At 50.1% G+C, this 60948-nt stretch overlaps 1 protein-coding gene and 1 non-coding gene across 2 annotated transcripts; one reads left to right on the forward strand and one right to left on the reverse strand.

Annotated features, from left to right (window-relative positions):
• Positions 1-11981: 11981 nt before the first annotated feature.
• LOC127213069 (U1 spliceosomal RNA) lies at positions 11982-12145 on the reverse strand. The gene has a single exon (XR_007833617.1). It is a non-coding gene; the product is annotated as a U1 spliceosomal RNA (small nuclear RNA).
• Positions 12146-24000: 11855 nt separating this feature from the next.
• On the forward strand, positions 24001-60685 carry Tspan11 (tetraspanin 11). The gene is made up of 7 exons (XM_051173236.1): positions 24001-24121; positions 35367-35558; positions 51099-51173; positions 51890-51994; positions 54455-54613; positions 54952-55038; positions 60550-60685. Exons 1-7 carry the CDS (start codon positions 24008-24010, stop codon positions 60607-60609), a joined length of 792 nt encoding a protein of 263 aa, XP_051029193.1. The 5' UTR covers positions 24001-24007; the 3' UTR covers positions 60610-60685.
• The last annotated feature ends 263 nt before the right edge of the window (positions 60686-60948 follow it).

Below are 60948 nucleotides of genomic sequence, written 5' to 3' on the forward strand. Positions count from 1 at the left end.
GAGAGAAAGGGGGAATTACATCAGTCAAAACTACTGCAGCGGCTTGAATCAGAATGACCCCAGTAGGGCTCATATATTTGAATGTTTAGTCATCAGGGAGAGTAACTGTTTGGAAGGATCAGAAGGATCAGGAGGTGTTAGAGGAAGTGTGTCACTGGGCATGGGCTTTGAGGTTTCAAGAGCCCATGCCAGACCCAATCTCTTTTTCTCTTCTTGCTGCCTACAGCTCAAGATAAAGCTCTGAACGACATCTCCAGCGCCATGTGTGCTATCATGATGATAATAATCTAAGCCTCTAAAACTGATCATGATGACAATAATCTAAGCCTCTGAAACTGTGAGCAAGCCTCAAATTATATGCTTTCTTTTGTAAGAGTTGCCTTGGTCATGGTGTCTTGTCACAGCAATAGAACAGTGACCTAGACAACCCCCTTTTAGATGAAATTCCAAAAATCCTGTTCCTCATCATGAGAGGGCTATATGATACAAAAGCCCTTGCAACCACACAATTCTTCTGAGTACTTAGGTCATAGAAACACACACACACACACTGCACTGTTTCTAATGAGACACACACACACACACACACATACACACTGCACTGTTCCTAATCACACACACACAGAGAGAGAGAGAGAGAGAGAGAGAGAGAGAGAGAGAGAGAGAGAGAGAGAGAGAGAGCACTGTTTCTAATGATTCAGCAGGGCTTCCTGTGCTGAAAAACTGTTACTAGGGAAAGTGACTGGTTCTAAGATAAATACTCAAATTGACATCTTGTCAAAGAACAGAAATTATATTGTAGAGAAAGAATAAATGTGTATGGACTGAAGAGATGACTCAGTGACTGAGAACACTTCCTGCTCTCCCAGGAGAACAGGGTTCAGTTTCCAGCACACCTGTCAGCAATAAGGGCACTTGTTAGGTAACTCAGACACCTGTAACTCCGGCTCCAGGAGTGCCAGTGCCCCCTTCTGACCCCTAAAGGTACTGCAGTCAGGTGGCATGCACTCAACATACATAAAATAAACATGAACCCTTTTTAAAAAGAGTAAATGTGTAGCTGGAAATCATGGAATGATGCTATTACAGTCTAGAAATACTGATGTTGATAGATTAATTAAGGAAAACCCAAAACCTCCAGCCATAATGTGAATAAACTACACAAGGTAAGAATAGTCCCAGGGCACCCCCAAGCTTGAATTGGAAGAGAAAGCCTTGGAACTCTGTGTCATCATTGACCGACCACCAGGCCCACCCCATCAGTCCTCAATAAGCACAGAGAAGTCACAGGCAGGGGTTTCCTCCCAGGCTAATCTGCTCAGTGCCCTGCTAAGGGGCCATCTGATACAGTAGAAATCTATGAGCTGGAGACAAGGTCAGACCACAGAACTTTCCCTGAAGAGGCCCTCCCCGAAAGCCACCTCAGAGGGAAACTGTCCTTGAACAGACACCAGGAAGGTCCACTTAGCCTGTGAAAAAGTATTGTGGTTAGATGCCACAGCCTACGTAAGAGATAATTTTAGACATTTTTGAGATGGCTCTATGGTCAGGTAATGGATCAAATTATATAGGTTACACATATAAAATCTCCAGGTGGAAAAAATGTTCTTTTACACACCGAGCTGGCATTTCTCACTTGTGTCAATGTAAATACTCTTTCCCTCTTCCAGGGAGAAGTAGAATGTGAACTGTCCTGTTTCGGATTTGTAGTAACCACACACTGTAAGAAGGAAAAGGCCGAGATTTATTTGAATAGACTTTACTTAACCCATACACAAAATGTGATCTTTTCATCTGGTAGTCAATATTTTAAAATATTAACCAAAAATTTTAAAAGTGTTCCAATTCGTAGAAACTCACTGTGCTTTCCATCCCTACAGCACAACTCAATCGGACCCCATTCTGTCCAATGTGCCCAGTGGCCTGGTGGCTACCGCACAGGCTAAGCGGCTAGTGGCTGCTCACCTGAAAAGTGTGCCTCTGGAACCTTTGGTTATGTGTGAATCGTTCGGCCATTGTAGATTTTCAGCCGGAGCTATAGTAGAGTTTGCCCAGTGAGCGAGTGAGTCTCCACCTGCTTGTTGTTTCCCTGTTATCTCTTCTTTCTTCATGTCTCACTCCTGTTGGACAAAAGTAAGATTTTAGGCATTGTGGGACTTTTTTTTTCTTTCTAGCAGTTTTGACATTAATGTAACTTAGTTACGATTCCTTTGGTCCTGTTTAAGTTTTCAGCAGATAGCTTCAATTCTAGTGATGTGTGGTTGTCAATGGGTAACAATTTTGTCTTTTGTTATTATATATATAAACATATATATAGTATACATGTGTATATGAGTATATATATATTACAAACACACATACACACACACACACACACACACACACCCCTGTGAGTCTATCAACCAAACCAAATCATTTCTGTCTTTCCATTTTTAGGAATTTATCTGAAGAAATACTTGTAAAGTTGTCAACCACTTAAAATGTGTAATGTAATTTACTATTAAAAGGGTGTTTTCTCAGCTAATGCAGCCATAATCTTTGGTTGCAAATTTCCAGTGACTTCTTTAACATTTTATATTGATCAACTCTCCCACAATGCACGGAAGTAGATGTTGCTCGTTATGACCTAAAAACATTGTCTTCATATATACATTTATGAATAATAAATGCATTTAAAAATATTTTTGAAAACCTTCTCTTTAAAAAAAATAACTCACATAAAATGTTAAGTAGCATAAAGTTCCAGGAAAACTTGGGGAATTTACGTGAAAGCTTTCCTCCAACCCTCCATCCTCATCCTCCCCTTCCTCTCTCCCTTCCTCCCTCCCTCCCAGGCATGTGACCCTGAATGCAGAAAGCTTATACTCCAGTTGCAGGCTATGGGAGCTCCCTCGAGACTGAGAGGGGATTAGCATCATACTTTCCATGTACCCAAAACTCGCAGCTGCACATATTTAAGTATCATTTTGCTTGTAATTTATGCATTTTGTTAGCTGTCTTGTTTGCTGTATCTACGCGTGTTTTTCTATGTTTTGCTTTAGAGAATATTCTCCTGAGGGGAAAGGCAGGCTGTGTGTGAAGTCTTTCGTGTGGAGTGCCAAGAAAGCACAACAGGAAATTAGACACTGGTGCAGTGCTCTTGATACTGCTAATGAAGGTCAATAATTATTTCAGGTACTAATTAGTACAACTAATGTCCCTGGTGTCACAGAAGTGTACCACACAGCCGCTCAAAAGCTCCAGCTCCTGCTGTAAGATCGCTTTCCTGGGAATCACACCAACACCATGAGGCTAACTAAGTTCCACTGCAATTTCCTTACACAGTGAGCATTAGGCATGGGTGGAAAACTGCACAGCCTTACCTGCCAAGTTCATGGTCAAATGCAAGCTGAAATGCAGCTGGTCGACACTGCTCAACAGTTAGTAGTCAATCACTCCCCGGCCTCCTGGGAGAGGGGAAGGTGCCAACAAGTGGCACTCCAGTCCTGTTTCTGACCATGGATGAAGAAACCAAGACCAGTTTCTGCTCTCCAAGGTCAGAAGGCAGCACCACCAGTGAGGCAGGCAAGTTGTTTGTGACGTGTACCTGGATCGCTCCCTCCACCCTCACGTGCGTGACTTGTTTCTCCGAGAATGGCTCCGCAAGAGTCTACACGGACCTGTTCGGAAGTCACATCAGTAGCTTAACCATGCAAAGCTGGCAACAGGGCAGGAGTTGGGTTGCCAAGGAAACCTTCTTTGCCTCACAAGTCTCCTAGGTAGTGGTTGGCAATGCTTCTGAAAGACAGGCTGATGCTCCAGGGCGGAGATATAAGTTGTACGGTTCCTGACCTGTGAGCGCTTGAATGCTAAGCCAAGGGTCTACATGCTCTCTGAAGAGCCAGATGCAACAGGCTACATTCCTCATGGCTGCCTCTCTCCATCCCTCTCTGTCTCTCCCTCCCTTCCTCCCTCCCACTCTCTTTCTCTCTCTCTCTCCCCCCTCCCATCTGTGTGTGTGTGTGTGTGTGTGTGTGTGTGTTTCAAGTTTCATGCCTGTCTGCTCTGATAACACAGGTACATTCAGCTGTTAAACTCTCCAGATGTGTGAAGATCCCCATCCACACGCAGAAGCACATGCCTGTAATCCCAGCACTTGAGAGACAGAGGGAAGAGAACCAGAAGTTCAAGGCTAGCTGGGATACTCAGTGAGCAAAAGCAGGTTCTGAGTGCAAGCCAAGGGCAATGGGTTTGTCTGTCTGTTTTTCTTGTTCATTCAACCTAAACTTTAATGTAAAACTCACTCTTTGATTAGGTAGCTGGAGAGCTTGAGTGCCTATGTGGTCACTCCACTTCGCTTTCAAATGGCTCTGTGATCTGCACATAAGCTCTGGTGAATTCAGTGTATGAACCCAGATGCTCAGTAAATGCAGAGCCAGCACTCCAAGGCCTGGAACTACTGAGCAGTGGACTAGCGATTGCCCTGCACAGTACTACCCTTTCTTCCCACCAGTGCACACCAGAATTGAGAGATGGAGAACGCCTGAGTGTAGATTATCCCATTATTAATTTTTATATTAACATGTGAACTGATACTATTTTAAATGCATCACGTTAAATAAAACACATCATTAAAATGAATTCCACCTGGTGTTTTACAGATTGAATTTGCACAGACAAATCACAGTTGCATATATTTATGGGCTAGAAGGAGATGTTATGATTTTTAACGCAATGTGGGATGGCTTGATAAAATGAATTAACTCACCCATTCATCACCCGCAACACTTGACTTTGTGTGTGTGTGTGTGATGAGAGCATTTGAAGGTTGTTCTCATCACATTATTGAAATATGCAGTGTTTGTTGATGAGCACCTGAGTTTTCCACAACTCCGGCTGAAACCTGATGGCCAGGGTAAAGGAGTTTTCAAGTAGGGCCTTTCAGATGGATTTGGTCTTTCTTGAGAAATAGTGTCCATTTCTTTGAGATCACAATGTTACAGTGTCCCCCTCTTCTCTGGACATTTTCTCTTTGGAAGGTACCGCCCTCTTCTACCCACCAAAAGGTAAGCAAATACAACCACGTCATCTTGGACTTCTGTCCCGAGAACCATGAGTTAATAAACCTCTTATCAAAAGTCGACTATCCCGTCTCAGGTATTGTGTGACCCGAGTATTGTGTGACCCGGGTATTGTGTGACAGCAGCAGCAGCAAGCTCAGACATTAGCTATACCCACAAGTCCATGCAACAGACGCTCTTGCAGGGATGTTTCTTCCTCCTGTCTGAGGGCATGTTAACCTTTACCGTTCCCCTGCCCCTCCATTTTCATGTGCTTCAACATGAACATGGCTCCAGGCAACTTTTAACTGTCATGCTGCATTTCTTATTCTAGATCGTCAGTGTTACTAGAGCGATTGCCGGAGAAGGAATATGCTAGTCTAGATGTTTCCTTGTCTCCTGGTGTCTAGGGTCACTCAAACATCCCTCTTCTGACCCTCACTGCTCCTGGGAACTGCCTCATTTTAGGTCAAGGTGAAGACCATCATAGGCTTGCTCTTGGCCTTAACTGGACATTACTCCTCATGCTCATGCAGAATGTTTTAGCTCTATTTTCACAACCTGGTCTTTGTACCACTAACCTCTCCCTGCATGCCAAAGCCAGACAGATGAAGCCTCAACACCTTTGACTCCCAGTCATGAAGTTAAGCAAACTTCTCTCTTTTTATATGACCTATTTCATGTTGGGTGTTCTGTAACAGCAACAGAAAATAAGCTAAGACTTTGGTCATACTTGCCTTACTGTGTGACAGATGGAGATTTATATGTAGAAGGTCCACATGAAAGTACTTCTGGAAAACCTTAAGACAGAAGCTAACAGGGTTAGGTAGAGAATGGACTAGAACTGGGGTTTCCTTTGGGAAGCTGAAGAATGGGAGTAAAACTGAGAGACTTGCCTTTGTATCCCTGCAACAGCGACTTGGGTCCAGGATGCATACATTCCTTCTGCTGAGACTAGCACATTGCCAGCTCTCCATCACTCTGGTAAAATGCCTGAGATAAACGACTTCACAGGAGGACAAGGTTTCCTTTGGCTCACAGTTTCAAAGCTCTCAGCTCATCGCTGCTTGGCCACATCACTGTGGGCGTGTGGTAGAACAGAGCACCATGGTGGGACCACGTGGTAGAGCAGAGTTACCTGCTTCACAGGAGCCAGGAAGCAAAGAAGGAGAGGAGGCCCAGTGTCTAATAGCCCTGTAAGAACCCTGTCCCAATGCCCTAAAGACCTTCTACCTGGCCCATCCTTAAAGGTTCAAGTCTCCACAAAGATGGGGAATGTTTAAGACACGAACCGTGACAAATGACCATCTGGTTTATACAAGCCAGCACTAAGTAATCACTTTCAGAGTCTCCAAGAGTCCTAACTTCCAAGTCAAACCTTGCACCCTGCATTCTTGAGCTCCCTCCTCATGGCTCTCCCTGTATAACTCGCTGTCACTGACCCTCCCTCGTCCCCCAGGTTCTGTAACCCGGCAGCCCCAGCCTTCCTCCATGGTCTCTTTTGATGGCCAGTTTCCTTCCTTGGCTCCATCTCTCCCTTCCACTGTCCTCAGCTCTGTCTGTTCTTCCTTTCTGCATTTCCTCCATCTCACCTTCTCTCATCAGCTCATCTCTTGCTTCCACCCCTCTCCTAAAACTTCCAGAATCCAAAGCATGAATGGGCACCTTCCCCTGAGAAATCTCAAATCCTATTGGCCCCTCCAATGAGCCCAGCTTTGCCCACTCCAGGCTCTCCTCCAGACTTCCAAAGTTTCCAGCATAGCAACCCCTGCCCAGGTCCCTCCCTCGGAGCCTTCTCCCCCTGTAGCACAGCTCTGGAGACTTTCTGCTTACATTTTCCCCTCACCACTCCCAAAACCAGTTCATCTCTCACAGATATTATCACCGCCACCTCCCCTAAGCTCACCCATGCCACTGTCTAAGTCCATCTTCCATTGCTTCAACAAACTCTCTGAGACTGAAGAATATACAGAATTGAAGTTTATTTGGCTCATGTTCTGCAGGTCAAAAAGCCCCAAAATGGACAGTCATGTCTGGCACCAGCCTCACGCTGTTACAACTTGGTAGAAAGTGAAAGAAGGCAATTGTTGCCTTCAAGAACCGAGGGGGAAATTACACTATATAATAACCTCTGGACCCCCACACACACACATACACACACACACATACCCACACACACATATACACACACATGAACACACACATACACACACACATACACACACGCACACACACATATACACACACATGAACACACACATACACACACACATACACACACGAACACACACATACAGACACACACACACAAACACACACAAATAAAAGTGAAGTAAGTATAACCTGCTATCTGGGGTAACCAGTCCAGTGTGGGATCACAAAAGCTGACTTCCCAGAAAACTAACCCTGTGGTGTGAGAGCAGCATTAATCCCTCAACATCCAAACACTCTGAAAAGTCCCACACCCCTCAACCCTAGGCACCAACTCTCAGGATGAGTTTTGGAGGAGAAAAACATGTCCAAACTGCAGTCCCCAACTCATGCCCCCTGTGACAGCCCATGCTTAGCAGCCAGCTGGGTACTTAGGGTAGCCAGGGATATACGCAAGCAACTCCCCCCACCTCCTGGGACCGAGTTGTCAACTTCGCTGGCTTTAGAATCAGCTAAGACACAGGCCTTTGTTGTATCTAGGAGGATGTTTCCAGAGAGATGTCACTGAGGGAATGTATGGGACCCATCCCACAATGGAACCTGGACTACATAGCAAAGAAAAACAAAGCAAGGGAAGTAAGTCTCACTTCCTGATGGCAGACACAGTGTGACCAGCTAACTCTGCTCTTGTCACTGTGTCACTCTGTGACCAGGCTGTACCCTCACACTGTGCTCCAGGAAAAAAAAAAAGCCTTCCTTAAGTTGCTCTTGCCAGGTATTTTGACACAGCAAAAAGGAAAATATCTAAGAAGCAGCAAGCCTTGCTCACTATAGTCAAGGTTGGCGCTAAGCACGGGTTGTTTGGTAAATAATATAGGGAGCTCACCCACTGCTGGGCAGCTGGGGTCAGCAACTTCACCCACTGGCAAAGACTGGGCCTTTGCTGTCTGCCCTTGCATTGTGTTCCAGTCTAGGAAGGTCTGGCTGTTCTTTGCTTTGTTTCCAAGGAGGGTAAAGATGATGGTCCACATGGGAGGCCTGTCTCTACACCCCACGGGACCCCTTAAGGGTTTACTCCTTCCTGGATTTCTCCCACTTCGTGTGAGGACCAATCTCAGTCTGAGCCGGGGATTGTAGAGTGAGTGGGTGGGACAAGGATGGAGGGCCAGCCGCCTCTTCTCCTCCTCCGTCCTACCCCCTCCCCACAAGTTTCACAGGGCCACTTCTGCACAACCGCCAGGGCCTAGAGCTGCGTGTGCTCTGAATTGTGTGTGTGTGGGGGGGGGGAGCCAGTTCCAAACAAAGAGCAGCCGGTCCCCGCCCGCCCCGGGCCTGTGGGCGCATCCCAGCCGGCCAGTCTGCCTGAGAGGGGCGCCCGGCAGGCTGCTGGAGAGGCAGGGAGTGCGGGGGTGAGGCAGACGACTGTGTGGCCAGGACAGCTGCTGCAGCCGAGGCTCCAGGCTCCTGATCCCTAGCTACAGCCAGCCCATCCAGCCCGTTGTGACCTGGTAAGTGCAGGTGGTGGTGGCGGGAGACATGCGCGCTGCCGCTGTTGAGACTGGCACCAAGTGCCAGGGGGGATGTCCTAGCAGGGAGTCCCCAGCTCAGTTGCCCGTCTCCCCAGGACCCCAGAGGGCCTCGGTGGGCAGGGAAGTTGCCCTTGAATGAGGATGAGGCAGGATCCCACTGGTCCTGGGTTGGGTGCTTGTGTGGGTGTCGCACTATGCTCAGCGGAAGGGGGTGGGGGACGGTCGGACTACTCTTTCTGCCCAGGATTACTGTTAACTTCTCGCTGGGCCTCTGAGAGCCTGGACCATGCAGCATGCCCCGTACATAACTGTCCCTCTGGAAAATGTCCCCCTCTTTGTTCGCCCCAAATGGCGGGGGCTGCCTCTTGTTTGTTAGAGGAGGCAAGGCTGCAGGACCCCATGAAAAGCAGGGTCTGCTAACTGCTGGCAGCTGCTGAGTCTAGGACACTGGGGGATTGTTCCCAGGCAGGCTGTCTTCCCAGGCTGGGCTATCCACCAGGCCCCAGGGCCCTGCTGTGCTTTGGGGGCAGCAGAGCTCTGCAGGCCTTGTCACCTGTGTGCATGTGCTGATCCCTCTGTCTGCAGCTGACTGCCTCCAATGCCAAAGCGAATAGAGAAGATTCTGGGATGTAAGGCTTTCCTGTGTATCATACTGTGCTTACATGCATGAACTAGCTGGGAAGTAGGGGAGAGGAGATCTGGTTGGCGCCTTCACTTGGTCGAGACCTCAGAGTGCACAGGAAGAAGCGACCAGAGGCCCGGGGCAAGTGACATATATTGGGACAGGAGGTTAGAAGGGGCATCAGAAAAAGAGGCAACTTCTAGAACATTCCTAAGTGTACTCCAGGGCATAGGATGGTGATAGAGGGGTGGGGAGAGAAAAAGGGTAGTATAGAACCAGACTGTATGGTCTGTGTTTAATTTATGAATCACAATGAAAACAGCTGATGGAGTTTGGCACCCCCAGTTTAGAGCAGAACTTAGGAGTAGGAAATTTAGCTGCCATGACTGCCTCACGGCACTGTTTCTCAGAAAGATTATCAGAGTTCCATGGCTTATAGCGCACAATGGGGCAAATAACCATGGTCCTAGTTGTCTGCCAGGTGGTTGGAAAAACAATATAGGGGATGCCAAGGGTGGACTTTTAGGCCAGGGGCTGGGGATGCCTGCTGGTCTGCAGCTACTTTCTGTGTGGTAGGAAGGGAGCCCTTACACTCAGCATCAGAGGAGTGTCTGTCTGTCTGGAGCCTGTGTCTGGACTCTCAGCTGGAAATGTGGAAAGTACAGACAGGTTTCCCACAGTTCCTGTGTAAATGTCTTCGGCAGCACAGAACAGAAACTGGCTTCGATGGCCTTCAAACACCCTGGGAGCCTTCCGTCCACAGATAGTATATTCCCAGGAGAACGTGGGTGATTTGATCTGCCATCTTGCTTTGAGCTGTAGGACTCCCTACAGTTTGCTCTCCAGAAAGTAGAAAGTAAAGAAGTTTGTTCCCCAAGGCCACAGGTTTGGGGCATTCCCTGCAGAATTCTGCCCTTTGTGGGATAGGGATTTCAGAACCAAGTCCTGACTTGGGGCAGGGTAAGGGAATTGGGGGGGGGGGTTCAGCTCATCACAGACACAGACAGTACCCAACACCTTGGACGTCACCTATCACAGAGACCTCTTCATTTGTGATAGCTATTTAGTTAATGTTTGTGAAATGAAGGAACCCTGGGTATGGAGACCTAGAAACCCGGAGTTAAGCGTTATCTGGTCACCTAGAAAAGGTCACTTTCAATCTATGCGTCTGCTCTCATTGGCCAACATCGGGGCGTCACCAAGTGTCTTTCTGATTTGGTCTCCTGTATCAGCCAGTTCCTTGAGGCCTTTTTCCGGTCTCCCGTTTGAAATGGGGCAGTTCACAGCTAGACCCCAGAACCTCAGTGTGTCCCATTGACAGCAGTCTCCACATTCTAAACTTACCTTTGCTGTGTGCTGCAGAGGAGAAAGCACAGACCTCTTGTGTCCTGTTCTCTGCTGCCTCCCAGTAGTGGTAGTGGTAGTTCTGTGTGTTTGGGTAAGTAAATCGACCAGGCAGGGGTGCCTGCATGTTTTCCTATCCATACCTGTGGTCGGGGGAGGCAAACCCTAAACATAGCACAAACAGTTCAGAGTTTAAATTACGTTATATATCAGCTCCCAAGTAGGATTTTCTTTGAAGATGGAGACCTCCCACACAAACTAGAAGACCACTGTACCAGAGACTGCCAGGCATGTTCCCGATTCCATGTTAAAACATATTCTTGTAACTAGCCATTAATAGCTATTTAGCTCTCACAGAGGTACATGGCAACACAGTTCCTCCCCCACAGAGTGTTTTCATTAAGTGTCCACCATGAGCCTTGAACTTCCTAACCCTAAGGAATTCATGAAGACACAGATGCTTCCCTCTAAGCTCTAGTCACTGTTACTTAACTTCACTCCCAGGAAGAGATTAGCAAACAGCAGGGTGGATACCACAGGACACACACACACACACACACACACACACAGAGAGACACACATACCACACCACACACACACACACACACACACACACACACACACACACGCATGCGCACACACACGCACACACACAGAGTCACAGCTGGGGCACAGACAGGCAGGCCTTGGCCATCGTGTCTCTTCACAGCAATACAACAATAACTAAGACATTGCCTACTCCTCAAGCACACCTGTGGGTTACAGCTGCCTTCCAACAGCCTCATCTTACCTTTACCACAGCCTCTCTTGAAGGCTATGATCTCCAGGAACTGGGGGTTCTCAGAGGGTTCTGGAAATGTGAGGCAATCCTCTCTGGCAGGCCTCTGCTATGCCCTGAAGCAGGGGGCAGGCCAGTTCAGAGCAGAAGGGGCCTGTGACACATAGGGTTCTCCTCGCTCACCCCCATCCTGCCACAAAGTCAGTGGACTTCCCGGCCACCCCATAAGGAGTCCCTTTCTTTGGTAATCCCATGAAGTAAGGACTTCCCTCTGCCCCTTCACTCTCCTGGGGTCTAGGAGCACACATGCCCCAGCCTTCACCCCAGGAAAGAAGCAAGCAGCTCTCGCAGGTATGGGGCCTTGAACCCTGCCCAGCCTGGATGAAGAAAAGAGTGGATTTTCCTCCAAGGAGATCAGGGAAATTATAATACAAGCACTTCTCTCTCTCTCTCAATCTCTCTCTCTCTCTCTCTCTCTCTCTCTCTCTCTCTCTCTCTCCCTCCCTCCCCCTCTCTCTAAGGAGAGAGTGTGAACACAGTCCCCCACTACCACAAATTATTGAGTCAAGTTTCCCACATTTGGGGACGTCGCAGAGGTCAGCACATCCCCAGTGCAATGGCTGGGTCTCATCCTGGCAAAACCACCTGCCTGATCATGGTGTCTCTCCTGATAGGTAGGCACATCTCTGAATGGAGGGAAGGCATAGACTCCATCTTCACCATAACTGGGCTTGGTTTGTTAAGTGCTCCGTCTACAGCAAGGCCCCTGCGCTTTCTTGGGTGTGGTTGAAGCTCAGAACGTGCATGTTCAGTGTGCTGTGCACTAGTTTCTGTAGGTGGGGGTCAGTGTTTGGCTTCTCATCCTAAGTTTCCCCCACTTCTCCAGTGTGACCTTCACATGCAGTGACCAGCCTAAGGCAGTTGCTAGGGGCTGGTGTGGTTGCACTAGGCTGGGCTGGACAGCCCCTGGTGGGCTCCCTGCTATGGACAGCAGAGCCACAGGACGCCAATTCATATATGCCTAATGGTCCCTTCAGATAACTGTATTTTCAGAACTCATTTAAATGAATGCTCATTCCCTACCCCTGGACACTTGAGTTTAGTTAACTTAACCTCCTAAGTGGTGACTATAATTCCTACCCCTGGACCAGAGGAGACAGATCCCCATTGCTTTTGAAATCCAGGTCAGAGCCTTGAACTTGGTACACACTCTTGTCCAGCCTGTTCTATAAACCATCGCCAACGTTCTCTCTTCAGCACCCCTGCAAGTACATCTTGGCCTTGAACTTCATGCACTCTGCATGAATTCTCTTCAATTCCCTTCCCTTCCCATTCCATTCCCTTCATTTGCCTAGCCTTGCCTAGCTTTGCCCTTTCCCTTCCCTTAACTTCCCTTCCCTTCCCTAATGTGATACCACTCTACCTGTTGCCCCCGCTCTGAGTGCTTGGGGGTCAGAGACTGCCTCATTAATTCTTTTCCATCTGTACCACCTAGCACATGTATACACATACGGGGGCCTTAGACATTTGGTGAATTAATAGTCTAATTATCTGATCTCAGGAGATAAATAACTTGGCTGTGCTAAGTGAGGAGAGGCCTGAGGCTGGGTAGTGAAAGGAGTGGACTGGGTGGATTCCCAAGATGCCCTGAGGAGACTGGAAAGGGAGGCACTGGGGCTGTGAGGATGGGGGATGAACACTGGGCAGGTAGGTGAAGGGTCCCTTCTGAGAGGACACCTAAGGGATAGAGGGGTAGCAAGGGAAGCTAATGAGTCTATTTTGAATGCATTGTGGCCCTGGGTGAGCCTGGATCTCAGCAGACTCTGATAGCTGTTCCTAAATTTCCCTGAACAGGAATGCATTTACCCATGGTTCTGGAAGGTAGAAAGTTCAGGACTATGGTGATGGCTTCTGGATGGGGCTTTCATGCTATGTCCTCTCAAGCCACCTACAGAAGAGTAAGAGGAGTTGAGGGACAGTGATCAAGAGGTAGCCCAATCTTGTTTTCTAACAAATCCACAGGAGACAATTAGCCCACCCCATGAGAATGCCATTAATGGGCTCTCATCTGGTCCTCCTTCTCTGCTCTACTGAGGAGTAAGCTTCTAATGCATGAGCAGTAGGACCATCTTCAAATCATGGCAATTAAGGCTCATTGGAAACACACAAGAAGACTCAGGAAAAAATGGGTTCATGAAAACGTCTCTTAGTCACTGCTCTATTGCTGTGCAGAGACACCATGACCAAGGCAACTCAAAAAGAAGCATTTAACTGGAGGCTGGCTTCCAGTTCCAGAGATTAGTCTGTTACCATCACAGCAGGTAGCATGTAGACAAGACACTGGCAGTATCTGAGACCTGTACTTCTGGTGTAAACATACCAGGCAGCAGGCAGCCCGGCACTGGCTTTTGAAACCTCACCGTCCACCCCCAGAGACCAATTTCCTCCAATGTGGTCAACAAGGCCACACCCCCTAATCCTTCTAATTTTTCTCAAATAGAGCCACTCCCTGGTGACTAAGCAGTCAAATACATGGTCCTATGGGGGTCATTCTTAGATCAGTGGTCACCAGGGAGGGTGTTTCAGAAGAAAGGTGTAGAAGGGTTTCTGGCTCAGTGGCTGAAACAGCAAGGCCGGCACTCATTAAGCTCCGGGGTTCATCCCCAGCACACATGAAAGCAAGGGGCAGAGAAGGAAGGCTGTCAGGGTTTCACTTTCATCAGAGAAGACGGAAAGGCCACTCCTTGGCCACTAGAAGTGACTTTGGGAATCATGGAGTGATGGACACCAGGCAGCAGTGAGTTCAGAATGTCCGGATGAAGGCATGCCCTCTGACCTTGTGGTGAAGGAGGCTTAAATTTCATTGTCAGCATGGCTGGGTTTAGAATCACCTAGGAGACACACATCTGGGTGTGTCTTTGATGGTGTTTCCAGACAGGCTGAAGTGTGAGGGAAGATCCACGCGAATGTGGGCAGCACCATCCAAGGGGCTGAAGTCCTGAGCTGAATAAAGATCAAAGGAGAAGGGAGGAGGAAGCCAGCTGAACACCAGCATATCTCTCTATTGTCTATGTCTATGTCTATATCTATATAGATATCTATACAGATATATATCTGTGTCTGTCTGCCTGCCTCAATTGTGGATACAGTGTGGCCAGCCACCTCATACTTCTACCATGTCTCAGTTGCTCTTGTCACATATCTTGTCATAGCAACAGGAAAAGTGACACCTCATCAAACAGAGGCACAGGGCTGGGAGCACATGGGAGGCTTGAGATGCAGGGAACAAACCAAGTAGACACAACTTTGAACCTTATACCTGAACTCACACCACTGCTGTCATTATTTCTAATAGGGGTCTAGTTCCTCACATCTAGAGGCAGAGCTACTGTAGAATTTCATTTCTTCTTTTTAAGAGAGACATTAACCAGAGATGACCGACTCCCAGAGATGCAATTCAGTAAGAAAAAAAAAATGATGATGAGGTGCTGAACCAGAACCCAGCAAGGCAATAGCCTGAAAAATAAAGAATCATCTCTCGTGTAGCAGTCCAGGATGGGTAGGCAAGTCATTCCACTGCATAATCATTCCAAATCCAGGATCACATGGTCTCCTTTCTCTACCCATCATGCACAGGACACTGTTTGTGGCCAGACCAGATGCACCAGCATCAGCTAGACACAAGTGTTCACTGCCCCCCTCAAGACTTTCTGAATGAGACTTCTAGGGAAGGGTCCAGCTCCGAGTATAGCGGTGGCAGTTATGTGGCTTTTACAGTTCTGGGGTATCTTAATTAGAGCTTCTATTGATGTGGAGAGACACCATGATCAAGGCAATTCTTATAAAGGAAAAAAGTTAATTGAGGTGGCATGCTTACAGTTCTGAGGTTTAGTTCATTATCATCGTGCTGGGGAGCATGGTGGCTGGGAGTATGGCATCACACAGGCAGACATGGTGCTAGAGAAGTAGCCCAGTGTCTTATAGCTTGACTTGCAGACAACAGGAAGTGGTCTGAAACACCAGGTGTGGCTTGAGCATATATGAGATCTCAAAGCCTACCTCCACAGTGGTGAACTTCTTCCACACCTATTTCAATAAGGAAATACCTCCTAATAGTGACACTCCATTTGGGGCCATTTTCTTTCAAACTACCGCATGGAGATAGAGCCTCACACCCAGGTCTTTCTGTATTTCTGCAACCACCCAGACAATCTAAAATGGCCTTGAATCTGAGAGTCACCGTGCCCTCCTCTCCTACCATCTGGACAGTTCAAACTCTTAGGGGAAAAGGTTAGGAAGTGCCTAGGCATTGAGTGCACGGAGTATATTTTGTATGTGTTACTTTCACATCCAAATATGAGGGAAAAACTGAGAAACAACTTGGGGGGGGTGGTTTGAAGGAAAATGCCCCCCGTGGGCTCATAGGGATGACACTATTAGGAGGTATGGTCTTGTGGGAAAACATTTGTCACTGGAGGGTGGGCATTGACGTTTCAGAAGCCCAAGCCAGGCCCACTGATGCTCTCTCTCCCTCCTATTACCTGCCAATCCAGATGTAGAACTCTCAGTTACCGTTCTAGCGCCATATCTACCTGTGTACCACCATGATGATAATGGACTCTAAACTGTAAGCCATCCCCAATTAAATGTTTTCCTTCCTAAGAGTTGCTGTCATCTTAGTGTCTCTTCACAGCAAAAGAGACCCTAACTAAGATAGGAGGAAAGCTATTTCCAGAGAGTTTCAGTCCATCAAGGGGGGAGACACGGCAGAGAAAATCAGCTGTGGCTGCAGAAATGAGTGGCAGATGCAGTTCTCATCATAGCAGACCAGGAAGGACAGAGTGATCTTGGAAGCCATGAAGGCACCACTTCCTAAAGGTTAAACAACTGCCCTAAACCAAGCAGCCAGGTGGGGGCCAAGCATTCAAAATGTAAGCCTCGGCTGGACATTCAAGATTCAGACCGCATCATACAGCCACTCTCTCCAGCTTCAGATCTTAGAGCCTGGAGTGCTGTGGTTGGGCAGCTACACACCCATCATAATGGGAGAAGGGGTGGGCAACTTCTAGAAGACCATGGGAAGCCTAGGCCCACCTTATGACTCCAACAAAGGAAGTTTGATGTCACCACCCATCTCTGGAAGAAAGACAGCTACTTACCAGTCTCAGTTTGAAGAAATCTGTGGCCTTCTATTTTCACTTGTTTCCTCGTTTATTTGTTTACTTAAATATAGCAGCCCCAACTGTCTTCCAATCTTTCCTGAGATTGCACAGCCCAAGTCTTAGACTCCTTTCACCCACTTATACATCACATTGCCTAGCCTCTGCTTAGCAATTTCCAGGAAAAGTCAGAAGAAGGGCACCTATGTTTAGCAGGAAATGATGGGTAGTACAGAGCAATGCTGGATAATTGAAAATGAGAGATAGATGGAAAGGTGGGCAGTTTGTTAATTTCACAGCTATATGGCCCTCACACCATAAACAGCCATGCACATGAACCATAGATCCCTGGGCTGAAGGCAGGGTGGCCTACTTCCCTTGGATTTGGCATTTATGGACATCCTGAGCTCTTTTAGGTTCCATGAGCACAGTGTATCGCTAACCTTGGGATACAGAAGGGAAAGGAAGGAAGGGGAGGGAGGTGGGAGACAGAGAGGGAGCCCTTTGTGTTATCCAGGTGAGTGTCCCAGTGACAAGCCACCAGGGTCCTAGGCTTCCCCACTTTTGTTGTGGAATCAGCTTAAGGACTATAACAAAGGCCAGGTTGAGAGTGTTCAGGAACTGAGGTAGGGGAATGACCATATACCAGTTTTCAAGGTCTGTCAGATGCCTGGCTCCCGCCAGGGTTCCTCTGTGGTCTGACTCACTCAGGAAGCACTGTTCGCTTTTATGATGTTCCCATTTGTGGAATGGGAGATGTCCTGTTCCCAAGGGGAGTTGTCAAGATCAGCTTAAAAGGGCTGTCTACTTTGATGTGTGGTGGGCATAGGTCTGAATTTCTCATTTGAGGATAAAACTGAGAGGAGAAGAAAAATGTTGTGAGAAGGGCAGAAAACCCCCAGGGGAGCTAGCAGGGGTCCCCAGAGCTGGCCTGGGTGAGACTGTCCCAGGAAGTCCTAGCTGCACAAAGCTATCTATCTATGCAGGAACTCCCATTGTGCACAACACAGGCACAGGTCACAGAAGCCATTCACAAGGTGTACTTCCTGCCCCTCCGCAATCTTCAGCTCCACTTTCCTGGGATTCTGAGGGAGAGGACAGAGAAACATCCGAGTACTCTCAAGAAGTTGGAAAGCTTTCTGGAGACTCCTCTGTGGATCCACCCGATAATTCCATCATTCCTTCAACACCAATGCCCACACATCCTGTCCCCTATTCAGTGCTCAGAATCCAGAACTCAGTTCCAGTTCCAACCATGACTAGAGTTGAGGGTTGCAACTTGGGCTTCACTGAAGAGGCTGGATGACCATGGATTTCAGGGCGATACACAGCTAGAGTAACCCACTGACATGGGAAGGATGGAATAGGAAGATCCAGAGGCTTGGGGAGTAAAGAACATCGCAGACAGATGTCCTGGCAGTGGTGATGAGCCTGCATTTAGCATCCACCCATCTACCCAGGACATTCTTTAAGTGAACAGAACATTGCTAATAATTACAATAGCAAGACAATACGTATCAACTGGCATTGTCCCAGACACAATAGGTATAAACAGGGATGTTGTGTGGGCACACAGGAACATGTCACCTGCTAAAACTGCCTGGCCACCCTTAGCTTACTAACTGTGACCTCTGTATAACTAACCTCTGTGACCCTTTCTGCAACTGTGGCAGGAGTTGGTTCTGAGGTGCATCTCATGGGGTGTCTGTGACCCTTAGATTTACTTATGAAATACTTAGAGTCTCTCTCTCCCGATGTGGTGTGTGTGACAGCCACGATTGCTGTTGGACACCTCCATCTGGGATGCAGAGATGATCTGAGATGACTATGTGGACAGAGGACTTGACAAGGACACTTCTTCTGACTCAGTAAGGGAGGCCATCCTTGCATTCAGTACATGGGAAAACTGCAACTTGGCATCACAGAAAAAGTCAGACACAATATTGGGGCCAGGACCCAGGTCTCCTGAAGTCTTTCCTACTGAAGTCACAGGAGTTGGGGAAGGTGATGTAAGCACCAAGACAGATATTACCATCTGGACGCGATGACCTCGCGCCCACTGTGATGGCTGAGGTCCTGTGAGCTAACCCCCCCCCCCACTAAATACCTGACTGCAGGTTGCTCAGGCTGCAGCCTGCCCTTCAGCACCTATACATGGAAACCTCCAAAACCATGAGCTAAATTAAGCTTTCCTCCTTTAAGTTTACTTGTTTCTGGCATTTTGTCACAGCGACAGAAAGTTGACACACTACCCACTTTCCCCTGTCCTTCACTTAGGAAGGCCTTTGAGCTCTGGGTTCAAAGATCCATTGAACATTTCGGTATACAGAGTTCTTGCAAATTCACCAGCCCATTTAGCTACCCAAAAGAAAAAAAAAGAAACAGAACTGGCCTAGCATCACCTCCAATTTACAAAACAGGAAGCTGTGCGCCTTGGCTTTGCCAAGGATCACAGTGCTGGGTGACAACTGGTGGTCACACCCAGTGATTAGTGCTGATGCTGTGTGTGTTTCTTCACTCACTCTTGTCATGTATACAGGAAGTCCCCATTTCGAAGATCAGGCTGAAATTTTTAAAAGGAAAAAAAAAAAGTCAGAACCACTTAGCAGAAGGTGATAATGAACAGAACCTGCCGAGTGAGTGTGCGTGGGTGCATGCATGCTTGCCTGTGTGCCACTGTGTGTGTGTGTGTGTGTGTGTGTGTGTATGTGTGTGTGTGTATCTGTGTGTGTGTGGAACCTGATGGTAGCACATAGCTAAGCACAGGGCAGAGGACTCCTGAATATAATGCATTTTGATGCTGTAAATGAGGCCAAAAGCAGGGGGAAAAAGGAAAAAAGGAAAACAAAAGAAGTTCCACCCTGTACTTACAAAACCATCGCTCAGGACAGAAAGACTAGGAATTCTTACTGCCAAGATCTTAATTGATGGTCCACCACCAGCACCATCCGAGGGACTCTATAGTTAGGCATCAACTCTGAGTTTGATCCAAACAGTGGCCCACATCTATCACATGTATGCAGTGCAGTAGCTGACACTGACATGCTGACAAACAGGCACACACACACATACACCATAAGTACATACACACACACACACCATACATACATACACACACACCATACATACATACATACATACACACACACACCATACATACATACATACACACACACACTCACACACACACCATACATACACTCACACACACCATACATACATACACACACACCATACATACACATACACCATACATACACACACCACACATACACACACATACTCCATACATACACACACACACACCATACATACACACACACACACCATACATACATATACACACACACACTCATACACACACACATACCATAAATACATATATACACACACACACTCACACAAACACCATACATACACACACCATACATACATACACACACACACTCCATACACACACCATACATACATACACACACACACTCCATACACATATACACATACACACACAACTCTATACACATACCCACACACACACACACCATACACACACTCCATAAACATACACACACACCATACATACACATACACACACACACTCCATACACATACACACACACACCATACATACATACACACAAACACCATACATACATACACACACACCATACATACACACACACACTCCATACACATACACACACATACCATACATACATACCACACACACACACTCCATACACACACACTCCATACACATACACACACATACCATACATACATACATACACACACCATACATACACATACACACTCCATACACATACACACACACACACACCATACATACATACATACACACACACACTCCATACACATACATACACACACACTCCATACACATACACACACACATACCATACATACATATACACATACTCCATACATACACACACACAAACACACAATCCATACATACATACACAGACACACACACCATACACACACACCATAGATACACACACACACCATACACACACACCATACACATACACCACACACAAACACCACACATACACACACGTACATACACTCCATACATACATACACACACACTCCATACATACATACACACACACACTCCATACATACATACACACACACTCCATACATACATACACACACACTCCATACATACATACACACACACACGCCATACATACATACACACACACCATACACACACTCCATAGATACACACATACCCCATACACACACACACCACACACACACAGGGAATCTCAAGCACATGCCTCACTGTGGTACTCACAACCACAGGATTCCAAGCCTCAAACACAGGCAGCCAGGAGCAAGGACATGGTGTGGTCCCCTCCAGCCTGTTCAGTGAACACAGCTGGTTCCTTCGTAGTGCACAGCATGGTGGCTCTCTTGAGTCAGGGCTACTACCTCCTACAGACCCAATTGCAGTGTGTACCCAGGACAGACATCATGTTCTTAGCTCTCACAGGAGGCCACCAAGCTGAAGGATCTGTAAGAAACCAAAACGAGAGCTGCAGGGAACAGGTCAAGACACACTGTCCTGCCGGGGCTCACCCTCAGCATTCCCACTGGGGGACTAAGCAGCAAATTAGGAGGACACGGGGACCCTCAGCTTCGCTGCCCTCTCTAGCCCTCAGTCAGAACTGCCCATCAGGAATGGAGGCCTTCAGTAGTCCACAAAGACACAACATGACCTCTGGCTCCTCCTGCCACCCAGGGCTTGGCTTCAGTTCCCAAGGAAGCAGACAGACAGCTCTCTCTCCAGGACAACAGCCCAATCCAGGCTCCTTCTATGGCCTCGCCTCTCCTGAGCTCTTTGAGACCCATTTCCTGGGAATAGGGGGTGGAGCTTGCAACAGAGACACAGTAGTCCCCAAGCCTCACAGCTGGTGACATTAGACATCCAGTCCTCCAAATGGCCTAGAACATGACATCACCACCTAGGCATCTGCTCCTACTTTTCTGAGATGGCTTGTGTTATGCCTGTGACCTCAGCAGCCCCTGAATCCAGCTTTGTCCCTCCATCCACACTATGAGCCAGGAAAGGTGCCTGAAGCCACTGCTCCCAGGTACCAGTGAAAAAGCTTTAGTGTTTCGGTAGAAACACTAAATGTGAGTTCCATGAGAGGACGTACCCACACTGCACAAGGAAGCCAGCTAGGGAACATGTACAAATTCATTTCTCTGTGCTCTTGGCTGTGGATGTGACTAGCTGTGTGAAGTTCCTGCCTTCACTTTCCCACCTTCCCCACAGTGATAGACTCCAACCTGGAACCGTAAGCTACAATAAAACCGTCTCCCCTAAATTGCTTTCTGTTAGGGTATTATATCACAGAAACAGAAATGAAACTAAGACACCATGTTCCAAAAAAAGGTGATCCCTTCATCCCCAGGAGTCCCGCGTGCCCCTACAGTCTGCCCCACCCCCAGTGATAGGTTCTCCCAGTGGCTCAGGGGGTCCAGCTCCCAGCCCTTACGAGCAGAAATGAAATGTACGGGGACACTCCGCCTGTCTTTTGGGAACACCTGAGTGGCAGTAGGAGGCCAGTGGTTGGCAGGGATTATCCAAAGCCTTACGGACACCTGAGACTCTGTGATACCATGACTAATCGTCCCTCTCCCTATTCTGCCCCCACTACCTGGTTAGGGAAAACAAAGACACACAGAGGTAAATGCACCAGGAGGGTGGGACATTAGTTGTCAATGGGACTAAGTCCTATGCATTCCTCACGGGGGCTGCAGAGCCAGTGCCGGGGCCAGAAACCTTCCAGGAAGCCAAGCAACTCTCCTTTCCATCACTGGTACCCTCTGACCCACTCTCCAGCCCTTCCCCTGCCCATCTGAGAACCTTCTCTCTTGCCCCTTCCCACATGCACCCTAGTTTAACACAGTTGAGGTCAGCCCTCACCCAGAACCCAGGCCCCAGGTCCTCACCCTCAAGCCCCGCCCTCTCCCCTCCCCTCTGCCTCCTAACTTCCTCCCCACTCACCTCTGCTTTCTAGCTTCCTCCTTGCTTCCTATTCCTCTTCTCACTCCTTCCCAGGCCACGCCTTCCTTCTCTGTGCTTCTGATCTGCACGAGGAACTATCCACTGTGCCCAGTAGTACTTTGTCTCCTGACATCATCTCCACATTGGACTCTGGTACCCTTACTAAAGAATAGAGAACTCTGAGAAATGCGGGGCTACACACTCAACACTACTGGACACACTCCCAAGCTCCTGAACTGACAGGCAGTGACCATGCTGGGCCACTGCTCACTATGGACCTTCAGGCCTGAGACTTGCACCTGTATCCTTCCCATACACTGTTGCAGACACTGACAGTCCCCTGGGCATCTCGCTGGAACCTCTCCTCCTAATCATATGGTCTTCAGTGGGGGCAAAATTAGTCTGAGCTGAGTATCTCCCATACAGATTGACAATAGTACATGAATGAAATACAAAGCAAATATCCATATGCATGAGATACACAAATAAAATGTATAAGCAAATATCCATATACATGAGGCCTATGAATGAAACAGACAGGCAAATACATGCATGAGATGTTCAGTGGCCACAGGCAACATCATGCTCTGACCACAGCCTAGCTGCAGCACACCTGACACATGCTGGCACATGCCTTGGTCCTCACTGTCCTACCAGAGCAGGGAAATAGCTCTCACATATTCAGAGAAACTCCAAGTTTGCTGGAGGAGACCAGCCCAGGGATAGCGTGGCAGCTCCAAAATTATTTGAATGTGTTGCTCTACCCTTTCAACCATAGTTTACAGTCTATATGGCTGCTTGAAGACCAGCCAAAACATCAGCATGCCAAGCAACCAGGACAAGGTAAAAAGAGACACAGCCTTTGTCACCGTAAGGATGCCTGACTTTGTCAGAGGTCAAGAGTAGTGCTTATTAATGGCAGAGGGTTGATCTGTCAGAATGATGCCTTCCAGGCAGATGTTTGTCTACAGTGACACACGCAGAGGTCCTGCTCAGATCTCAAGCTTTGTCAAGTGTGTGAGTATGCATGAGCAAGTGTGAGCTTTTGTGCACATGTGTGACAAGAAAACATGCTCTGCAATGGTAGTGAGACGGGGAGAGACAAAGGAACTCTGGACACCTGTGGGTTAGCCTTGTGTCATAATAATAAAACTGAGATCCAAAATTCTAGAAAATTCCACCCAGATCCCCATCCCATAGGTTGTCCGATTTCATCTGGGGTCCAAGTCACACTTGTACTTTAGCCTCAAACCTACGGGGAAACACTGTCTGTTGAAGCCCTTGCTGGTACTGGAGTGGAAACTGCACCAAAGATCCCTGGTGTCCCCTACCCAGCATGCTTGTACCCTCCACAGGACCAGCCGCCATGGCACACTGCAAGACAGAGCAGGATGACTGGCTGCTGGCCCACCTGAAGTACCTGCTCTTCATCTTCAACTTCTTCTTCTGGGTAAGTGGATGCTACGGCACACCCCTCCCCCACGTCTGGCCACATTCACTTTTGAGTCACTGTGCCAAGGTTGACTTCTCCCAAGGCAAAGACCACACTGGGACCCATCCTGCCCTGCCCTCAAAGTCAGCCCTGCCCTGGCTATGAAGGCGGACAGAATCCAAGCTGCCGCTTCCGTGGAGTCCATCCAGCACACACACAGGCCAAACTGTGGGCAGCCTCATCTGTCTTTCCCGTCTCCAGAACGCCATGTCCATGTTATCCTGACTGCTGAGATGGTACCCCCTTCCCACTGAAACCCCCTGGCTTTGCCTGGCCATGGTCTCAGAGCTGCACTCTGACAGGGATGCTCTCTGTGGCATCTGACACAGGTTTCCCACAGCTGCGTGACCTCTGCCTCCCAGATGGAATTACCTGTTTAATTAGGAACCAGATGCCATCAATCCACACAGGACCTGTAGAGATGCTGCATTTTACTCTAATTCGTTTGTTAAGATGGTGTCTCACTATGCAATGCAGATGGTTTTGAACTTGTGATCCTCTTGCCTCAGTTTCTGCGGGCCTTATAAACTTGTCATCACATCTGGTGTTTGTTGATTGTGCGTTTTGTTTGTGGCTTCACTGGATGTGGTAAAGACTATGAGGAAAGGTTTGCAGTCTGCAGGGATCCTGACAGCTTCTGATGCTGTGGCCCAAGGCGACTTAGTCCAAATCTGAGTTTGTTTCCCTAGCTTTAGTTTGGAAATCATCTGTAGCCTCTCAGCCTGAAAATGCACCCAAATCAACATCCTGATGAGGCAGGGCTGGGCTCCAGGTACCAAGCATAAAAGCAACTATCCCACCACTATCTCAGAAACACAGGGGGCCATGGAGTCATATTGGTTTCAAGCTCAGGTGGTTTCAAAGCATAGGAAAAACTGACAGCATCAGATACTATCTGTTAAAATGATGGACACATTTGCTTAAATATGTTTTGTAAAGTTCCTGAGAACAAAAAACAAAATAACCTGCTTTGATCTTCCCAGGAAAGAGTTTTCTGGAACAGGGAGGCCCAGAGGTACAGATCCTGGATAGTGAAGCTCTGTATCTGGGGACTGAGGACTAAACTTCCACTAGATTGCTTATATAGATCTGACCCACAGATAAACTACTAAGGGTGCTCAGAATTCTTGCAGAGCAAGCATTCTCCATCCTACCACTCACCATGATACATCAGGCATGCCACTATCTCATTCTTTCTCTCGTTTATTATTATTTTTAACAATCTTATTTTACATATTAATCCCAGATCCCTCTCCCTCCGGTCCTCCCACTCCTCCCCACTCCCCCCCACCCCATCCCACCCCATCTACTCCTCAGAGACAGTGAGGCCCCCATGGGGAATCATCAATGTCTGTCACATCATTTAGGGCAGGACCAAGGCCTTCCACCCTGCATCTAGGCAGAGAAAGATATCTCTCCATAGGGGATGGCTCCAAAAAGTCAGTTCATGAACTAGGGATAAATATTGGTTCCACTGCCAGTGACCCCATAAACTGCCAAGCCCGACAACTGTCACCTACATTCAGATGGCCTGGTTCGGTCTTATGCAGGTTCCCCAGATGTCAGACTGGGGTCCGTGAGCTCCCACTTGCTCAAGTCAGCTGTTTCAGTGGGTTTCCGCAACATGGGCTTGACCTCTTTGCTCATATTATCAGTCCTCCCTCTCTACAACTGGACTCTAGGAGTTCAGCCCAGTGTGGATCTCCGCATCTGCTTCCATCAGTTACTGGGTGAAGGCTCTATGATGGCATTTAAGGTGGTCATCAATCTGATTATGGGGGAAGGGCAGTTAAGGTACCCTCTCCACTATTGCCAAGATTCTTAGTTGGGGTCTTCTTTGCAGATCCCTGGGAATTTCCCCAGTGCTAGTTTTCTCGTTAATCCCATGTTGGCTCCCTCTAGCAAGGTATCTCTCTCCTTGTTCTCCCTTTCTGTCCTTGCCCCAACTCTACCTTCCTGATTATTCATGTTCTCTTCCCCACTTCCCTTCCCCCCTTCCCACTCTCCTACTATCCTCCCCCCACCCCCATGCTCCCAATTTACTCAGGAGATCTTTTCTACTTCCCCTCTCTCAGGATCCTCCTTGTTTCCTGGCTTCTCCAGGGTTGTGGATTGTAGGCTGATTATTCTTTGCTCTATGTCTAATATCCACTTATAAGTGAGTACATACTGTGTTTGTCTTTCTGTGTCTGAGCTACCTCATTCAGGACGGTGTCTTCTAGTTCCTTTTGGGGTATTTTTAAGGTTTGTTATTGTTTCATTTTGAGACAGAGTCTCACTCATACCCAGGCTGTAACCCAGGGTGTCCTCAGACTTGTGACAATCCTCTTAGCTTTAGCTAGAATGACACACATGAACTACCATGCCTGGGCCAAACTTTTCTTTGTAAGACCTTTTATCCAGACCATAAAAGTCTCCTGTGCCCATTCCAGATAAACTCCAAAAGACTGGCAAGTATAAATCCCTCTTTCATTAACCCAAAGTGCCTCTTGAGTGTAGGGCCACACTTCAGGGCTCTGCCAAAAGTCAGCATGGAGCAACATCCCAGGACACCGACATCTTATTGGTCCCAATTCCCAGCATTGAAAGATTCTGCATAGGGCACCCCAGTGACCTTCCACTAAACTATAGTAGTCAGTGTTGCTAGTTTCCTTATTGCATAGTTGTGGGCCTGGCTCACCATGTCAGTCATTGACAGTTGTCTTAGCTACTATATTGCTGTGAAAAGACAATATGACCAAATCAACTTATAGAAGAGAGAGTTTACTTGGGACTTACCATTTCTGAGGGCAAGTCCATGATCATCATGGTGGAGGGCATAGTGCTAGAGCAGGCGCTGAGAATTCACATCCTGACCCACAGGCAAGATGCACAAAGAGCTAACTGGGAATGGGTGGGCTTTTGAAACCAGTGACACACCTCCTCCAACAAGACCACACCTCCCAATCCTTCCTAAATAGTTGCACCAGCTAAATAGTGGGAGGCATTCTCATTCAAATCACCCATGACAACCGAGCTGCTAGGCAAATCACCTACTCTCATGTTTTATTTTTGTATGCGGAATGGGAATGCTAGAACTGTAAGAATTAGAACCTGTTACTACGGAAAAGTCTAGCATAATTAATGGTCAGTATTGGTGCCCTGCTGTTAAGGGGATGGGATAAACTGGTGATGGCCATCTCTCCAGCAGCTTCCTGAATTCCTAGCACTGGGCTTAGAGCTTCCGGCATCGTGGCCTGTGTAGAAAACAAGGGATGTTCACATGAAATGTGGCTTCTGAAGCAAAACGTGCCTGCATGGGGTGTGATGCCCTCTGAGATTTTGTGTTTTTGTCAATCACAGTGTCATTATTACATGCAGCTTACAGTCCTGAATGGACCACATTCCCACCTCTGAGAAAAACAGAATAGACCCCACTCTACTCACCCCCGGCAGGACCCAGCTGCCACCCTTCCCATCCCCCTGTCTATGAGGCCTCCTGGGATGAGTCTGGTCAGGGGTCACTGATGCCACCATTGACACACCTCCTGGGTGACCCTGAGAAGCAAACACGCCCAGCTTTCCTGCATGGCTGCCCAAGAAACACTCTTCTTCCTCCTCTGTTCCTCACGCAGCTCCCCTCACCCCTGTGTTGTTCTCTAATTTATTATTTTAATTAGCTGCCTGGCTGCGTTAATAATCAAAATGTTCCCAACCTCCCAGGAGCTCTGCCAGGCTATGGGAGAAGCTGCCTCAGCTCACAGCTTGTCCCGCCTTGAGAACCCACCCAGGCTTTGGCGTTACCAATGGGGACCTCTTTAAAGAAACAGAGGTGACCGAGGAAATGTCCAAGTGAGCGAGAGCACGTGCTGTGCGATCACAAGGACCTGAGTTTAAACCCACAGCACTTATATAGAAAGCCAGTCAGAGAGGCTGGCTGGAAATAAGGGTCACTGAGCCTGAGGGTTGCAGACTCGCTCCAGGTGCAATGTGAGATCCTGTCACGTGGGTATAAGGGAGGAGTAGGACATCCTCCTGTGGCCTCTGAGTATGTGTGGGCATGCATGCCTTCACACACATCACGCAGAGAGAGGGGGGAAGGAGGGAGGGGGAGGGGGAGAGGGAGACAGACTGACTCAGTGCTGAGAGTCGGAGCTGAAAGAAACATGGAAGACTTGAGCACCACCCACAGGGAAGGTCAGAGAATATCCCCTCAATGGACCCTCACTTGAGACCCAACCACACACTCCCTCCTGCCCAGCCCACATGGCCGAGTGTGCTAGAGTACATGGAGAGTGGAAAGCTAACTGGAGGAGGCTCTATCTTGGCAGCACCGAGGAAGCCCTCTCCTGTACCAGGCAGGACTTTGGAGTGAAGCAGCTGTTTGGGGGCGTTGGGTGGAATTGTCTCAGGTCTGGCGTCAAGGCCTTATTTGGGGTGAGTTTTTTCACATCTCACAACACAACATCATCCACCGGGCAGTAAGATTCCTGGATCTCTCTAGTTGTGTGATCATAGAAATGTCTCTTCTATCTGGGCCATAATTCCTCCCTCTAGAATATGAAATTTTCTTTTTCTTTTCCCTTTCTTTCTTCCTCTCTTCCTCCCTTTCATCCTCTTTTCCTTCCTTCATTCCTTGATTCTTTTCCTTCCTCCCTCCTGTCTTCTCTCCCTTTCCTGATGATATCTACCTACCCTCTAGCACTCTCCCTGGGATCGGGGTAAATAAAGATTAATCGAGAGGCCAAAGGGCAGACACTCAGTGTAGTGAGCAAAACAAGCCTCCCGTGGAGAGGGCAACTATAGAAACATGCCCAGAGCCTGGTGCTGGTAGGGGGTTGCTAGGTGTTGGGTATGCATGACTCCAAACAAGCTTTCTTCCAGCTTCTTTGGAAGGTGGGGTGGTGTCATGACCCTCCCAGCTCCAACCCTCTGTGTCCATTGAGATTTTACACTCACCAGGTGGATGAGACTCAAGATGAGAGGGTCAGTGATGTGTTAGTTCATTTCATCGAGGGATGTTTAAAACCAAACAGATGTGAAGACCATCTGTAGATAGAAAGCCACCCTGAGCCTGCCTGTAACAAGCCCATCCTTCCAAAGTTGCTCTCGCACAGTCGGTCCAGAGCTAACAGCCAATAGGACCTGCACCTGGGCAGAGCTAGGAGAGACGCCTACCTGGTATTTGAGAAGTGTTGTTCATTAACAGGATACAAAGCAGCCCCTGTCTCTCTGAGACCTAGGAGGCTCCAACCTCAAGCGGTCCTGGAGTGCCACTGACTTCCTGTGCTGGCCAGGTTCAACCAATACTGTGAGAACTTGAAGCTGCAGCCAGAGAGCCAGCTGACTACAGGCAGGGGAGGAGAGACTTGTGCTTTGAAGGTGGCCTAGCTGGGGCTGGGGCAGGATTGGAGGTAGAGCACTTACCTAGCGTATGCAAGGCCCTGGGTTCCATCTCAGCATTCACTGCAAGAGAAAGGGGCCCAAGTAACCAAGGAGACTAAGCTTGCTTCAGACCAGGCATGGCAGCTGTCTCCTCAGCCTGGTCCTAACCTCAGATTACATCTCCTTTCCAGTCTAACTCTGTTCATTAAATCAGGGTCTCTCCACCCAGTCCTCTGCAGTGACCTGAGGGCGGGAGCTGTGGCAGGCGTGGCCCTAAGAGTTTTGCGTGGGCATTGGTGAAAAGGCAGAATGCTAAAGCATTGATCTGATGTTACATATCAGCACTCCCCTAGGCCTTCCCAGGAGCTTACTAGGGGACTGGGGGAAAGTCCAGTTGATGTGGGCATGGCTCTCCACCTAAGTCTCATCACAGAGCTCCTACATGCCAGCAGCGGGTGGGCAGAGAGTAAGGAGTTCAGAGCTCTCCCGCAGAGCTGGAAGTAGGCGCACAGCTGGGATGGGCTTGGGAGAAGTTTGCTAGAATAAAGAGAATAGCAAAAGAGGGATGGGAAAGAGAGATAAGGAAGGTGAAGCCAGATGAGCAGCAGTACGGTGTGTCTGGATACAGTCCCGCCACGGCACCAGGCACCCAGACCCTACCATGTGACCCCAAGTTCACAGTCTTGTTCATTGGCACAGCCTTACTTCAGAGGCACCAACAGTGGATTCAAGAGCAGCAGTCACGGGCTTAGGAGATGAATAAGGAGATGGCAATCGTGCAAGCGTGAGGACCCGAGTTCAGATCCCCAGAACCCACGTAAAGCCAATCGCAGTAGAGTACAGTCTGTAATCCCATTGCTCTTACGCCAAGAGCGGGGGCAGAGAGAGGAAAATCCCCACACGCCAGAGGGCCAGTTAGCCTGGTATACGCGGTGGCAAACAAGAGACCCTGTCTCAGCCAAGTGAGCAAGGCGGAAGAGGAAAACCAACACCCAAGGCTGACCTCTTGCCTCCACAAATGCTTTGGAGCCACACTCACACATGCAACACGTGCACATCCCCACATGCCCGGCATACACATCATACCACACATACAAAGATTAATAAATAGTAAGTAAAAAAGAAAAACAGTGAACATATCCTCCATGCCATTAAAGCCAGGGTACGGAGGAAGGAAAGTGAGGGCAGATATTCAAAGGCCTCCGGGCCATGCAAGAGAGTCTGGGCCTGAGGCTCTGGCCTGGCCTGGAGGAAGGTGTACAGATCAGTACGTAGCCTGGCCCACTTCTGGGCAGAGCAAGAGCTGGAGGATGACCTGGGACACAGGCCCAGGTGGACAGTACAGGGAGGATCCGGAGGCGGGCCTAACAGCAGGTACAATCAGCAGGGGCTGCTGGGTACATGAGCGATGGCGCCACTGAAGAGGCCACCCAGGGGCCACTCACGAATGAGGAGCATGATCCTGAGTGGGTCAACCTTCCTACCTAACCCCAAGCCAGAATGCCACAGAATAGCAGTCCTGCTCTGCCATCAGCCACACACACACACACACACACACACACACACACACACACACACACACAAAATCACCCTGTGTTTCCTGCCTTTCCATGCCACGGACTGTCCAGCACAGAGGGCAGAGACCTCTGCCAAGGCCTCCTCCCTCCAGGCCCTGTAGTCCTTGTGGTCCCAGCAGAGAATCCTGACCCAGCATTGCTCTGAGTAATTGCTCTCACACTCACCTCCTGCATCTCCACAGGTGTGCACTTTAGCTCCATCAGGCCTTGGGAGAGGATGGCTGCTCAAGCTAGGCCAAGTGCTCTGGGTCACACAACACATGTTACGCTTCTATAAATGAACGGATTCTTCAACGGCCCTGTGTGGGTGACCATCTCTGCCCCTCTGAGCTTGCTGTGTCTTTGTCCAGCTCCCCCCACCCACTCACCCACCAAGGTGTTTTCTGGCCTACTGCTTACAGGCCATGGCTGAGAAATTCAGTTACAATCTGGCAGAAGACCAGCTCTGTCCTATGAAGAGCTGAATGCTATAGAACCAACCTGATGCAAACAGCTGAGAAATTGGGTTCTGGATCAATGCCCCACCTCTGTGGCCCAATCTACAAATAAAGGCACTGGGACTTAAAATATTGTTGTCCAACTATCACACAGCTAATCATGCAATCAAAAGGACTTGGCCTACTCTTGCTGCTCTCCTGTGACACATCCCAGTAACCCAACACTTCTTGTTCAGAGGTGACCAAATCCCAAACAAGAAGTCAAAGTCCCCGAAGGACTTACAGCCCTCTCAGTCCATTCCTCATGGCTGTTACAGTAGTGTCCCCTCTGTAACTACCTTCTCTACTACATGGGACTCTCTGCGGAGGGGTCCTTGGGGTCCCAGACCCATTAGTTCAGACTATTCTTTCTGCTTTCTTCGGGTCATCAAATGTAGCTTGAGCCTGTCTTCTAGGCCTTGATCAGGCTACAGTGTTCCTCCAGTTCCCTCCCTAACCTTGTGTTGTAGCTGGGGACCCAGCCTCCCTACAGGATCAACTACTTTGCAAAGGTCTCTGCTCAAGCCCTGAACCTAAGTCAACAGCTTCTGGGGCAGCTGCTCCTAGGAAAGGGACCAGCTGTGTTCTGCAGGACTTCACACAGCGCCACCTACTGGGAAGAGAAGGATGGTATGCTTGGACCTGTGCTGGGATTCTTAAAGGGGCATCTGGGAACTTTATAAAATATCCCTGCCTGGGTCTCATTCCCAGGGGTGCTGATTGGCCTGGGTTCCAGCCCTGTTACCAAGGTGATCATACAGCCACAACTCTGTGGATGTAGAGAAAACGTGGAGACTTTTCTGGATGTGACTTGTCCATGGTGTACGAGCAGACTGCAGACCTGCCTAAACTCATTATTTTTTGTGTTAAATGATTCTTTTAGTCCAATTCTTGTGCCCCAGCAGATTAACTGTACCAAGACAGCCTGAGCCTTTCCCTCTGAGGGTCACAGATATGGGGGCTCAGGTTACTCCCTGGTTTGAGAAAGAGTCAGGGCTCAGAGTCAACTTCCCTAACAGAAAATGTGCTCCCGTTTCCATACAGATTGTACCCATTAAACACTCTTCCCCAGCTTTTTGATGGCATTATACCTCATCATGGACACATTGGTCCGAATCTCTGCTTGGCCAGTATTCTATGCTTTTACATAATTTGTTTTGAAGGAGAGAGAGAAAGACAGAGAGAGAGAGACATCATAGTTAATGCACCGTGTTTATTAGGCTAAGACCTCAAAATGCAAAATCCTTGGAAGAAAGTAACTAACGGGATCTTTAGTAGTTTTAGATTAAAACTGCCAACCTAATGAGGCTCCCTCAACTTGAAAGATGAAGGACAGAGGACCGAGGAGGTTAAAGGACCACCTCCCAGCGAATCTTTCAAAGTTGAGACCCTCGCTCAAGCTTTCTAGGCAAGACAGTTATATAAGGGAATTGTTGGGGTAATGGTTTACTCCAAATTCCCAGTGGTCGTGGAAGCTGACCAACAGGGGTACCCATTAGTCAGCAGTCGCATCTGCTGTTCAGGTCCATCCATCCAGGCTCAGAAAACCCTTTGTTCATGGAAACTATGTGGGGCGTAGGTGACCTCCACCCACAAGGACTCTAAAAGTCTAAAAGTCCTGGGATTCGTGACTCTGAGCATCACTTGTGGGCTGCTGTTGTTTCTGTTTGTTCCAGTAAGAAAACATGCTGCCCGGTATAGCGTAAGGTGCCATTCATCCAAGGGTACACCCCAAGTTTAGAGAGGTGAGAACAGAAGAGGGAAAGGGGCATCGCATGATGGAGGGAACGTTAGCCTCTCCACTTCCGTTTAGCAGAGCAGCGGTGGTCCTGTGTGGGGGCCTTACGCTGGCTCCTCTCACTTGGAGATAAAAGAGTGCTTGGGAGGAAGCATCCATTTGAACAGCAGAAGCGGAGGAGCAGGCGCACCCACTCCGTGGGATCTAAGGACAGTCCTCCCTCTGTCCTCAAAAGACCTGGCCCTGAATCAGCTCTGAAACTAATGGGGTCGCCCTGGGCACGCTGCTGTTCTCTGCAGGCCTCAGCCTTCCCCATCCTCCCAGGATGGCTGGAATATTTAGACAAGAAATTGGCAGGGTACCTACCAATTATACGATGTAGGCACCTGGAGTGTGCTAATTGCTAAGAAGACTCCCAAGCAAGCATTGCTCCACGGAGGTCTATGACTACACAGAACAGATAGTCGGGGGTGGGGGGTGACCACGGAGTCACTGTGGTAAGATGGAGAACCATTTACAGGGATGAGCATCCCAGGTGTGGGCAGAGCTGGAGTGGGGAGGAGCAGGCTCCTCTAGCTTTGACCACACTAAGACGCTAAGGAAGCCTCCACTACCCATCTGGAGTAGAGGCCATTCTTAAATGAAGACCTGGGATTAGGCCAGGGAGAAGTTGGCCTTCCCAGGATCAGGTGACAGAACTGACCAGAAGTCCCTGAGTCCTGGGCAAATGGTCTTGTATTCCATATGAGGCACCTGGAATACACGTGTGGTATCTAAATGTATTCCTTTTTTCTATTTTTTTTTTATTTAATTTTACATTCCAAGCACATTTCTCCCTCCCACCCCCTTACTTCCCCCCTATCCCATGTTCAACCCACTCCTCCTCATAGATAAGGGCTCCCATGAGGAGTCAACATAGTCTGGCAGAATAGGTTGGGGCAGGGCCAGGCCCCTTTCCTGTGCATTAAGGCTGAGCGTGCCATCCCACCATAGAGAACGGACTCCAACAAGCTAGCTCACGTACCAGGTTTGTATCGTGGTCCTACTGCCAGGGGCCCCTCTAGTCCAAACTTCACAACTGTCTCCCACATATGGAGGGCCTAGTTTGGTTCCCTGGTCTTCACAGCTGTAGGTCTAGAGTCCGTGACTTTCCAGGAGCTTGGTTCAGCTGTTTGTAGATTCCTCCACCATGATCTTGACATCCCTTGTTCACATATCTGTTCCTCTCTCTCTTTGACTGGATTGCTGGGACTCAGAAATAGTAGGAAAAAATGTATTCTTAAACATCAATTACACCAAAATGGTTCTTTGGTCTCATAATCCCTGGTGGCTGACCTTGGCCTCACTCCATGACACTCTTTCTCAGAAGCAGCTCTCAGACCAGCAAATGACCAGGGTCCTATCTGGCCCCATCTCAGGGCCAAACCAGAATATGCCAGTTAGCAAAGGAGGAAACTCAGTTCCCTCCCAATCCTGTGCAGGAGTGTGAGGAACATGGGCACCTACCAGGGAGCAGGCACTGTGGACACATCCTAGCTCTCCATTCCTCCTGGATCTCTCCTCCATCCCTCTGTCCATCCTAGAAACAAGACCTCAGACAGGGCATCTTTCCTCAGTGAGCCTACTTCTTCATCCACTGTTCAAATGTGAGCATGAACCAGCAATGAAAGGCCCTCTGGGAAAGCGTGGGAGAGACCAAGGAGCACTCTGGGAAAGAGAGCACCACCAAGGAGCACTCTGGGAAAGAGAGCACCCAGAGTGGCACGGGGCCGCACAGGGTCTCTGCCTGTGGTCAGCAAGAAGCATAAATTTGGACTCAGACTTAGACTTGAAATCTCTCTGCATCTGTGGTATGTGTGTGGCCTGGCAAGTCCACCGAGCACCTGAAGCCTCCCTTTGCTTGTTTATAAACTAACAATTTCTTCCTTTCGTCCCTTTGGAAGACTAATTGGCAAGGTGCCGGAAAGTGGTCGGGTGCCCAGTGGGCAGCAGCAGGTGGCAGCTGGCAAAGCCTCAGGTGCCACCCAGTCTCCCCTATGTCTCTGCAGGTAGGTGGGGCAGCTGTCATGGCTGTGGGCATCTGGACACTGGTGGAGAAGAGCGGTTACCTCAGCATCTTGGCTTCCAGCACATTCGCCGCCTCTGCCTACATCCTCATCTTTGCTGGTGCTCTCGTCATGACAACTGGCTTCCTGGGCTTCGGGGCCATCGTCCGGGAGCAGAAGGGCTGTCTCTCTATGGTGAGTGTCCCTCTGTCCCTCTGTGGAGACTGTCTCTCCACGGTGAGGATTCTTCCATGGAGAGTGAGTGTAGGCCTATGCTGTGTGTGTGGTGGCAGGGAAGCATCACACATGTCCCCAGGTTGCGCTTACCAGACTAAGTTGGGCGCTGAAGTCACTGGGGAGCAGAGCAGGGTGGCTTCTGTGGGGACCGTGGTGGCTGTGCTCTCCAGGTATGTAGGGCCTGAGCCAAGTCAGTCCTAGCAATTGCCATGGCAGTTTCTAGAGTCTTGCTCCTCCCTCCCCTTCTCCTTTTCCTTCCTCTCTCCTTCCCATTCCTCTTCCTCCCTTTTACTCCTCTTCCTCTTCCTCCCCAAACTTCTCCCCTCTCTCCTCTTCCTCCTTCTGACCTTCCTTCCCCCTCCATCTTGCCCTTTCTCCCCCTTTCCCTCCCCCTCCTCTAGTCCCCCTCATCCTCATCTCTTCCTCCTCCCCCTCCTAGACTCTAGCAGGAAATTTCCACAGACACACCAAATTGACCCTCTGTGTCCCGTCACCCAGCGTTCACCAATGTCCTTTCCTGGTCACCATCTGGTCCTGTGCCTGTTGTGAAGCAGCACCACCCAAACACCATGTCACCTGTGTTTCAGCATGCATCTCCCAAGCCTGAGGCTCCTTTGTCACAGCTAAAACCAATCAATGTTCAGTCCTAATGTCATCAAAAAATGAGGTAGCTTCTGACTTCCCCCAACTGACCCATGAAGTGCATCCTCTTTTTAAGTTTGTTTAATTAGGCCCATGTGTTGATTTTTCTCTATCTCTATCTCTATCTCGGCATTTGTTGGAAAGTCCAATGCTTTGTTCTATCGATTTCTAATTTTTTTCTACATCCCTGTGTTATTTAACATGCACTCCTAGCAGTTCCATCAGGTTTAACTGATTTGATCATCTGTAAAGAGTATTTCATGGCTGGTATCTGCAGGTACCATGGGCTCCATGATGCTTCCTCCTTCTTGAGGGTCTGGGGAGACACCCATAGCAGCTACTCAAGGTCAGGAAAGAGCCACAGAGGACCCAGCAGGGACCCTGAGGCTGAGACCACCTCAGACCCCATACACCCAGTACCCCATTGGCTGTGGCTGATGCCCCATAACCTAGAGGCCTCTCTGTGGCCACCTCAGAGGAGCAAGTCTAGTGTTCAAAAGAGAAGAAACAGGGAAAACAGAAAAGTGCTTGGGCCTTTCAGGGAGACCTAAGCTACAAAGTAGATCCAAATTTCAAAGAGAAACCAGGCTGGGCCTGAAAGAAAGCAGGCGACGGGCGGAAGCTCCACAGGGCTCTTGAGCTCCCTATATCCACCCTGCTCCCCACCTTCCTATACCACTATAGACTGTGCTGCTTGCTCTGCCTTGCAAGCTGAGTCCTACGGAGTGGGAGGCAGGGGCTGCTGTGTGGAGCCTGAGGCCTGGCCCCTGCAGCAGCTCTCAAAGCAGCGACCTAGTTTTTGGCCTGGATATAAAAGCAGCTCTGTGCAGGCCCAGCTGGATGGCGCTCCCATTTTAAAGAATTCCTTCATTTTGCTTGCAGGGAGAGCCTGCAGCCAGGGTGCTGGTGATATATAGGGTAAAGTTCCATGCGGGACCAACCTTTAGGAAACGCTGAGCCTTTTTCCAGCAGTGGGCAGAGGTCCTGGGAGGCAGACATAGCCTGCCTGGCTGTCACTTATGCAGCCTGGCAAGAGCATGGTCTTCTCTCGAAGCCCATAGGAATGGGTCTTGGGAAGCCACACACACACACACACACACACCACCCTCCACACATACACACACTCACACACACACACACACACAGCACCCTCCACACATACACACACTCACACACACACCCCAACCTACACACACACACACACACACTCACACACCCCATCTACACACACACACACATACACACTCATATACGCACACCCCACCCTACACACACACACATACACACACACTCATACAAACACACACCACCCTCCACACACACACCACCTTACACACACTCCACCCTTCACACACACACATACCCCACCCTACACACACACACACACACACACACACACACACACACACACACACCCTAGAGCCAGGGGCTGCTCAAGTGCCTTACACAGAATGGTACAGTGGTCACATATAGTCTATATCCATTTTCCATCTCTTTAAAATAATCTTTAGCTGCTCATCATACCAAATACCATGCAGATGCCACTTAAATAATCGTGTCTTATAGTCAAGGGCTAATGGTGACATTCTGCACACACTAAGTACAAACACACCATAGCAGGCCAGAGTCCCTCACATGCCACCCAGTGCTAGTTGGGCCCATGGATATAGAGGGCCAACTCTGTCTCCAATAGATGATGAAGGTCCCTGAGAGTCTTTGACCATTTGGCTGGAAGAAGACACTGGGGTGTAGCTGAGAGCTCTCGTGTGCTTCACTGACCAGACCTCATGGGGACAGAGTCTCATGGCCAAAGAAAGACCTCTTTCCTTTGCGGATTTAGTTCCTGGGTCTGTGTCCTGCTGGGCTCTGAGGGGCCTGAGGGCCTGGGTGAGCTGTTGCCCTTGCTGCTGGGACCCGACCCAGGAAATCAAGCTGCTGAGCCCTGTGCCTCCTCCTTTCCTACCATAGACTCTGCCTTACAGGGCATCTCAGGGAACAAGAAACAAAGGAGAAACCTTCTGCTGGGGAGCCCAGGGTTCCCTCTTGACAGACTCGGTCCCTTGAGGACCCAGCTTCTGACTCAGCCATCCATCTCGGGGGTGATGTGTCCCCAGCAGCCTTGGGAAGCAGTCTCTGCTGACTAGGCACAGCTTGCTGATGACACAGATGGCCACTGTTCACTGAGCGCCGCCTGCTGCTCCTCACACTCCACCAACCCTGCGAAGGCACTGCCAACTGCACTGTTCCCAGCGCCGGTGCGGTGCGTGCTAACTCACTCAGGCCTCGCCTGCCCACATAGCTGCTCAGCCTCATGATGTGCACTTGACAGGAGCTGGGGAGCAGGGACAGGTGGAGTGACCTGCCTAGAGAGGGCTCGCTGGGAGGAACGTGAAGGGAACAGGCTCTGCCACGGAGGTAAGAGGTAGGAAGCAATTGACCCGTCAGGGAGGAGTGGAACACACAAGGAGAGGCAGAGGGATGTCGCTGGTGCCTTTGAATGTCAGCAGGTCAGAGTTGGGGCAAGTTGGGAAGGGAAATTTATGTCTGATTCACCTGGTCAGTAGTTACTGGGGTGCTCACAACTGGGTGGTTGAGGCAGTGAAAAAGTACAATGCACACCTATAAGCAGAGGCATATGGTCCATCTTCTATACTCAGACCTGGTCCATCTCCTGTAGTCTGACTGGTCCATCATCTCCTGTAGTCTGACTGGTCCATCTCCTGAACTCTGACTGGTCCATCTCCTATAGTCTGACTGGTCTATCATCTCCTGTAGTCTGACTGGTCCATCATCTCCTGTAGTCTGACTGGTCCATCTCCTGAACTCTGACTGGTCCATCTCCTATAGTCTGACTGGTCTATCATCTCCTGTAGTCTGACTGGTCTATCATCTCCTGTAGTCTGACTGGTCCATCATCTCCTGAATTCTGACGTGGTGTACCTCCTATCCCCAGAGAGGCAAGAGTCACTCAGTCTTTACAGCTAAGGAGCTATAGGTCTGGAGATGTGGCGTGTCAGTGAACCCAGCATGCAGGACTCCCATCTACTTCCCCCAAGCTTGATGGTTCTACAGTCATGTCTAGAATCTGCCCAGAAAGTTGAATAAAAGAGCATAATATCCAGATATGCTCTCAGATTAGAGATACATGGGACAGTCGGTCTGTCTACCTATGACTGCACGTATGCACACACGAACATGCACACATATACTCTTACACACATGCATGCATGCACACACACACAGATTCCGAACCTTCTTTTTCAACACATTCTGAAAGTTTATCAGACCTCCAACTGAGGTGGGAGGTAAGGGCCCCTTTGGGGACCACCCACCCACATATTACAGAGCTACCCTCCCTCACCAGGCTGCCTGCTCTCTGTGGCACCCTAAAAGCACTGACCCCATGGCCAGTATCTCCACTTTGGAGTGAATTAGGGAACAAGCTGCCAGGAAGGGACTCCAGAAATCACCTGCATTCTTTGCATTTCATTTGGAAAGAGGCCAGAGGTCATGAATCATGAAAAGGATAAGGGCCTGTGCCCTGCTAGGAGGCAAGAGGTGGAGAAGACAGCCATCCATGCAGTAGATAAGGCCCTACCCTGGAGCTTGTGACTTCACCAGACTTTCTGGGTCCAGGCAAGTGTCTCTGGCTAAGAAAGACATGGAGAGAAATGTGTATGCAAGGGGCTAACAGGAAAGTGTGCTGGGCTTAAGGTTAGGGGGAGGGCTCATTCCATCCAGCAGGCCACAAGAGAGGTTTTCCTCCCTTGAAATCTGAGCCCTTGCCATTTGGGGCCTTTCTTAGTGAGCCCAACAGAGCCAGCTGGTTGGCCCTGGGTCTCTGTGCAGCCTCTGCAGGGTCTGCTCTTTGGGGCATTTGTGCTGAACCGGGAAACGTTCTTCAGTTCTGTTGAAAACTAGAGCCTTCGCTGTAGGATCTGACCCTTGGGGATCAGACCAAAGATTAATGTGCTACCAAACAGAGTAGCACAGGGGACCACTCTATGGCTGAGTAGAGGGCAAGGCAAGACAACTTAGAGAGTCACGGGGGAGGACACAGTCAGGCTGTGGGGGTTGGGTCCTGGTACCCTTCAAAGGTCTTGCTGGTGGATGGAGGATGTGGTCTCAGCCAGGCTGTGGGTACGCTGGGAGTAGCGGCCCTAAAAATAACTGATAATTTAGGTCCCTTCTCAAAGGAGTTTTGCTATGACATGTTGATTAGAGTGTGTTTTATGGTCTTTACATAACGTGTCTCCCTGGACCTTATGTCCCCCCACACCATCTCCCCTGTCACAATGGGGTTACTACGTGGCTAGAAGCTGGGTGACTCATCCAGGTTGGAGGTTGCACAGCAAGGTGGGCAGCTAGCTGCATGAGAACCGCTTTTGAGCCCCAGCCCAGATACATCTGCCCTGAATTCTAGACTTTGTCCTCCTGGCTAACAAAGCCTCAGAAGCCCAGATGGAAACATTGTGATTCTGGGTCCCTGGTTTTCAGAAACTGGGCTCTAGAACCTACTTTTTCCATCCATCCCCTCCCTAAAAATAAAAGAGCTCCTGACAAAGACCCAGTTTAGTCTGAGCCATCCATCACAATCTCCATTTGGCTGAAGATAGAAAAGTTTGCGGGGCCCACATTCCAAATTCTAAAAATAGGCCCCTCCTTTGATCTGGGTGGTGTGGGTCCTGGTCATCAGCTTTCAGCTCAGGAGGCCTGAATTATCTGTCTCTCTCCTGTAGCCTTAGCTAAAATAGAAGACCTGGTGTGAATAATTTAAAAGCCATCCCTTTTCCCCTCTAAGAAGTCCTCATGCCAAGCCAATCACTGCCACAGCGTCCAAAAAGATGAGCTATTCCTGTCCCCAAGGAATGTCTCCTTCTTAGGAAAGCGACTTTTAGGGGTGGCAAACATGCCAGGACAAAGGGGACAGGAGAAATAGCAAGTCTTGGTACAAACAGGCCAGCCCCTCTGGAGGCATTTCCTGGGGGTGCTCATTGCCACTCCTAATCCTGCTGCAGTCCAACTTGGATGCCCATCATTCCAAAGCCTGCCCTTCATCTTTTCCCTTTTCTTTTTTGGGATCACTTTGTGTAGAGCTGGACTTGCTGTGTTTCTCCTTTGGGGCTTCCTGCTGCCTTCATCTGATGCAAGATTTTATAAGGAAGTTAACACGGGAGGGGGAGGATGAATAAAGGCAAGGCAGTCGTCTCCAGAAAAACAGAATACTTCTAAAGCAACTTACCCATTGCTTTAAACCAAAGCTTGGTTTTAAAACTGCCTGTGTCAGTTCAAGAAAGCACTGGCATTAACTTCTTGGTTAAACAACTCAGAGCTTAACAATTTAAAGAATAGTGAGCCAAAAACTGAGTGACTCCGGGTGCTCTACTTATCCCAATTTGTCCTTAGGCATTGCTTCTTGTCATTGCTTCTTCAATAGGCAGGCAGAAACACAGAAGAAGAAGAAGGTTCTGGACCATGTTGCTTATGAGCCTGATGGTTGGAGATGTGAGTCTTAGCAGTCGTGTTTGTATATGACACACACTCATGCACACATACGCTCACAAGCGCACCAATCCTGTCCTCACTGAACAGTGACACTGAGCCAGGGAAACCACCAGTATGTTTTGGGATGCTCATGGAAGGTGTCTATAGAGAGTATGATGCAAATCTGTGATGAAGCAGACACATCAAACCAACGTGTCTAACAGCTGCTGGGCCCCAGTCTCTGGTCCCAAGATGACAAAGCTGTTGGCTGGCCTCCTGAAGGTCAAAGTAGCCTCAGGAGTGCCTGCAAGACCAGGGCACTGGCTTTGCAGTTTGCACATGTTCCCTGCACAACCATCTTTGGTCTCTGGTCCCCTTCCGAGAAGACCATCTAGACCAAAGAACAGTTAGACTGTACTTGAGGATGCTGGAGAACTTGGTCTTAAGCGTGGGTGGATGGCTGGACAGATGGCTGTGTGAACTGTGAAAGGAGGGAGGAAGGTAAAGGAGGTGATGACAGCGTGTGCAGAGAAGAGTCAGGTGTCGTCAAGCCACGACTTTCCTCTGGCCTGGGAGACCATCTAGTGGAGAGCTTTGATGACGAATCAGTCTCCTTAGAAGCCAACAACTCTGTCCCCAGTACTGACCCACACTGTCACTCAGGCAAGATCCTGAAAGCTCCAGTCTCTGGATGGGTAGTAGATACCTTCGTGATTTCTTCTTAGCCAAATGTGCAACAACCCAAGAGTGTTGTTTACTTCTGCCATTACTTACGATGGTTTGAAAAAAGCCCTTGGATGTGTCTAGATCTTGTAGCCAGGCTCCTGCCACCTCCCCTAGGTCTTGGCTGGACCCTGCAAGAAGCCCTCTTGTAACTAACCCTATCTCCATGTGCTACTGCTGCACCCCAGCCTAGGAAGCATGGGTGGCAGCCATGCACACCCAGGCACATGTCCTCATGCTCACGCTTGGCAAACCTGGAAGACAGCTCCCCTCTTAGCCTACTCGGGGCCTTATTACTGAGCCTGTGAGCCAGGCCAAAGAAAGCTCCCCAGGGAAGCAGGTACAGACAGAGGTGTTGCATTACTTTTCCTACACGGACAAGCACCTATTCCCTCCAAATGGGCACCAATGACATGCCAAAGAAATAAATCCACCCAAGTCTGCCTTGTGGAAGCAGCAGTTACAGCCCAGTAACTCACTGTTACTGTAACCCCGGTTACTTACAGGAACACAGGTGACAGCCAGGGAGCTGCTTCACTGAAGGGACCATCCCAGTACAGATGCCAGCTCCACATAGCTGTGTGCCTGAGATTCCCAGGCGGCTCTGCTGGAGAGCCTCTCCTTGTGCACAAATACTATTTTCATAACCTTGTCAATCTTTTTGAGTCTCCTGATCCCTTTAAGTTCCCCCAAACTTCTGGACTCTAATGAGTCAGCTCACCCCTCTAGGAGGGAAGACTTCAATTTGGAAGAAATAGCTACACAAGAGAGAAAGATTGCCTTCCTCTTGGGTCAGAAACATAGCAGCAGGCCTTGGGGCTGAGACTCCCTCTACCTTGGGACCAGGAGAGGTGCTAGCAGATATTTGGCTGTGTCTCCATCATTCCAAGACCTGGACTTGATTGGGGATGACTTCATGATGACTGCCAGTGGTCGGTGCCTTAAATACTGGGGGTTAAGGGACACGTCAGTTGGCTGAAATGTAACACCCCGGAAGCTGTAAGTCTGGGGACTGGAACACCCTATGATAACTCATGAAGCTGACTGTAATACACAGCTTTCCATCTGCAGCCAGCAGCCTCAGCCCCTCTAGTTTGGACACACTTACATACTGCACTCAACCTACCAGAGTAGAGAATGTGACATCCCAAAGACAGGCTGGTCCCAAACCAAGGACACAAGACCCGCTCATGAACAGAGCATAGCTGGAGTTATGGGAAACGATATACAACAACAGGATGCACAAAGGAAGATGGAGGCCCTGTCTGACTCTTCCCGGCTAGAAAACCGTGCCGCACAAACACACCCCTTCCCATTCCGTCTTGCAGTTAATGCAGAAGGTCCAAAGTGTACCAGGTTCTTGCTTTTGGGCCACCAACCAGCTCCCAAATCATGACATGGAGGAAAAACCCGTACTCGTTACAGTTATGAATGCTTTGCCTAGCTTAGGTCTTTTCTTGCTAGCTCTTAGAACTTAACCTGTTTCTCTTCATCTATGTTTTGACTCGGGGCTTTTTACCTTTCTTTCTGGATGCCCTACTCTGTGTCTGCTGGCTGGTAGCTTCCTGGCTGGCCCTGGGGGATCTCCTTCATTTGCTCCTCTCTTCTCTCTCAAGCCTAGATTTCTCTCCCTACTTATTCTCTCTGCCCTCCAGCCCTGCCTGTCCCTCTCCTGCCTAGCCTTAGGCCATTTAGCTTCTTATTAGACCAATCAGGTGCCTTAAGCAGGCAAGGTGAAACCCATGCATCTTTACATAATTAAACAAATGCAGAAAAACACAAATGTAAAGCACATCTTTACACAGTTAACAAAAGCAGCAGAAACAAATATAATACACATTACCCAGTTAAAGTAATACTCTGCAACGTAAACAAATGTAGGACATCTTCACATAGTTAAAAATTCCAAGCCACCAAAGGGTGAGAACTTCACCCCAGTCACAAAACATCTTATCATGGGTCCCAAACCAGGACCACCTGCTAAGCCATCTTCTCCCAACCCAGGACCACCTTTCATTGCCACCTCCAGTGGTATGTTCCAGAGAAGCAGTTTTATTTTGGTTTGGGGGGATGGTTGTTGTTGTTTTTTTACAGCCAGTTAACTTCCTCCATCACCCCTCACCTCCAAACTTCAGAATTCATGCAAGGCTTGAGGCTAAGCCATCAAACTTAACATGTATTTACAGCACATTTGTTCCTAGCTTTCCTGCTCTTCTGGGAACAAGGGCGGGGGGCAAAAAAAAAAGGACTGTGACCCTGATATTGGTTTGAAGTCTAGTGAGGAATACAGGACCCTATGCTGAAATGGGCTTAAACTCTTAGACACTTTACCCTCCAAGACCTAAGACCTTTTCTAGGGAACAGGGCTGTCTGTCCCTGGAGCCTAACGTCTCCTCTCTCTTGTTCTTGGTAGAAATTTCTCCTCCTTAGTTCCCCTCTCCCCATCAATAGTCTCGTCTTAGAATTCTCACCACTAGACACCACACTGTGGCGCCACCCTGGGCCCCTGCCACCATCTTCTCATGTTCTGCCTATGATACATGCTACTCCATCTCCCTGTTAGCCTGTAAGAAAATGGGAAGGCCCAGGCCTTTCCAGGGGCTTCTAGCATCAGTGATTGGTCATAAGTCTACCAGCAATAGCATCCTCTGGGTTCCCTGGGCTATGTGGCCCCCATAGGGAGCCTACTCCTCTCCCTACAGCCAGCTGTGGGTGCTGTGCCCATTCTGGATCCTGTTGTCACTCGGGCCATTTGGGTGGGCCTCTGGGAAGTCCCCACATGAAACCTGGTAGACATCGGTCGTTGGCCTGTCTCACAGGAACTGTGTTTTGCTTCCATGATGCCCCAGCCCAGGCAAGGTGGTCCTCTCGGACCCCAGCAGTTAGACTCACAGACTCTGGAAGACCTCTGTCACACTTCCTTCACGTGCTTCTGGAACACCTCCTTCCTCCCCAGGGCCTGTCAGCCCCTCCCTGCTATGTCTCAGTCTCCCCTCAAGCTGTCAGCCATGCCAACTCTGGTGCTGTCTATACCCCGTCCCCCCAGCACACTGACTGTGATTGCTAGCCACTGACAGGCACAACTTCACAGCTCCAGGTGGGATGGCTGAGGCCCAGCACCCAGCAACACAAGGCTGTGGCCCCTTGGCCCAGTCTGTGAGTACTGGACTGGTGCCATGAAGGCTAGAGGTCACCTTCGACCTTCCAGCAGTGACATCTTGTTAGAGGAATGACTTGATGCTCCCAACTCCACATCCTCTCTCTTCCGCAAATAGCCAGGATCCTCCAGCTGGTGGGTAATTGTCAGAAAATAATTTGCCCCAAGGTCACTTGCTGCTCAAACAGCTGGCTCTGAGTTTTCCGGTTTGGCTTGGTCTGACCCTCCCTCCCTCTGCCGCTGTAATCCTCTTCACATTCAGCTGCTGGAATGTTCTGTGGGGCCCTTCCCACTGCCACTTCACTTTGGCTGTGTCTTGATCCTGCTCTTTCTTCCAGACTGTTCCGTGGATAGCCTGGCATCTCCAGCTGTCCCAACCATCCTGGACCACCGCCTTGATGGTTACATAGTGGCCTGGTGGTGAGCCTTGTAAACAGTCTTTGCTTCACTCTCATACACAGAATGGTGATGGGTGACCATTCTTTGTGACAGAGTTCATGGAACAGAGGAGTCTGAAATGCCAGTTTTATAAAGTTCTTAAAACTGACCGCAAAGATATCAACATAGACGCTGAACTGCCATCCTGTGTCGTTTGCCCCAGCGAATCTGACCTAGCTTGCCCGGGTGGCAGGTGAGTCCAGCTGAAGACTGTTTCTAGTTAACCGCCCTGATGGTCCAGGGAGACATCTGCATGTTTCCTGCACTGGTTTGTTTCAGAGAATACTGTGCAACCCAACTCCTCCTTGCAGATCTATCATTTTAGAAAGTATCCAACTTTGCTTTCTAGCTAAAACTGTTCCATTAATGAACTACCAAAGGGGCTAGGGAGATCACCCCAAGAAATAAAGATTAGAGTTTGGACCTCCAGAACCCAGGCAAATGCCCCTGCTATACCATCCCTCTGGCAATACACCTCTCCCTGGGTCACCAAGAGCAAGCAGAGGGACCTGCTGGTTCAGAACAGAGTTTCCCCAGGGATTAATCAGCTTCTCCTGGGAGATGCGGACACCTGGTCACCCTATATAGGGCACCAACAACAGACTGAAGAAACAACCCCACTCTCGTCCAGCTTGGTGAACCAGTGGGTTTATTGGTGCTCCTCACAGGAGCCTGGGTCAGCTTTCTGAGTGAAAAGCCCACCCTAGCACAGATATGGCAGAGTCCGTGGTGCTCCTTGGACAACTTGAAGTCAGTTCCACTCAAACACTCCCCTCTACAGCAGTTGTTTCCTGCTTATGTAACCTCGGGCAGAGACCTATGAATCTCGTAGCTTCTTTTCGCCCTGAGAGGATGCTTCAGTTTGGAGGTGGCAGTTACACAACACTGGGGCATCGCTCCAGCCTCCTGACCCTTGCTTAGGTCAAGCTGAGTAGTTTCGTGGACAGATGTGTCCTCCCAGACAGGCAGAGTCAAATCCCTCTCATGCTTGTGTTTCTGGGTTCCATCTCTGGCTTCTTGGCAAGTGAATGACTTTCTCCAGTCTTCTTCAGTGCATCCCAGCGTGCCTAGGGACACATATGCAAATCGAGTTTCAGCATCAGCCTGAGGACCTGACAGGGAGTATGCCTCGGACTTTCCCAAGCTCTGAATCATCGACATGTCTGCTGGATAGTTTTGTGCAGTGAGAACTGTCCCATGTCTCAAAGATGGCCAGCTGTACCCTGGTCCTGTCTTCTGGAAGCCCACAGTACCTTCTGTCCTGGCTGTGATAACAGAATAATGTCTCCAGGACTGGCCCCTGGAGGAAAAATCTTTCCAGATTGAGTAAGCCACTGAGTAACCTGACCTGAGAGAACAGCTGTGTCGCCTTCCGGATATAAGAGTGAACCACTTTCACCAGCATGGGGATGACCCTGCTGCTGTTTCCTGTTGTCTCACACTCCTCCTGTAGCCCAGCGTTATTTTCTGAGCATAAACCTAACCCTACCAGGCACCATAGACAAGCCAGGGAACTCCAAGGTGTGGTTCCTACCCCCAGAAGTGCACAGTTACTCTGGTGAGGCGGGACCGATTCCTGCATCAGGAGCAATCGAGGCAGCCATGAGTATGGCTGAGTCAAGTGGAGGCCTCCCCAGAGCAAAGGAGCAATGGACCAGCAGCAGAAGGAATCAGAAGCAACCGAGTCCAGAGAAGAGGAACAAGCAGGCAAGGCTGAGTCAGGCAGATGTCATGCAGGTGATGCTGTGGACATCTTCAGGGGTTGGCATAGTAGAGCCAGGTCTGAGCTGGGGAATGGAGGACAGGTAGGCACTGCCAGTGGGATTGGGGAGGGCAAACACTTGAAGGCTAGACAGATGGTGTGGGAAGGGTGCAGGGCTGCATGCAGAGTTGTTCTGGTACATACAGAGGGGCTGAGAATCCGCAAGGGCTCAGCAAGTGAAATGAGTAAGACATTTATTAGGGCTCATGGCCACCTGCCACAAATCCAGCAACCTTCTAGAACCAATCAGTCCCATGCTCAGAGCTGCAGGATCCTCTGAGACCTTCACCTGTCTCCTGGGAGCTGTCACAGGGAGCTGTGACTCAGGGCCTCCCCCACTCAGGTGAATCACACACCTGCAGCCCTCTGGCGCTAAGAACTGCTCCTGAGCTGTCACCTGTAGCCACCACAGTCCCCTCAGAGCACCAGGTTCCGTCCACCCTTGCTTTGTGTGACACCTTCTCATGCTGAAGTACTGCTTCTTGCTACAGTGGGCATTCCACACACTGCAAATGTAACTCTTCTACAGAAAACCCAGCGTGTCACATGACCTATCGGATCTTCTGACCAGTCCCAGTAGGGGACTAGTTTCACCTGACATGGAGTCCAGAGATGTGACATGGTTTCATGTCTCTCTCCTCCCTCTTCTCCACCTGTTCTCAGGAACTACAATAGCAGTGAGTTCCCTAGGGGATCAGTATAAAATGGCCACCTCTTCAGGACTGGTGTCTATGACTGACTCAGAACTAACAGGAAAGGAGGTCGGATATGGTCTCCTAGCTGCCAGAGGCCCAGTCCCGCTGCCAGGCACTCCATCACCTCTTCCCTGATGTCCTGGAGGATATGCTGATATGCATTCAGGAGGCCTTGGTTGACCAGTAGTCCCTACCATAGTCCGTGCGGCAGGACAAAGGCTGCCTTCAATAGTATGTTTGGGTAAGAGGATTGTAGGACAACTTCAAGCCAACCGAAGGGCAGACATGTTACAAAGGAGCACTGGGGCTCTAAAGGCTACTGAGTGGGTCAGAGTGCCGCCACATTGTCCAATGGGCTAGGCAGTTCCAGGAGTGTCCACTACTAATTTAGTCCCTGACACTGTCTGACAAGTGTTGCTTACTCAAGCCTACCCTTGGCTGCACTCTGGGAAGAAGCTGATCAGAGCTCTGAGCTCCAACCAGTCAGGGTAGGCAGCATAGGTAGATGATATGAAGTACCATTGCCACTGGCAAAGAAACGAAAACCCAACCCCAAAGTCAGGGCCACCGCAGACAGCCCCAAAGCTTGTATCCTATATACCAGGACCACAGTGTCCATCCTGCACAGCTCTTATTGAAGCACACTACCTTGGTCTGAGTGGGATTTCCTAATTTGCACTGGTATCCATCCAGTCAGTCCCAGTGAGCACAAGAGCCCAGGCTTGCCATCGGCTCTCTGTGTCTTCAGACCCATCCCTGAGAGAAGATGCAGGCATACAGACCCCTTGGACACCAACTAACTCTGGATCCCATGCAGTACCATCTGTCCAAACAGGGTGAAGAGTGCTGGGGCTGAGGAATGTGCCCTGGAAAGCCTATACCCCTTCCCCGACTCCTGGTCCTGAGCCTGACACCTGCAGTCTGGAAAGTCCTGTTAGATAGACAGAGCTCCAGACAAAGCCTACAGCAGATGGAATCACCAAATGTGCATCCCTAGCCTGTACCCCCCACAGCACCTCACTCTGTCTTCCCCCATATCCTTAGTCATGGAGTGATAAGGTGTACCTGAGCTTCAGGGAGGGACAGAGAGAGCTTGGCTGGGCATGCTGTGTGCACTTTTCTATAACAACAAAAGAGGAAGGGCAGCCATGAACATCTTTTATGCTCTCTGCCTCGGACTCCACGAGTGACAGACAGGCTAAACCCCCCATCTATAGAGACTAGCAACTTTTCCTGTCACCAGTGATGGCCAGCCACAGTGCTGAAAGAAAGAGATGGAATGACATTACTGAGAACTGTGTATTAATGTAAAGGGCAGCTTTGCCCAGCTCTTCCCCTGGGAGTTGAGAAATCCCACTCTCCTTGTGTTTCCCAAGCCCTATCCACGTAGTCTCTCCCACTCAGGGGCCCAGACTCAAGGTCATGAAAGTTCTGCAAAGGTCTACAAGCTCTGTGTTGCCCTCCTGAAGGCCCATGACAACTGTCTCCTCCTGCCCACATGCCTTCCCCTACTTCATGAGCCTGGTATCTCAGAAGGCCTCTCCAAGTGCTGTGATCCCAATACACCTTGGCTGCTGCCCTGTGGTGGCCAGAAGTGGGCTCTGGGAAGAGAGATGCTCTTCTTAATGGCCCTCCTCTCTCTCGCTTCTTTCATTCTATTCTCTCCACCTTCTCCTCTGTTCCTTGTCCCTTGGATGCCTGTGATCTGTTTCCCCTCCATATCCCTGTCCCTCTCCCAGACTATGTAGGCCCCACCTGTTGGCTCCCACAAGGCTCAGGGATGCTGCTGACAGTGCAGTCAGATGGGAGCCAGGAGGGAAGTGCACAAATGGGTATCTGAAACTGAAGTGTCTGGCCTGGTACCAAGGAGCCTGGGAAAGGCAAGCATGGTGAGGGCAGCCAAAAGCCCTGGGAAAAGCTATGAAGGATGGGAAGTAGATATTGGGGCTGGGAGATGTCGCTCAAATCACCATCCAGGAACTTTGCCTTCTCCAGAGCCTTAGCTCCTGGGCCCAGCCTGCATCTCCTTTCCAGCCACCAGAGTGCATGCCATGGTCCAAACTCAAATGGCCCGCTCTTCCCGGGCTGGTGCTCCATCTCCTTCCTGGGGTGTGCTTTTCCCCTTCTCTGCCTGGCAAGTGCCTCTGTAGCCCATTCAGGAAGGTGCCACAGGTGCCACCACACCCACAAAGCCTGCTCTGACTCCCTGTCACATCAGGAGCCTTTAGGGTCACCCCCAGAAACACTGACAACATGGAGCTCTAATAACTTCATATTGCCCCCCTCCCTGGTTCCCGAACGAGCCAGTAACATCTTATCCCCAGTGCCTGGCATTTGGCATCCAGTAGTGTCCACTCAAGTCTGGATGGGTAGTTGGATTCTTGGGCTGTCCGTAGACCAGTAAGCAGAGGGGCGAGTGGGAAATTTGGTGGTGGTAGTCAACAGGGGTTGTCATGTCCAGAGTGTGGGTAAAAAGAGGAGGATGGGGATGATAGGAGTCCTGGCAGGTACCCCGGCCACCTCCCTCATCTTTGTAGAGGCGTTTGTCACAGGGGAGCCCTGGATCCCAGGGTGACCATTCCTCTCCTTGCTCCTAGTATTTCTGCCTGTTGCTGGTCATCTTCCTGGTGGAGCTGGTGGCAGGAGTCCTGGCACATGTGTACTACCAGAGGGTAAGTACAAGGTCTGTCGGTGCCTGAGAAGTCACAGCTAGATGCTGGGATTCCTGCTGCCCTAGTGGCCGGCAGGTGTCTAGATCAGGACTACTTCTGCACCCCATCTTCTGCACCCCAGTTTCCTGTCCCAGGTCCAGCAGATCTCTCTGCCTCTGCTGGTACTGATGGGTTCCATGGGGGAACCTGGGTGGGAGTTTCTCGGGGAGGCTAGTTCATCCTTCTCCCCTCCAGGGATCCCTAAAAGGAACCCACTTGCTAGGACAGCCACTGAGAAGGGAGCAGAAAGGGTCACTGGCTGGCAGACTAAAGACCCGAGTGAGTCCTGCCTACCTGGATGGGTGAGGGGATCTCTCTTCCCATGCTTATGGCTTCAGGTTCAGGATTTGAAGGCAAGGTTGGGGTGGCTTTGGGCTGGAACAGACAGCATGTCCCAACAAGCGGGTCATTTGAAGAGTGTGCACCCAGTTGCCCAAGGTCACAAGTGCCTGCACATTGCACCTCCCATAGTAATCAAAGTTCGAATCCACAGCAAGTTGAAGGCAGCTCCCACGTGACCCAGTATGAGCCATGTCATCCTCACTCATGCCAGCTCACAGCACTGTCTTAGTCAATATGGTGCCCTGACGACAGGTGGAGAGGAGGAGGAGACACCTGGGTCCTAGAGGAAGCCTGGGGGGGGGGCTGCTGACACTCCTTCATGCCCCCCTCCCCAGCTGAGTGACGAGCTAAAGCAGCACCTGAACAGCACCCTGACTGAGCACTACGGGCAGCCGTGGGCCGCAGACATCACAGCCTCGGTGGACCGGCTGCAGCAGGATGTAAGCCACACAGAGAGATGCAGGTGTACTTCTTGTCTCTGTCCGTCTCCCCCAGTCTGCGTGACCCCGGGACAGTTTACTCACCCTCTCTGAGCCCCTGTTGCACACCCCTAATCTAAGCCGTATAGTGCAGGGTACCATGATGGTGATCACCGCATAGTGCAGGGTACCGTGATGGTGATCACCGCATAGTGCAGGGTACCGTGATGGTGATCACCGCATAGTGCAGGGTACCGTGATGGTGATCACCGCATAGTGCAGGGTACCGTGATGGTGATCACCGCATAGTGCAGGGTACCGTGATGGTGATCACCGCATAGTGCAGGGTACCGTGATGGTGATCACTGCTAGATGTGGCTCTCCCCTGACACCGTAGAAAGTAGTCAAGGAACCCTGGCTTCCCCCACACTCCTTTTCTACTCTGTCTAAACCCCATCCCTGCTGCCCTCCAGGTTGGGTCCACAGAGGCAGACAGCTGCTCTCAGGTCCTCCTGCCTATTCCATCCTTCTTTGGAGAGATGGGCACCAAGGCCCCAGCGTTCTATGCCAAGCCACTGTGGCTCAGTAAGAAAAATTTTCTGGCTGTGAGCCATTGAACAGCATGTAAGGAACAAGAAGATGCCTTGTTTGCAAGTAGATTCAGTAAAGCCCCAAGAAAATGACTAAGGGCACGTGTGTACACACAGGTACACATGGCACATGTAGTCATGCCCGTGTGCTCAGCCCAGTGGCAGGGAAGGGCCCACCCACACAGTTGGTCATCCGTTGCAAGCACCATGCACCTGCCGGGTCCTATGTGTAGGGAGCTGTGTGAGACAAAGGGGTAGGGCAGAAGCCTTGGCTAGGGGGGTCTCACTCATGGAACTGTGGACAACAGGTGACACCAAGCAGTTTTTCCGGGGCACCTCAGATTACAGTAAGGCAGGTGGGACTGGACTTGGCCTGTAGGAGGGCAGGGCTTGCCTAAGTGGGAGGTAGGCAAACACAGGAAAGGGTCAGCTTAAAGCAAAGCCTGCCACTGACCCGACTCCATGGCATCAATGTGTGTAACGCAGGCCTCTCCCAAGCTGGGGCAGTTAGTGTCCCAGCCAGCACCCAGGTAGGAAGGACTGAGCCTGAGACAGTGGTGGATCAGAGCCAGGGCCACGTGTATATAAACGACACACCTGCACACGGACCACTCCTCACACAAAGAGGATGGTGACAGTTGTGCTTCAGCATCTGCTGGCTCTGTGCAAATGCTAAGTGCTCTCCAAGCACCCACACTGTCCATCCATACACATCCCCACTGCAGAGCCTACTTCCCCATTTTATAAGTGAGGTAGCAGCCCAGGGGCACCAAGACACACACACACACACACACACACACAGAGTGACACACAGTGCACAACTGCATGTGACGATCAGCACAGCCCACCCCAGGGATCGCTTCGTGTGTGCTCTCATAAACTGTGCTCATGCTCTCATCAGTTTTATCACGTGTGTGCTCTGAGTGTGATGTCATGTAGTGTCCATGCTCTCTCTGCTCCCGCTGTTATGTTGTGTGCGTGTTGCGCTCCAGCTGTTATGACACGTGTATGCTCCGATCTTGTGGTTACATTCTGCACGCCCTATGGGTGCTCTCTCATGTTGTGAGCGTGTTCAGTGTGCAGAGTTATGTGCAGGCTCTCTGCTCACACTTACAGGATTTGCTGACCCCAGACTACTTCCCCTTCCTCCTCTGTGTCCCTCTCAGGGACAGTAACATGGTAAGCTAAGAGCCAGGTCCTCCGCCTCAGTCCTGGCATGTAGGTGGCTAACATTTGAATCAAATGTCCCTGCACCCATACCCAGGCACAGACTCGGTGCAGCTGTGTCACATACCTTGTACAAGGTCTTAGGATCTCAATGTCTTGACTCACAGAGGGGAGGAGTGGCCAACATTTGTTCTTTGAGCCACCCTGGGCGTGGTAAAGTGCAGACTTGGATTTTCCTTGGCATTCAGGCAATCTCTGTGGTCAGTACTGACTGGCCTGTGTTCTGCCTGGCCTCTGGGACACACTCCATGCCCCTCTTCTAGTCTTGGGGCTCTGAACTTCAAAGCCCAAATAGGGATCCTAAAACCTCCAGCAAGTTGGGTCCTTGTCCCCAGGTTCTACCTCCTGGATGACAGGTAATATCTCCCTTGTGATTTCCCCCTGACCTGGACCCTGGCTGTACACCCTAATGGCACCCAACCTCACAAATGTGAAAGCTCCACATCTGTCTGCCTCCCAATCTCACAAACAATCCCTACCCCTAGAACACTTGGCACAAGGCAGCCAACGGGTGTCCTGCAGAGACCTATAGGTCCCAGAGAAAACCTCTCCTTCTCCAAAGGGACAGAGGAGAGGGACTATAAAACCTGAATTGTGGTCCTGAACCACAGGGGTGGGAACCCCACACAGACCCTCTCACTCCAGCTTCGTCTCCTCCTCCCAGTTCAAATGCTGCGGCAGTAACAGCTCGGCCGACTGGCAGCACAGCACATACATCTTATCTCAGGAAGCCCAGGGTCGCCGGGTGCCCGACAGCTGCTGCAAGACAGTGGTGGTGCACTGTGGCCAGCGGGCCCACCCCTCCAACATCTACAAGGTAGAGGTAAGTGCTGAGACAGTCTAGGGCCTAGGGAATGACCCACACACAGAGAGAGAAAGTCCAGCTCAGCAGGCAGGTGTGGGAAAGTAAAGCACAAGCTTTTGGCCTGAAATCACAGAGCCTGGGGCACTCCAAGACCTGACAGAATACTAAGAACTAACAGGTCCTCCTGGCAGTCTCGGACACAGTGGCCTGTCCCCTGGGGATCTCAAAATGGCCAGGAGAAATTCCAAGGTTGGCATCCCCCAGTCTCAGGTGCGCGCAGGATGACAGCCATTCATCTCCCCGCTCCCCCTGCCTGTTGCCAGGCTAAGGCTGAGTAACCCATGTCCACCTTGCAGGGGGGCTGCATGGCCAAGCTGGAGCAGTTCCTGGCTGACCACCTGCTGCTCATGGGCGCAGTGGGCATCGGGGTGGCCTGTCTTCAGGTAAGTGGAGTAGGGGTTGCCTCCCTCCAGCTAAAGTCTCAGACACCTGTCTCCAAGAAAGTAGCTGATGCTTTGTACATGCATGTCCGGCCCTGCTAAACCCTTGTCCCCCCTGTCCCTCTTCCCTTTGCAACCAAGGATGAACCACATTGTTGGTCTCAATCCTCATAGGGCCTTGAACAACTTGAGTGTAGGATCAGGTATGTAGCATGTTTCCTGTGTGCACAGCACAGCCTGCTGGGTTTGTGAACATCTTTGACTGGCTGCATGTGTCTGTGTGTACATGATACAGAGTGCATGTGCGTGTGTGTGTTTAAATTGTCTGTGTAAATATGCATGCATGTACCTGACATCATTGCTTGTGTGTACATGTATGATTCCAGGAAGATATGCCCATCTCCCTGAGGATGAGCAAAGCTACACTCTGCTCTCAATAGCTCTCCTTACATGACCCTCCTCTAACTTCCATCCAAGAAGTGAGCCTCAGTCCCATTATTTGCTCCAAACAAGGGACCTTAGGAGAGGAGCTGGGAGGGAATCCTCGGGGACTGAACGGGCACAGAAGGTTGGTCCTCCCTTATATATGCTCCTGCTTCTATCTGATGGTGGTGGCTGCCCTTCTAGGAGGACCCAGGCTTCCTGCTGCCCTGCTCTGTACCTCCCATCCCAGTGCTGTAAAGGGAACTGCCCTAGAAAGGCACTGACCAGGCCTGGTCCACCTCTGTCCATTTCTTCCTGGCCTTGGTCTGCAGAGATTGTAGCCAAAGGTAATGAGCCTGCGGGCCTAGCACAGGGCTACAAATGCTTACAGCCCAAAGTCAGAGCAGATCAGTGCTGCTGTGTAAGTCTAATGTCCAAGGGTCAGGCCCCTGGCAGGCAACGTGCCTGTAGGCCATGACACCTCCTCATACTATGACTCTGCATCTCACCCCTTGCCCAGGTTGCTCCCTTGTGGTTGACTGAGCAGAGGCTGGTAATGGCCAAGCCTCGGTTAGAGTGCCCTCTACTGGCCAGAGATGGACATTCATCTGCCTTGAGAAAGGGCCCAAATCAGCCCTTCTCTTCCCCAGACACCAGACCTACACATACACACACACACACACACACACACACACACACAAACACACACACACACACACACACACACACACAAGCATGCACCAAGGTCAGGAGATCATCCTAAGATGGTGTCCTTTGGTTTCTTTAGGATAGACAGACCAAACAAATTTTTTAAAGCAGCAGCCAATGGACTTTTGCCACATAAGAGACTGGTCTGTTAGGCCCAGAAGGCCGAGCTGTTGGCATCTAAACAGGAGGAATATAAGGGCCACCACTCACTGCTCCCATGACCCTGAGGTAGAGTTCCCTGAACAGTTTGGAATCTGTTGCCCTGTCCCATCCCTTAGCAACCTTAGGCTTCTGTGGCCTGGAGATTCTGCTAAGTTTCCTATCTCACTGACCAACCTTAGCCAGATGCATTGTGAACTCCAGAAACTAGGCAGGAAGTACCGGGCTGCCCACTCTGATCTCAGCCAGGTGTCTGGTGGCCTGCCCATCACTGCCTCACGGACATGTCAACTGAGTTGTTGCTCAGGGAAAATGATGCCATGTGTGCTCAGGAGAGATTATTACCTTGGCCACATGTAGAATCCCTGAGCAAATGTTTGGACTCACCCAAGGCCCAGAGCTGTACTCTAGTACATGTACATACCGTGGCCAGACCTCGGTATATCTTCAGACTCCCCAGATTTCAGGGACTCCAGAGATGACTGCGCTAGAAATAAAGTAGGGGGTGGGAGAAGAAAGTCGCGTGGGACTTTCCCTGCGAGTCTAGCAGCAAGGTGGGAACTACGGCTAGAATTACAAAGAGCCCATCAGAAGCCTCTGACTGCAAATGGAATGGCCCCACAGCGGCCTTCACAGAGTGCCGTCTCGGTGGGTGATTGCACGATGGGGCAGAGGCTGAGTGGCAGGGAGGAGCCGCTCCGCTCAGAGAGGTTGTCCTCTGGGAACGCACCTGTGTGGCCCACACACCACGGGGCCGGTCAGGCTATCAAACCTGTGCTCACTGGGGCGGAGGGCTGCTGGGCCCCCATCTTATTCAGGTACACTGAACATGACCAACTGGTCCGAGAGATGGAAAGTCGCTCGCCGAAGATCACACAGCCACGGCGGCAGAGCCAACCAGGCCTCCTATTCCTGGTACTCTTTCTTTTCCACCAGCTTCCCCTCCTGTGGGTGGCTCTCCACCCAGGCATAATCTTAGGAAGTAATTTATAGAATATTCTAGCTGGGAAACTTTAAAAAGGTTATAGTAGCCGGGAGCCCAGGGATTTTTTTTTTTTTTTTGTCCTCACACACACAGGAGGCACCTCCCACCCAGGGGACACTCTGAGAAGGCTGGGGACATTGGCTTTGTAGCAGGCCGTGCTCTACACGTGGAAGGCAGGTGTGGGGGCTTTCACCTCTGTGGGGGAGGGGGTAGATGAGTAAGCTGGACATTGCCCAGCAGTGAGTCAGTGTGCGCCTGTGCATTGGATTCATGGGAGAAAATGAAAGCTGTTTTGGCCATTCCTGAGGCCAGGGAAACCTCCTGGGGAGGTGATGGTTACTAAGTTCTGAGGGGGGTTGACAAGAAACAATGGGGAATAGCTACCGAGTGGATAGGAAGTCAGGGGCAGCACGTGGAAGGACCTGACTGGCTCACGTGGTCAGTCTGAGTCCGCAGGCCCTGCTAGCCTCTCTCAGACTCAGATGTGAGAGGGTGAAAGACCCGCGGAGAGCCTGGACCCTCACACCCCGACTCAGGAAAGGCGGCCCCCCCCCAAATCACTCACGAGAAGCGGTCTTGATGCAAAAGCATGAGGGCTTTTATATTCCAGTGCACTGGGGTCCACACCATACTCCACGTGGGGTAGAGGACTGGGAATCCTGGGTACAGGGTTCAGACAGCTTTTATAGGGTTACAACAAAGCCCGCGCATCACAAACCATTTCATAGCATCCAGTGCAGACCAATCAATTTTAACTATCCAAGCCCGAGCTTAGCCCAGGAAGTCTGCTTTCGCTAGGGCTTCTGGGTAGTGTGGCACGGTTCATTTCCTGTTCTCATTCACTCACAGGTGCTGTTGGTAAACCGCCCTGTCCTAAACAGTCAAGAATGACCTTTTGCCTACTCACTGCTAGGGGGCAGAGTCTAGGGAGAATTAGGCTAAATTTTTCCATCCTTACAAGGGGCTTGGTTCTAACAAGGGAAGAATTTGCCTACCAGGACAGGCTTGTAAGCACTCCGAGGTCACACAGCCTGTAGGTGCCCAGCTGAAATAAAGCCTAACTTGGCAGCCCACAAGTAGAATGCTAATGCGTTTTAGAGCCTAGAAAACAGGTGAGCCTGGGATTGCAGGTTATTAAAAGGTGAAGGGACAGGTCATGTGGGCCGTGCCAGGCTTTTTTTTTTTTTTTGTGCTGTCCAAAGACCACTGGGTGTTTGTTGAAAAGCCTCGCAAGAAACCAAGAGCGTTGTAGCCTCCCTGTTAAAAATGCCAGTGTGCGGTCAAGTGCTGTACCCAGCAGCTCCTCCAGGGATCCCTGTGCCCTGGGCAAGTGGAGCTGGTGGCAGGAGCCAAACCCAAGAGATAGGTTACCCTCCACTATGCTGTACTCTCTCCACAAATTTCTCTGTGTTGTTTCATGTCGCTGTGTTGGCTGCGTAGATCATCCACACTGGCTTCTCTGTGTCCTTTCCCAAAAGGGAGACACTGATACTCACCTGGGGCCTAGAGACTGCTGTCCATTAACCTCTGCACACTTCAGGGTGGATATGCATGCACGAGTGTGTGTGTGTGTGTGTGTGTGTGTGTGTGTGTGTGTCAGAGAGAGAGAGATTGATCAAATCATGCAATTCAGGATGAAGAGCATGTGTATGTATACATGCCTATGTGGACCCAGGTACACATTAATAAGTGTACCCTTCCGCAGAGTTCTGGGTGAATTATGTAGTCACATGCATATGTGTTTTGCATGGACTGATGGGAATATCTACCCCATGCACTTGCTATGACTGTTAAAGAAACCCGTTCTAAATACATAGTGCAAGTCAGGGAGCTTAACTCCTGCAAGACCATCTAGAGTGAATTGTAGGCTAAGGAGCCGTGGATACAGCCTACAACACACATAGACCAGTCCAAGAAGTCCCTCCCACCTGCCCCTCTGTGTGCATCAGAAAACCCCTGATAACCCATGAGAAAAGCATCCAACCATGAGATGGAGAGAGGAGCATGCCACAACCCCGGGGTGCATGTCTGTGAACTGCTGTGACTGTGCCTGCTTAAATCCAGGGGTGAGATGACCTCCCAAGCTGCCTGTGGGCTTCTGAGTCTGAGTCCCAGAGGTGGATTTCAAGGCTCTTAGCACTGAGGCTGAAGCTGAAAGCAGCAGGTAGCCCCGGCTATTCACCCTGCTGGACCTGGGCCGGGGGAGTTGTAAGGAAGGTGAAGAGGTAACCCTGTCCTTGATGAGCAGAAGATAACTTGACGAGGCTAGGCAGATGCTCAGGCTAGTCTCGTCTTCATGGGTCTAGTCCTACCCTGGCTGGAGCTCCATTTGTACCCAGGCCTGCACAGTCAAGGCCAGGTCTGTAGAAAAAGCCAGGGCAAGACAGGACTCATATAGCACTCACCTTCATCCCTGTGTGACAGTTGTGGGACTGCCCTGTCACAGGCTCCTGTCCTGCACACAGAGTGGAAACCAAGTATGACACCGTCACCATCAGGATCAGGAGGACAAGAATGGGGCATCTTGTTCTGTCACAACCTTGTCTCCTTGTCCTCAAGGCATCCCTGGATGGGAAGGAGGAGGGGGGAAAGGGCAGCTTCGGGGATGGGAGAGCAAAGGCTGGAGAATGCAGTTCCTCGGTAGCTTGGGAACTGTACAGGAGACTGGGCAGGTGGGATCCCCTGTGTTCTTGTTCAGCCATGGATTTAGTAGGGGTACTGGCAGGTACAATGCCAGAGTCCCCACACTGAACTCATAAGGGACACTGAGCACTCCTTCCACAACTGTGGTGGCTTTGGTTTGGTTCTGGAGCCCTCGGGCAGCAGGAAGCAGAGATGCTTCGGGCAGCTCTGGTATAAGTGGCAATGTTCTCACAGAAGAGCTGGATAAGCAGAGCTGTCTATGGAGAACCTCTAGGCCCACAGGTCAGTAGCCAGGCTGGGTGTGTTCTGAGAAGGAAGCAGCCACTGGGCCCCAACCCAGACCCACAGGACTGACATGTGTTGTGTAACCAGGTTTCTCATGATTGGAGCCTGTTCTAGCACAGAAGTCATACCCTCTGGGGAGCCCTTCTCAGAACTTCCCCAGCCCTCACACCATATCAGCATCTCCTGAAGTCCTGTGAGAAAAAGCAGACCCTTGGGTGTAGCTCTCCAGCCCTCTCCAGTGTGAGCAACTGCCTCCCAGCATTCTGTGGGGTTCTCATGTCCCTTTGCTCTCTGTTCTCTCCATCTGGCAGATCTGCGGGATGGTTCTCACCTGCTGCTTGCACCGAAGGCTCCAGAAACACTTTTATTAAAGGATGTCCCTCTAGCCTGCTGACTGCCCCCACAAAAGGACCCACATCCCCAAACCCTGAACCAGGCCTGCAAAGTCAGCAGTTGGATCATAGACCCGCCCCCCCTGCCCCCGTGCAGGGCCCACCAAGTGCCTGTGATTGGGGCTCCTGTGCATCCCGCCTGGGCAGGGTCCTCGGCTTACTCCTCCGTTTATAAGCACTCATCTCTGCCAGAATCCTCAGCAATCCTTGGTGTGGCATGAGGCATCCAGGGCCCTTTGCCAGGCATGGAGCACTGTGAACTGCAGGAGGACCAGAGCTCAGCTCCTCTGCTCCTCAGTGCCTGAGCCTGGAACAGAA

The sequence above is a fragment of the Phodopus roborovskii genome, unplaced genomic scaffold (assembly GCF_943737965.1).
Source record: "Phodopus roborovskii unplaced genomic scaffold, PHOROB, whole genome shotgun sequence".
NCBI classification, from domain to species: Eukaryota; Metazoa; Chordata; class Mammalia; order Rodentia; family Cricetidae; genus Phodopus; species Phodopus roborovskii.

Excerpts from the sequence above, each read along its gene's own strand:
- Tspan11 (XM_051173236.1), top strand. The coding sequence starts at position 24,008 with ATGCTTGTACCCTCCACAGGACCAGCCGCCATGGCACACTGCAAGACA. Across the intron at positions 24,122-35,366 it reads TCTTCAACTTCTTCTTCTGG|GTAGGTGGGGCAGCTGTCAT; the intron begins GTAAGTGGATGC and ends ATGTCTCTGCAG. Across the intron at positions 54,614-54,951 it reads CCAACATCTACAAGGTAGAG|GGGGGCTGCATGGCCAAGCT; the intron begins GTAAGTGCTGAG and ends TCCACCTTGCAG.